Here is a 72,089-nt window from a genome sequence, read left to right as displayed (position 1 = left end):
TGTTTTTTGTTTCTAAATATTTGGAGAATTTTCAGTTATCTTTTTATAATTGATTTCTAGATAGTTTAATTATGGTCAGAGAACATTCTGTCTGATTGTTGAGGTTTGTTTTATGACCTAGGACATGATCTCTCTTGATGAAAATTCTGCTCCTGTTGGATGAAGTGTTCTATAAATATTAGATCAAGTTGTTAGATGATGTTGTTCAGTTCTTCTATATTCATGCTGATTTACTCTCTGATTGTTGTATTGATTACTGAGAACGGAATACTGAAGTCTTCAACGGTAACTGTAGATCTGCCCATTCTTTCAGTTTTTGCTTCATGCGGTTTGAATCTCTGTTGTTTGATGCATACACATTAGGATTGTTATATATTCTTTGTTATTTGACACTTTTGTCATTATTTAATGTTCTTCTTTATTCATGCTGTTTTTCCTTGCTCAGAAATCTACTTTGTCTGATATTAGTGTAACCACTCCTGCTTTCACCAGTGTTTGCATGGTTTATCCTTTTTTCAACCTTTCCCATTTAACCTGTGTGTATCATTTATTTAAACTGCATTTCTTCCAAGCAGCATACAGTCAGTTCTAAATCCATTCCAACAATCTCTGTCTTCTAATTTGTGTGTTTATACCATTAACATATAACATAATATTGATATGTGTGCATTTAGGTCTACTCTCCTATTACTTGTTTTCTGTTTATTCCCTCTGTTTTCTGTTCCTGATTATTCTTTCTTGACTTCTTTTGAAGTATTTGAATTGTTTTTAGGTTTCCATTTAAAATTATCTATTGAATTTTAAAAATAATATTTCTGTAATTTTCTATTGATTGCTCTAGGTATTAAAATATACATATTTAACATTTATTATTATACTAAGAATTTTACATTTTACCACTTCAAGTTGAATATAGAAACTTTACCACAACAAAAGTCCATTAACTTTCCCCCATTTATGTTGTAGACATATATTCAAAATCCTATAAGACAATGTTATAATTTCTGATTTTAGTTGTCACACATATTTAAAAGAACTTAAGCAGAGAAAATTTTAAAATATTTAAATAGATACTATTTCTTTTTCTCTTTTCTTATTCCTGAAATTCTATATTTTCTTTGGGTGTTATTTCACAAGAACTTCTTTCAGCATTTCTTTTACAGTGGGTTTGCTGGTGACAAATTCTCTTAATTTTCCTTCATCTGAGAATATCTTTTTATTGCCTTCATTCCTGAATAATATTTTACATGCACATGGATTTTCTTCTCCTAGCATAACATGTGTTCCACTGTCTTCTGACCATTATGTTTTTTTTGTTTTTTTAACATCTTTATTGGAATATAATTGCTTTACAATGGTGTGTTAGTTTCTGCTTTATAACAAAGTGAATCAGCTATACATATACATATATCTTCATATCTCCTCCCACCTGCATCTACCTCCCACCCTCCCTATCCTACTCCTCTAGGTGGTCACAAAGCACTGAGTTGATATTCCTGTGCTATGCAGCTGCTTCCCACTAGCTATGTATTTTACATTTGGTAGTATTTATAAGTCCATGCCACTCTCTCACTTCATCCTAGCTTACCCTTCCCCCTCCCTGTGTCCTCAAGTCCATTCTCTACATCTGCGTCTTTATTCCTGTCCTGTCCCTAGATTCCTCAGAACCTTTTTTTTTTTTTTTTTTTTTTTAGATTCCATATATATGTGTTAGCATATGGTATTTGTTTTTCTCTTTCTGACTTACTTCACTCTGTATGACAGACTCTAGGTCCATCCACCTCACTACAAATAACTCAGTTTCATTTCTTTTTATGGCTGAGTAATATTCCATTGTATATATGTGCCACATCTTCTTTATCTATTCATCTGTCGATGGACACTTAGGTTGCTTCCATGTCCTGGCTATTGTAAAGAGCTGCAATGAACATTGTGGTACATAACTCTTTTTGAATTATGCCACTATGGTTTTTGATGAGAAACATGTCATCATTCAAATCACTGTTTCTCTCTGTGTTATGCATTATTTTTCTCTGGTTTTTTTTTTTTAGCAGTTTGCTCATGATGTATCTGAGTAAGGATTTACTTGGATTCACTGAGTTTCTTCAATGTGGAAGTTTATGTCTTTTGCCAATGTTGGGAAGTTTTTAGTCATGATTTCTTAAAATATTTTTTTCTGCACACATTCTCTTCTCTTCTAAGACTGCAATGACACAAATATTAAACACTTTGATGTTGTCTAATAAGTCTGAGGCTCTGTTCCTTTTTTGTTTTCCAATCTATTTTTCTCTCTGTGGTTCAGTGCATTTCATTCCACTATATTCAGTTTTCTATTGCTGCATAACAAATGGCCTTAAACTTAGTGGCTAAAATAGCACATACATTTATTATCTCAGAGGTTATGTGGGTCAGGAGAGTCCAGATAAAATTTAGATGAGTCTTCTGCTTAGTGTCTCATATGGCTGCAATCAAAGTGTTGGTCAGGCTGTATTCTCATCTGGAGGCTTAACTGGAGAAGCATTTACTTCTGGTTCATTCATGTTGTTGGCAGAATGTATTTTCTTGCAGCTATATGACTTTTGCTGGCTATCAGCTGGAGGCTCTCTCAGACCTTATAGGCCATCTGCTTTTGTCATGTGAGCTTCTCCAGCATGGATACTTACTTCATCATGCTCTGAAGGAGAATCTATGCTAGCAAGACAGAATTTTATATAAGGCAATATAGTCACAGGTGTAACATGCTATCACTTTTGACATATTCTATAGGCTACAAGCAGGTCACGTGGCCCACCCACCTTCAGCAGAATGGAATTATACAAGGGCATGATAGCAGGCATAGGATAGAAGCTTTAGACATTGTGATTCAAAACGAGATAAAATGGAAGGTAAAAAAGTAGTCTCTTTACCATACACGTTCTGAACTCTAGCCAGGTAAATATTGGGGGTTCCTCAATTAGGTTTCAAGGTCTAGAAATAACTCTCCTTGGCCCTTGACTTCACCTCTTGATCTTGAGTCTCCCCCACAAGTCACCCTTCTTTATTGTTAAAGGTAGATCAGAAAGAAAAGGCTTCTCTTGGAATTCATTCTCTCTACACCTTGTGTGCAATTTCAGGTTTCAAGCTGACTTTGAATTCAGGTCAGGAGATACCAAAGCGGGGGGGGGGGAAATATCTAAGAACCTCACTGCTGGATTGTTCTTACTTGGATTCTGGTTTGTTTCTTCAATCTACCTTTTACCATTTACATTTCAGAGTCCTCAGATAGCTGTTCCATTTATTCTGCCCTAGGATTTTATTTACCTTCAATAAGATGGAGCGTGCTTGCTCCATCTTTACCAGAACTGGAAACTTCCAGTGTTTACTTAAAAAAAATTAATAGACAGAATAGATAATAAATTTACAAGTTACAAAAGAGCATACAGTGAAAAATCTCCCTTATTCTGCTGTTTCCCACTTAATCAATCCCATTCCCTGCTGGCAAGCAATATTATTAATTTATAACATATTTGTTCAAAGAAAATTTATGCATACATTCAGGGAAGATACAAATACTCATATATACTTCTATACTCTCCTTTTCACAAAAGATAGCATACTGTGTATTCTGTTATATGTTTTGTTTTTTTCACTTAAGAGTATAGTGGCGATCAATCTATCACTACATGATCATTTCCTTGATATGGCCACTTAGTATTCCATTGAGTCAAAGTATGAAAATTGATTTAACCATTTACTGTCCTTAAACAAAAGCCATGGATAATAATGTTATCCGTACATTCTTGCAAACATTTGAGGGTTTATTTGTAGTATAAATTCTTATATGTGGAATAGCTGAGTGAAAGAGTATGTGAATTTGTAATTGTTACAGATAGCATCTATCATCTCATATAGCTAAAAATGTTTTTTTTTTCCCATGTGATGAGAGCTCTTTAGATTTACTCTCTTAAAAACTTTCAAATATACCATACAGCCATGTAAACGATACTCATCATGTTCCATATTATATCTCCAGTATAACCACATTCTTTTTTGAAGTATATTCTTTACTGGGTATAGAATTGTAAGTTGGCAGTTATTTTCATTAAGCACTTAAAAAATGTTGTTCTTTTATTGACCAAATAATGAGAGAGATACTCCCATAATTTTTCTGAAAAATGTTATTGTTTTCTGTTTGAAAGCAAAATGATTCTTTTCCCCGTCTTTGTCACTGATTATTGGCAATTTTAGTAAGATAAACTTAGATTTGGCTTATTTTTTGTTTGTCAGATTTGAGGTTTGTAGAGCTTTCTGAATTTGTCACTTGATATTAATTTTGGAAAATTCTTGGTCAGTACCTATTCTAATACTACTTTTGTCCAATTCTCCCTCTTCATTATTCTTGTACTATAAATATTTTTGTTATACATTTTCACTGCTTTTCATGTACAGTCTTCAAACTTTCTGTATTTTCCTTCTCCCTGCCCATAATTTTTCTATCGAAAAAAATTTTATTGACCCATTTTCCTGTTCACTAATATCCCATCTGTTGAATCTCTGTTTCAAGTTACATGTTTTGTGTTCTAGAATTACCATTTTTTGTGGCCATGAGAATGCACCTCTTACCTCCCAAAGTAGGGACTATATTTAATTGACCATTGGTCTCAGCAGCTGCATTCTAAATTCATCACAGTGTTTGTACTGGGGCTGTGATTCCCACAGGCTGATCCCAGACAGTGAGCTTTGTAGGAATACCAAGGTCAGGATGGTTCTGAGAGATGGAGGACTCATTTGCCAGGAAAGTTTGCCTTAAGGTATCCCCGACATCCTTGCCAGGCATACCTTAAGACTGCACTTCAGTATAAGGTCCTTCCACACATGTTCCTTCCTTCTCTCTTTCCTTCTCCTGTGGTCATATCTGGGTTCGCCCAGGGTCCCTCTCCATTTCCTCTCTGTTATGGTGGGTAGCTTGGATTTGGTTTAATTAGGTATGGTAAGATGACAGATATGGACTGATGACTGCCTTGAAGGAGGAGTTTATTACTTAAAATTCCCAAGGGGAGGGAGCATACTGTGCCCTGCAGGGCCACATGGGGAAGCACCAGGGTCAGTCAGGAGGGAGAAGGAGAGGCGAAAGCATGAGCCAGAGAATTTATTGTGGTTTCATGGGGAGGAAAGGTAAGACAGGCTAAGCATCTGAGCAGGTCTAAGATTGGATAGTTTGAATGATTTTGGTGGACTCTGGGCTATAAAAGTCATCCCTAGTTGTCTGGTACCTGGCACGGAGGTGATGCAGGGCAGGAGGAATACTGGCTTGGTGTGTGTGAGAATTAGATAAAGGAGGTGGTTGGGAGTATAGGCTCTGGATTAGTTGGTTTGCATATCACAGGCATGCTTTCAGGCAAGTTGTTTGCTATCTCTAGGAGTTAGCTAACCCTGCAAGGGTCAATCTCTCTCTGGGTCCATAAGGCCTCGAGATATCAAAGCATCATAAAATATAGAAAATAACAAACATGATTAATACACTCTTACAAGTGTTCCTCCTAATAAATATCTTGCACATTGAATCTTGTCTTGGCTTCTGTTTTTTCGTAGGTCCCAATAACACGACATCTTTTTTAAATCCCAGTTTAGTTTTATCTATCTTTCATCTTTTATACGTCCTCTTGAACATGTGATGTGTACCCACATTCCCTCTTCTCTGAGACGTTTGTTGGCTCCACTGCTCGGAGTTCTGTCAGCAGACAGCTTTCAGCTCTCAGTAACTCCAGGGATTGCCTCAGCTGTAGATGCAGAACCACTTTGCCAAGGTCTTACCACCCTAGGGGAGCCCACATCCATTGACTGATGAGGAACATAAATGCCTGCCTATCTTTGTGCAAGTTGACACAACTCAGAAAGCCCATTCTTGGTCTAGAGTTCTCCATGGAGTCAGTTTAGACTATAATTGGGTCTTCATGATGACTCAACTTCTCTCTCTTCCCAGTACTGCCCCTGTACCCTCCCTTCCATAATTATTGCTCACGAGTGCATTTCTGAATAAACTCTGACTCACAGCTGGCCTCTGCGGGATTGGAGACATGACAAGATAGGGTTTACCTGTGGGTTTTCTCTATTGTCTGTTTTTACTTTTGTATTTTTGTTTACCTGATCATGTTTCTGGAATTCTTAGTGCACTGCATTTTCATTAAATAACAGAAATTTCATAAGCAATTATAGAGGCTCAGGATGAAGCTGTCTTTCCTTAGATTGGATTTTCTGCTGGTAGGCAGATAGAGAGTGGGTAGTTCACCTGAATCCAGTTCAGATGGTATTTCAGACATTGTTAAAGCTGGCATTTTCTAGTTTGTTCTGACTCCCATGGTGAAGACTTTCTGAGGTCTCAAATGAAAACCTCGAATGTTGACCAGGACTTCTGCTCTTTGATAGGCTCTGAACTCCAACTTCCATTTCTCCAGCACCATTAAACAGCTGAAACTCTGCTTTCATTTTATAGTCTCTTAAAACTGCTTTTTTGCTTGTCTTCTTTGATCCATCCGTACAGCCTAGAATTTATCAAATGCCCTGTGCAGAAGGAAGTTGCATGCAGAATGTCAAGTCCTCTTTGGTTCCCTTTCTTCTCAAATTTTGGCCATCAGCTCCTGCAGCCCAGTGAGATTGCTGTAAGCTCTGGGCTGCTATTTTTTGTTTTGTGTCTGTGCACAGAATGGCAAACTAACAAATGCTCTGAAGGAAAGGGTTGTGGTGAATATAAGACCCACTCTATGTATTTCCCTTTACTCTGGTATCTTGGTGGCTTTGGCTGTCCTCAAATGACTTCAAAGACCTGGATTTTTGTTTTATGCTATTTTAGTCTTATTTTATAGTCATTCTGGGGTAAACTTAGCTGAGGGCTGAAGTTTTATCATTTTTCTTTTTGGCTTAAGATGGGGAGAAACTAGAGCTTGTTGGAAGAGGTTAGAGGAGTTTGTATACGATTTCTACACAGTTCCTCTTATCCAGATGTATTAGTGAACACAGTATTCTGGAAAGAACCATCATTAAAATTTTTTCAATAATATTGTGTGTGGTTGTGTATGTGTGTAATCCCTCACTAACAAGCAAAACTTCATATGGTGGCAGGTAATCATTTATCTTCCTTGAATTAATTAATTTTCTTAAACAATTTGACGTATATAGAACCGTTTCCAATTACACTTTTCAGACCAACTGGTCCTTATTTACTCTTGTCTTGGAAACCATCATCTGGAGTGTCCCTGAGCTGACCCACACTGGATGGTCTCATTGATAACATCCATCATTCAGCAAGCCTTGATACAGCATTCTTTCACACTGCCTTCCAGTCTTCTCTTAGCAGATTTCAGAAGGTCCACTAAAATGCTATGAGTGTATCAATCCTGCCCTCAAAGATTACATTATAAAAGAGATTTATAATATAGAATATTACCTATTAATTTAATATAGCTAAGAGCATTGAATTAACTGCATTTAATTCTCATTTAAATGAGAATTTCCTCATGGTCTAGAGTTGAGATTAAGAGACTAGATTGTGTCCCATGGAGTCTTGCCTTCCCTTGATCCACTACTTGCCTCTTTGTGCATCATTCAGTATGAGCCCAACCAAATGAAGGCTTTGCACTAGCAAAGTCCCCAAGGAAAACAGGTATTCATCTCTATGTTTCACAGATGAAGAGTTGTTGTTATATAGCCATATTTATTCCAACGTTAAAGTAAATGTGAATATGACCTTTGTGACGATAAGAGTAGAGATTTTGAACACAGAACATTTAAGACTCAAGGTATAGCTAAGAGATACAGCTGCCACTCTGCTTAGCATGCTTCACAGCTGCTTCTCAGGTGAACAGGTGTGGTAAGAGTCAATGACTCCTGATTCTATGAGGTTTGTTCACCATGTTGTCTAGCTCCTACTCCATTTCCTAAGAGATATGCTTCTGTGATAGTGTCAGGTTCAGGAATCAGATTTAAAATGTCTATTTTGTGTTTCATTTTATTAGTTTTACAAAGCTTATATACATGTATATATGTCTGTGTCTCTGTGTCTGTGTGTGTATATATAAGTTTGTGCATGTGTGGTATGCGTACAAGCATGTGTGTGTACATGGGTATGTGTATTTGAGTGGTACGTGTTCGTGTATATGTATGTTTGTATACGTACATGTGTGTGTGCGTATATGTATATGTGTGTGCATATATCTGCATGTTCACCTAGTTCTTTCTGCTGAGAGGACCGAGAGCAGGGATAAGCCAGTAGCAATGAGCAATAAGCCAGTAGCAAACAGCACATATAGTGTGCTGTTTTCCAAATATCACTCCCCATAAAAAGAAACAGGGGTCCTTGGAAAATTCTTGATTGCATATCTAGGACAATGAAAGAACAAGATGACCTTGGTACATCTTATGCCAGAAAACAATTAAGCCTTCCAATAATATTGGAGCTTGTGAAAAGGACTTAAGAGTCAGCTTGAAGTGTTTCCCTCTGACCAATAGGAGATAATTGTCCAGACGGGATCAATATATTTTCCCCTCCTAAATTCATATGTTGAAATCCTAACCTCCAATGTGATGGGATTTGGAGGTGGGGGCTTTGGGAGGTGACTAGGTTTGATGAGGTCATGAGAGTGAGGCACTTATAAGAGGCATCAAAACCGCTCTCTCTCTCTCTCTCCAAGCACACACGAAGAAGAGGCCATATGAGCACACAGTGAGACGGCGGCCACCTACAAGCCAAAAGAAGAAGGCTCAGGGTGACACCTACTTTTATGATGCCTTGTTCTTGGGCTTGTAGCCTCCAGAACTGTGAGAAAGACATTTCTGTTGTCTAAGCTATCCAGCCTATGGTATTTTGTTATAGTACCCTGAGCTGACTAATACAGGAGACAATTGAGCATCAAAATAAATAAGGAATAAGATGAAATCAGAGCCCATTAGTATATTCAGGTATAAATAAATTAATGAATACATAATAAGTGAGAGAAAAGGAAAAGCTGTTTCTTATAGTGAATGCCAATTAACAAATGTAGAAGGAATGATGGCATTGGAAACCTGTCTTCAGAGCATATTAATAACATTCAGGTAAGAATGATCAGTGGATGAAAGTTTGATGAGGAACAGGATAACTGCTTAGTTTTGAAATATTTTCCTACAGAACAGCTTATTAGTTAGAAATGGAGAACAGAAAATTTACAGTAAAAAAACAATCTGGTTACCCAAAGTTAATATCACCAACAAATGGACATCAAGTGTCCCTGGGGCGCATGGTGTTGGAGTTTGTGCCATCTTAGAGGGTGCAATTGGGCAGAACGTCAGTATTATGGAATTCCTCTCCAAGCTGCTAACATGGATCTAATCATGTGGAAACCAAACTGAAAATAATTGATCTGTATTTGTCAAAGTCTCCAAGTCATAAAAGACAAAGACAAACTGAGGAACGTCTCCAGATTAAAGATGTCACCTGAATGCAGCTAGCAGTCCTGGATTCCATCCTGAACCTGGAGAAAAATAATTACAAAGGACATTATTAGGACAATTAAAATTTGAATAGAGGCTATATTTTAGTTAATAGTGTTGTGTTGATGTTGAATTTCCAGGTTTTTAATTTTGTACTGTGATTATGTAAGGAGTGTCCTTATTCTTAAGTATTTCAGGGGTAATAAAGCTTAATGTCTGTGACTTACTTTCAAATGATTCAGAAAAAAACAAAACAAAACAAAGAAACAAATGGAGTGAGAGAGTAAGAGAGAGGTAAAGTAAATGGGGCAAAATGTTTAAAATGGTAAATTTGATAAAGAATTTACAGGATGTCTTTGTCTATTCTTAAGCTTTTCTGCAAGTTTGAAATTTTATCAAAATTAATGGTTACCAAAAGGAAATATCTCAACAAAACAAAACAGAATAAAAAAATTATGAAATGACTTACAGCAATTTCTGCTTGTCTTATATATATATATAAAATCATATATATTTTGTATATATATGTATGTATATGAAAGTTCAGAGTTCAAAGGCTATGTTGAATGATTCAGTATCACAATGTCATCACCAGAATGCCCTTTTGGATTTCTCCCACCCTATGATCCAGGGAAGGATTTCCTCCTTTCCCACACGATGGGCCATTATACATGGATGCCCATCAAGCCTGTACAGTTAGGTCTTCTCATTTAACTGCCACTGAGGCCAGTGCCTTCCTTGGAATCCTGGGGCAGGACCCTTCCAGCCTCAGGGAGCAGCAGTTGACCTCACACCGGCAGCTCCTTTGGACAGTTGCAGGACTTGGAGCTAGACTTTCAGGCCTCCCTGCTCCACCAAGATCTCCAGGAGGGGAAACCCTGGGACTGTTTGTGTCACTATGAGCAAGGACAGAACGCCCTTATTCTGTAGGGTGAATGATTTTAAGCCCCTACAGAATGCCTCAGGAAGGTACTTAAGGCCCACGTCTGCAGTTCTTTTCCTATTAATTTACCAGTAATAACTCAATTACACTTTTTAAAAATATATGCTAAATAGTGTTTATATTTAGAGCTGGGTTTCAGGGCTTCTGCTTTCAAAAGAATACTTTTTTTTTTAGCTAAATTTCTATTTTCTTTTCTTACAAATTATAACAGGAAATGGTGCTTTGAAATACAGGTAGCACTATATTTAAATACATCATGAAATTAATGAATTAGGAAATTAAATGTGTTTATTACTCTTAAACATTCTTCAGCTCACTTTCCTGAATTATCAAGTCTAAAGTTTTGACTGAGATTAAAAATTAAGACAATTTCTGTAAGCTCTTTTTTGGTGTGTATTTAACAATAACAACAAAAAAGCTGTGTGTCCACAATGTACAAATATATATATACACACACACACATATATAAAGAAAATTAACAAAATTTAAATATAAGCTATATTTTAGTTAATAGTGTTGTGTCGATGTTGGATTTCCAGTTTTTTATTTTTGTACTGTGAGTATGTAAGAAGTGTTCTTATACTTAAGTATTTAAGGGGTAGTAAAACTTAGTGTCTGTGACTTATTTTCAAATGATTCAGAAAGAAAAACATATGGAGAAAGAGAGTGAACAAGAGATAAAATAAATGGGGCAAAATGTTTATGTGTATATATGTATATATATGTCTATATATCTATCTTCTGATGCATGTATACACACACACAATTTTTTGAATGTATATATTTCAGATGCTTCTAACTACTCTGCCAGTTAAATACATATTAATACTCCATTTTGTGTCTTCATTCAGAGATGCTTTTTAAAAATTTTATTTCTTATTTTTATTTATTTTTTGGCTGCGCTGGGTCTTCGTTGCTGCACATGGGCTTTCTCTAATTGTTGTGAGCGGGGGCCACTCCTCTTTGCAGAGCGCAGGCTTCTCACTGTGGTGGCTTCTTTCGTTGTGGAGCACGGGCTCCAGGTGCTCAGGCTTCAGTAGTTGCAGCACGTGGGCTCAGTAGTTGTGGCGCACTGGCTTAGCTGCCCCGCAGCATGTGGGATCCTCCCGGACCAGGGATCAAACCCGTGCGCTCTGCATTGACAGGTGGATTCTTAACCACTGTGCCACCAGGGAAGTCCCCAGAGATGCTTTTAATATACTTAGGTTCACATAAATCCTAGCAGCTAGAACCAAATTGGTTCCCAGGAATATGTGACCCAATGCCCATACTAGTTTCACTGTTGTTTCTTCCCTGCACGTATTTTGGTTTGCGTTTGTCTTGTGTTTTGCCTAAACTTTTTAAATTGTGATTTGTTCGTAGGCAGTTATTTCCTTTTAAATTCCATAAGAATTTGTTCAAGCTTGTGCTAAGTTTGCTTCTTTGATTATTAACATGCAGGGAAGCCACACAAGAAATATTTTTTTCTCCTGAAAGCCCTTCATATCATGTATCACATGTAAGTATATGTGAGATGCAGCTTTATTTCAAAAATTTCCACTATAATCACACTTAATACAAAAACATCATAATTGAGCCTAACAAAGTTTCTGGAGATCAGATTCGAAGAAATGTATTTTTCAAGTTCAGTGATATGAGAATCTGTGATATTACCTCTTACTGTAAGGATACAAGATGCTCTAAGTTTTCCTTAACAATAAAAATATTCAAAATTGTGTAATTTGTTTCTATAGGGCACATCTTTTCTAAGGTGCTCAAAGAATTTGCTTATTTACTGGTAGGCGTTGATTTTGATCCAGCAGAGTCATTATTCTATGACGACTGCTGCTTCACGAAGATTGAATGGCCAGTGGAGACAGTGAGAGTAGGGCTCTTGTGTTCTCCCTGCATTTGGCTCAGAACTCTGAGAGTTCCACTCCAGATCTAACGCTGATATCATATGGGATTTTAGATCCAGATTATAATTTACTGACAGTATATTAGACTTAATCATAAGTTACAATTATAGTTGTTGCCACTGTTCTTGTATCCTGTTTCCCTCTCTCTTGAATTCAGCTTTTGTTTTGCAATAGAGAACATCCTGGAAGAACTCTTTCAGAAAAGTCTGTGTGTTATAAACTTTCTACCTCTTTGTATGTCTACAATTTTCTTTCGTTCTCTTTTATACCTGAGTTTTTATTTGCCAGCACAGAACTTGCTAGGGAGTGATGGGACTAACCATCTCATTAACTGAGCAATCCTTCTGGGAACGGAGGTTTAAGGCTGTTATAGTAATAAGTGGTGTAGACTGTACGTAATGCTTACCAGTAAGCTATTTTACAGATGGGTGTAGTGTAGATTTTCAATGCTTACATTAATATTTACATTAATCTCTAATTAAGAATAAACAGTTCGGAATAGTGACATTTCTTAATTAAGTCCATAAAACTGTCTTTGCCTTGAATTAATGATTTCCCCAACTACGTGGTCTGAACCTAGGAATTCGTCTACTCCTGTTCAATGTTTCTTAAATCCAGCCAGCCACTTCACATTTTCTAAGAGCATTGTGAAAATCCAGGGCTATATATTTTGGTAGCATCTCTAGATTTTTACTCTTTTCTGTTGGTCGTAAATTACTTGTTATGACTCCTTAAACAGTCTTATGCTAAGATTTGCTGTCATGTATCTTTCTCATATCCTCATTTAGGTTGATTAATTTTTTTCCATGTTTGCATTTTATATCTGTTTTTTCTTTCTATATTGCAGCATCAAGGATGAAAAGGATGCCCAGGACTTGATCTTAGAAAAAACCAAAGAAGTGGAGTCTTTACGAAATTCCAGCTTGGTTAAAGGAGCAAGAGTGAGTGTCAGTCACAGCCCAGGAAGACTCATAGAATGGAAAAAAGGAAAGCTAAAAATGATGATACTAAAGTTGCTGACTAATGTCAATTTGTCTAGATCTCAACCTGAAAAATGCCTTTTCATAAGAGATGAGCCCTGCTTTTTTGGGAGGGGAGGCATCTATCGTAGTTATAAGCAGAAAAATGAGACTGTTCATATGAATCTTTAATAATATCCCCAAATTTAATGAAAATAATACAATTTAACAATCAGTTTTTCTATTCACTATTCAAGAAAACTAATGGTCCCCAGCACCTCCTAAGTTTTTCTAGAAGTGATTTAAAATTTTGTAAATATAAGATGGAAATCAAAACCTTCTTATCTGATTTTGTAGAAAATGCCAGGGGCAATGGAGCGATTTGATAAACTGGATATGTCAGCTATGCTTAAGTTGGAGCCGGCTTTCGACAGAGAGCGAATTTCCAGAAAGATCCTCCCAGAGGCTGCTCCAAGCACTCTAAACTGGTGAGACCGACTGACACCATTTTTAAAACGACTTATTTATAATCTGGTTGCAAAGTACTTAAAGCATAGTTATGTGTTTAGTTTCTTCCTATGACATAAAGTTTAGTGTTTTTTTTTAAAGAATAGTTTTTTTCTGTGAAGTGAAAAGTAATGAAAATTTGAAAGCAATTAGTTACTTTTAACATATGTACTTTCAACAGGCTTTAATTGATTCTGGCATCTCTACAAAATGGTATCAATAATACTGAAAACTGAATCATCTGTGAATGAAGTTTCTGTTGTTTTCTCCTTATTTGCAAAATTTCCTTGATTCACAGGCACCCAAAATCCTCTAGTAAGAAACACCTCGTATATGTAGGAAAAAAATTTTTGAATGAAAATAGAATGAGGTAAACTCAAAATGTGGCCTATTTCCCATAGACCTTTAACTTCTAAAGGGTCTACTGAGGTTGGTTTTCTCATATTTTTAATTATAGCTTGTAACTTGTATATTGCAACATGTATATTTTTTAAAGGGCTCCTCTCTCCATTCTGTTTGCTGGTTAGTGAAGCAGTTTGTTTCATTCTTACCACAAAAATAGAGCAAATTAAACTCCAACACTGTGGATGATAATCATACAAATAGACAATAAACATAGCTAATGAATACATCAGTGTAGGTGAGGTGGTGTAATATTGGAGAGTAAAAGGAAGAAAAGAAAGAAAATTCAAACCAGTGTGAAAAACTATATATGACATCCGTTTCTTACATAAACGTGCTCCAAAAGAGTCATTTTAGTGAGATGAGAAGAAACATAAGCCTCTGAGGGCCACTTTCATGCCTAAAGCCTTATTCACTTAACTGTAATCGTTAACATGTGGATCAACTTCAGTGCAAGAAGTTGAATTATTTAAAGCCAAAAGCTTTATATGCTGCAAATGACCCAGTTATAAGACCAGTATACTTTATTAAACATGAAAAGGAAAAGACATTTCTCATTGTGTGAATGATACAGTGTAAAGAGCTATCAAATAACATCTGTGTAATCGTCCACAATAAACATGTTATTTCATCTTATGCTTAGGGCATCTCAGTTCTCATATCTGCTCAAAAGTAGGCATGTAAAGCAGATTGAAAGTTAATATATATACACATTTATTTGCTCCATTATTTGGGTTCCTTATGAAACAAACCTTGATGCAGTTGTCAAATCTTTCAGTGGAACTACTTTTTTTCAGCATCATGATATATTTCGTAAAAACATGTTTGTCATTGGTAAAATTTTTCAATTCATACCAGACACTTCCCAGTTTTGGAATGCTCCCATGTGTTGCAGCATGAGGCAAACCACTCTGGCGATGGGGAAGTCGGCTGTTGTTCAAATTGGACAGAGTCGAGGCAACACGGGTCCGTGTGTTCAGAGCTGTAAGAGGCAGAGTGGGATACGGCAAAGCGCAGCTGCGGAGACGTCATGGGAGACTCCCTCAGACTTGCATCACGATGCCCCTCATCCTCCTCCGCTCTTCATCCTCCGCGAGCCCGCTTTAAGCCATTTTCAACTATCTCTTAACCTTTTTGTTCTCCACTAAGATTTCCTGACATTTGCCCATGACTCTGGAAGCTAAGAATGTGTCACCCTTTTCAATACATGGATTTCTTAAATTTTTTTCATTATGAGGGTATTAATAATATGAGAATTTAATTTAAAAAAACAACTGTGGATGTTACCTTTAACTGAAGGGGTATTTTATTGTCTTAACAGAAGCCACTTCTTAGGCAAATGAGTTAGTGGAGCTTCTACCTGTGTGAGTTCCCCTTTCCTTTCATGCCACAGTTTTTTGGCTCACATTGGATTGGATTAGAGTCCCATGACTCTGGGCCTGTGCCAGCTGATGAATATTCTGGAGGGGAGGGAGTAGGCTCATAAGGAATTCAGGATAGGCAAACTCTGGAAGTAAATATTTGTCCAATAAATAGTTGTGAGTGGACTTTTTTCTGGACAATAGAAAAACCAATGTCAATATATAGAAATAAATACATATCACGTTGATATACTCAAATCAAATGTATTTCTATATATGAAGAAGAAATATTAAATAATTACCTTTTTAAACACACACCATTTACAATAGCATAAGAAATCAAGTATTTAGAAACAAATCTAACAATAGCTAAAAGGCCTCTAGGAAGAAATATTATAAAATTTAAAGAGGGACACTTGAAAAGGCCTAAGTTACATAGAGAGTTATACTATAATCCGAGATTGAAAGACTCAATATTATAAAGATATTAATTCTCCCTTAACTGATAATGTATCAATTCAATCAAGATTCCATCAGGATTCCAGTTATAGGACTAGTATACTTTATTTAAACATTTCTCAGTGTGTGAATGATACAGTGTAAAAAGCTATCAAAGAACATCTGTGTAATCTTTCAGAATAAATATGTTATTTCATCTTATGCATAGGGCATCTCAGTTCACACATTTGCTCAAAAGTAGGCATGTGAATCAGATTGAAACTAATATATACATTAAATATATATACACATATATATATTTGCTCCATTATTTTGGTTCCTTATGAAACAAGGAATGTTATTTGGAATGTTGTAAGACGTTCAGCTTGACTGAAGACTAACTGTATTAGCCCCACATTCCAGTTATGTGGGATCCAATTATAGGTCAGTCTCTTGCACTTAGCACTTAATGATGTCTTCCCTTCTTTCTGCCTCTTTTAGTAAAATGAAAGCCAGAGAGAAGTACCAATCTGACCTGTGGTTAGAAATTGAACACCTGAATAAGGGTGAGGAACTCAGATCTAAAAGGGTATGGGGCTAACTGTTGCCTAAATCAGGACCTATTGCGCTACACTTCCATGGGCCCAGCTGGCTACAAGGGAGCCAGTTTACTATGAAGGTGGGAGATTAGCTCTTGTAAGCCAGTTTAGAGCCCAAGGTTAGTGTGTGTGTGTGTGTGTGTGTGTGTGTTTCTACTCTCATTTGGTAAAATATTCGAAGAGCCATTTTGTTGGGTTTTATTTTATACAATTTAGAGATTTTTCTATCACAAAGAAAGCAAAATATTATGCTTAACTGGAACTACCTTTTTTTCAGCATGACGAAATATTTCATAAAACATGTTTGTCATTGGTAAAATTTTTCAATTCATACCAATCACTTCCCAGTTTTGGAATGCTCCCATGTGTTGCAGCATGAGGCAAACCACTCTGGCGATGGGGAAGTCGGCTGTTGTTCAAATTGGACAGAGCCGAGGCAACACGGGTCCGCGTGTTCAGAGCCGTAAGAGGCAGAGCGGGATACGGCAAAGCGCAGCTGCGGAGACGTCATGGGAGACTCCCTCAGACGTGCATCTCGATGCCCCTGATCCTCCTCCGCTCTTCATCCTCCGCGAGCCCGCTTTAAGCCATTTTCAACTATCTCTTAACCTTTTTGTTCTCCACTAAGATTTCCTGACATTTGCCCATGACTCTGGAAGCTAAGAATGTGTCATCCTTTTCAGTACATGGATTTCTTAAATTTTTCTCATTATGAGGGTATTAATAATATGAGAATTTAATTAAAAAAAAAAACTGTGGATGTTACTTTTAACTGAAGGGGTATTTTATTGTCTTAACAGAAGCCACTTCTTAGGCAAATGAGTTAGTGGAGCTTCTACCTGTGTGAGTTCCCCTTTCCTTTCATGCCACAGTTTTTTGGCTCACACTGGATTGGATTAGAGTCCCATGACTCTGGGCCTGTGCCAGCTGATGAATATTCTGGAGGGGAGGGAGTAGGCTCATAAGGAATTCAGGATAGGCAAACTCTGGAAGTAAATAAAACTGTCCTATAAATATTTGTGAGTGGACTTTTTTATGGGGAATAGAAGAAACAATTAAAGAGAACTTGAGTACCCTTGCAAAGATGAGAACCAAGAGAGGTTCTAATTCAAGAGAGGTGTAGGAAGCACTGAATGTAGGATAAGTGATGTAGCGTGCTCAGGTGGTGGTGCTTCCGGGGCTGAGGCTGAGGCTCCAGCAGAGAAGTCAAGGCCAGAGTATCGCTCACTACACAGCACCAGCGGATGGGGTACTTTGGATAACAAAACACTGATAGGTGGGAGTAATGATAGGTTTGACAATTTTTAGAAGGAACCTAAAAGAGAAAGACTACATATCTATCTATCTATATCTATCTATCTATCTATATATAATCACAATACTTTATCAAGTTAACATTTTTATCCTGGAATTTTATTTTTACCATTAGTTTTTCTCTAAATGCTGCAGAGCAATACAATCTTTGTGCGGTATTATGTGGCATTTCTGAACACCTTTCCTTATTTGACTATTAAGCAATTGTGTTTAGTAATTTATAGCTGGAAAATTCATACTCCCGGCAATGTCAGTTGCTAAAGGTGTGCTTGTTAGAGAAAGTCTGAATTCGTGCTTTTTCTTCTCTCATATTTAAGTAAAATTATAATCTTACAATAAGAATTCATTTTGAATATATTTAAAGTTAGTAAAATTGCTAAGTGATAATGCATGGAATTTCTTTAAAGTTCCTTTAAGGAAAAAAACCTTGTAGTTGGATATTTTATTCTGTCTAAATAAATAAAGCCTTGACAATATGATAAAAGTTTTAAGTATAATTAACATTTGTTTTATGTCTGCCTGTGTTCTTCTTATAGAAACTTAGCCAAAGAAATGCATACATTTGACCCTCCATATCTGCGGGTTTCGCATCTGTGGATTCAACCAACTCAGATCAAAAACATTAAATTAAAAAATTCCAGAAAGTTCCAAAAAGGAAAACTTGAATTTGCCATGCACCAGCAACTATTTACATAGAATTTACGTTGAATTTGCCACCTGCCAGCAACTATTTACATAACATTTACATTGTATTAGGTACTATGAGTAATCTAGAGATGATTTAAAGTATACAGGAGGATGTGGGTAGGTTATATGTAAATACTACATCATTTTATATAAAGAACTTGAGCATCAGAGGATTTTGGTATCTGCAGCGGGTACTGTAATGAATCTCCTCTGGATACTGAGGGGTAATTGTACTAGGTACCTAAGAGGAATCATTTGAAATTGATTCCTGAAGTGGGGAGAAACTAGCATAGGAAAAGCAGCCATCATTGGCATGACCATATTGCTGAAATCCCCTTGGGGCTTCTAAAATTGTTTCAAGTTCTATATAAACCTAATACTATTAGGGAAAAGAAAGCTGTGATTTGACACGCAGGAGTTAATTCATGAAAACTTATATAATTTATTTATATACTTCCATTATAAGTTTACCATAAATTTGCTAAAAATTATTGTTTCGTTTGAGATGCAGAATGCTTAGATATATTAAATGTACTTAACATACACAAATAAATATAAACATACTTTGACTTAAGTATATATAGATGATAAATCAGATTACCTCTGAAAATATGGTTTGAGAACAATTTTAAAGAGATAAAGGTCCAAAAAGGCATGAACGTTAGTTTCAATTTTCTGAGTTTAATAAATGTTTGCTGTTGTGTTCCAGGTTTAGTGCTACCAGACCCAAGTTCATCTTCCTTGGCACGTTTTAATACAACTACCTATGCCGTGGCTCAGTGTGAAGTAAGTACTAAACTTCTTGAGTATGTTCTACAGCCACTTCAGAAGTCACTGATGTGCTCAGAGTAGCACTTTCTTCTTGCAATAAAACTGTTTTTAATATTATTCCCTGAGAGAGGCCTGAAGTCTTGATATAAGCACATAGGAAAGAAACAGTTTTCATGGAAAGTAAGGCTGCAAGTTTATGTAAGTTACAAGGTCATCTGTATTAGAATTAAAATAACAAATAAAATATTTTACACTGTGAACTATGACACACATACAGAAAAGTGTAAAAAACACCTCTATAGACCGCACTCAGGTGAAGACAGGAAACACGACTGATGCCCCAGAAGTGTGCCCTTCTAGTTGGTAGCAAGCCCTCCGTCTCTGCTGTGGGCAACTGCTACTCTGCTGCTCATGGTAAGGACGTCCTTGTTTTTGTTATGTTTTTACACTCGATGTATGCATCCCTACACAAGAGGATTTAATTTTAGAATGTATGTAAGTGGAATCATACTGTATATGTCCTTTTGTGTCACAGCATGGGTGAGTTTCATCCACGTGCAGCAATAATATGTTCAACTGTATTTCAATATATATGATGGTCCATTATATGAATATATTGTAGTTTATTTACCCATTCTATTATTGAGGAACCCTTGGATATATATCTGGCTCCAGTCAGAAAAATAGGAACTATAACAGTTATTTTAATGGAGACATTTTATTTTATCTATTTATTTTGAAAAGCTTTATTTAGGTGCAGTTGATATACAACTGATGTACCTATTTAACGTATATAGTTTGATGACTTTGTACATACACATACACCCATGAAACCATCACCACAAAATAATAGATATATCAATTACCTCCAAAAATTTCCTTGTGCTTCTTCTTTGTTGTTGTAAGAACACTGTTTTTGTTTGTTTGTTTTTTATGCTTCTTTGTTGTGTGGCATGCGGGGTCTTAGTTCCCCAACCAGGGATTGAACCCTGGGCCCCAGCAGTGGAAGCTCGGAGTCCTAACCACTTGACTGCCAGGGAATTCCTGTAAGAACACTTAACATAAACCCTTTTAACAAGTTCTTAAGTGCATTTAACCGTATGGTTAACTATCGGCACAACGTTGTACAGCAGATCTCTAGAATTTATTCATCTTGCGTAACTGAAACTTTGCACTCACTGACAGACATTTCCCCATTTTCCTCTCCCCGCAGTCACTGACATTCACCATTCCACTCTCTGCTTCTATGAATCTGACTATTTTAGATTCTTCTTATAAGTGGAATCATGCAGTATTTGTCCTTCTGTGACTGGCTTATTTCACTTAGCATAATGTCCTCTGGGTTCATTCCTTCATTTTAAAACAGAGAATTGGTTAAACAGACATTGGAGGACTAAAAGTGCAAAAAGCAAACGGTGAGGTGACACAGAGGCAGGAGAAGCTACCATCTCTGGAGCTTGAAAAACAAAAGGAAGGGGTTGGGGTTTAAGAACCTAGAAGCTTAGAAGACGGGGCTGGTTCACAGAGTGTAGAAGGAGACTGCAGACCAGGACCCACTGCTGCTGGAAGGAAGGGCTCTGCAGGCAATTACAGAATCGTTGTGCACTAGGCAAAAGGAAACACCAGACTTTTCAGAGATGGTAAACACTGGCTCTTTGTCAATGCTAATTTCTGGGACACAAAGCACCACCAATGTCCACAAGTCAGCCTGGAGCTACATCATATAGGAGGTAAATGACATTTTGGGCTGGGACTGTGTCTCAGTGGACTCAAAGGGACCGTGAATCTAACCTGTGGTTACTGAATATATAATTTGAATAAATATACTAAAAAACTGGTATGATTCATGCATGATCTCTGCAGTCTGGGGAGTGAGGGAGGCCTATTACAGTAAGAAGAGCCAGATGGAAGCCCTGAGGCCTTCTCTTTGGGGTAGTCTGGTAGGCAGAATTTGAATTGACCTTTAGAATTAGTTTTTGCCACCTGCTGTACATACCCTGTAAAATCCCCTCCCCTTGAGTGTGGGGAGGATCAGTGAAAATGATAGAATATCATTCTTATCATTAGGTTACTCATCAGTTGACTTTGAGTTAATGAAAAGGGAGACTATGCTAGGTGGACCAGACATAATAAGGTGAACTCTTTACAAGAAGGTTGAGTGTCAGAGAGATGCTATTATGCTGACCTTGAAGATGCAGCCCCCGTGAGTTTTATAGCTGCAAGGAAATGAGTTCTGCTAACAGCCACATGAACTGGAAAGAGGACCCCAAACCTCAAATGGGATACCAGCCTTTCTGATATTTTGATTTCAGCCTTGTGAGACTCTGAGCAGATTACCCAGCCATGCCAAGCCCAGATTCTTGACATGCATGACTGTGAGATAATAAATGGGTATTGTTTCAAGGTGCCACGTTTGTGGTAAATGGTTACTCAGCAATAGAAAACTAATGCAAATAGTAAAGCAAAAGCAATACCAATGTCCTGGGGGCAGTTGAAGAGGGTAGTGCAAAGATTTGAAAAATGCAGGGCTGGTTGTCTTTTTCAATCTCTTTTAATCACCTACTTGCCCTGTGCAAAAGCACATAGATATTGGAGAATGCAGTAGTTTATTGAAGCTTAATCAAATGGTGCCTGTAGTTTCAGCTCTTATTCTGCATCTCTTATATTTATGGGAGAAAAATTTTAAGAAGCTCTTGTGCCTGGTTCATAGTTACCAATCTTACAAATGCTTTTGTTCCTTTTATACCAATTTGTAGGTTTGGTTTTGTGCACAAAATGATTTGGTTGCTTTTTTGGCTGATGATAATTGTAAAATAATAGTGATTTTCAATGTACTATAAGAAAATAACTGTAAACCTATCTATCAAAAATGAGGATGAATTTTTTATTTACAGATAAATGAAAATTAAGAGAAGAGGATCTGTCAGCAACAAAATCTCATTAAAGGAAATTCTAAAGAGTGTAGTTTAGGCAGTAGGAAACTGATCCCAAATGGTAGGTCTAAGATAGGAAAGGAAAAAAGAACAAAGAAAGTGGTAAATATATAAGCAAATGTAAATTAGCATTGACTGAATAAAACAGTGATAATCTCTACAGAATTAAAAAACAAACCAAGATGGACTTTCAAATGGAGATAATAACATTTAATTCAAAAGAGGGGTAAATGAATTGAAAGTATTCCAAGATCCATGTATTGCTCAGGAGGAGGGTAAGGATTTGATCAAATTCAGATTTGTGGAGTTAATTGTACATGCTTTAATTTCTAGGGAAACTACAAATAGGATAGGAACAGTATTAACAAGTTCAAAGGTGAAAAAATAATTATAACCATATTTGGCTAATGTAACAAGACAAGAAAGGAGAGGAAAAGAAACAAGGAATAGATGGGACAAATAGCACAAACTAAGATTATAGAAATAAATCTCAGTAAGTCAGTAACTAAAATGATTAAAAGTGAAGAAAATTACGCCAGTGAAAAAATAAAGATTGTCAAACTAGATAAAAATAAAATCTAACTTATACTGTCCATAAGGGAAACATCTAAAACATAAGTATACAGAAAGCATTAATATCTAAACAGTAGCTAAAACAAGTTACATAAATATCAGATAAAATAAAATCTAAAGCAAAAAAAATTATTGTAGGTAAAGAAAGTCAATTATATAATAAAGGTTATTTTACCTGGAAGTCACACTAATCTTAAATATATATTGACCATATAATGTAGTCTAAATATAAATAATATGGAATTTGACAGAACTACAAGAAGAAATAGACAAACTGACAACTATAGTGGAAGATCTGAACACACATTTCTCAGTAATTGACAGACAATATTTGAATAAAATGATTAACAAAAGTGGACAAATATGGAAAGTGGACAAATATATACAGTTCACATAACACATGCTGAATGCATTTTCTCTTTAAAATCACAAAACATTAACAAAAATAAGCAGATGGACCACAAACTAAGACTCAACAACAGATGTAAATGGATTGGACTCATGGAAAGTATGCTCTCTGACCATGAGAAAGCTAAGTTATAAATCAATATTTTAAAATACATGTTAAATTCCTAATGTAAATCAAGAAATACCTTTTTAAGTAAACTATGAACCAAAGGAGAAATTCTAATGGATATTAGAAAATAGTTTGAAGTCAGTAATAAAATACTACATATCAACACTTGTGGAATGCAGCTAAAGCAGTATTTAGAAAAAATTTATAGCCTTATGTACATAAGCTAGACAAGAAGAAAGCCTGAAAAGTTAATGGACTAAGCATCCATTTTAAGAAGTTACAAAAAGAAAAGCAATTTATACCCAAAGAAGGTGGAAGGCAAAAGTAAAAAAAATAATGAAGTAAAAAAGTAACATAAAATAGAATGGAACAGTAAAGCCAATAGTTTCAACCTTGATAAAACTAATAAAATTGACAAAAGTGTGACATGGTTCATTAAGAAACAAACAAAGACACATAAAACCAATATGAAAAATGATAAAACAGACATTATATCTGGGGCAGATAATTAAAGATAATAAAGTATATAATAACTTTAGACCATTTCAAAATATGCAGAAAATCATGTCAATATATGAAAAAAAGGACAAATTGTTAGAAAGTATCACTTATCGTAATCAACTCAAGAAAAAAAATGGAGAAAAGCTTATATTCCTATAATCATTAAAGAAATTGAATCTGTTTTTAAATATCTCCCCACACATAAAACTCCAGGCCAAAATAGCTCTATCAAACATTCAAGATGAAATAATTTTAATTTACACAAAATCTTCCAGAAAATAAGAAAAGAAGGAAATCCTTGTGATGGTTAATTTTATGTGTTAACTTGAGTAGGCCACAGGGTGCTCAGACATTTGGCCAAACATTATTCGAGTGTGTTTGTGAGTGTATTTTTGGATAAGATTAACATATAAATTGAGGGACTAAGTAAAGAAGATTGCTCACCCCAATGTGAGTGGGCCTCATCTAATCAGTTGAAGACATGAATAGGTCACAAAGACTAACCCTCCAGAGAATCACTTCTTCTGATTGACTACTGAGCTGGAACATCAGTCTTTTCCTGCCTCTGGATTTGAACTGGAACTTTGGCTCTTCTTGGGTCTGAAAGCCTGCTGGCTTTTGGACTGGAACTTACACCATCAGCTCTCCTGGTTCCCAGGCCTTCAGATTTGACTCGAACTACATCATTGACTCTTTTGGGGCTCCAGCTTGTTGACTTCAGGTCTTGAGATTTCTAAGTCTGCATAATCATGTGAACCAATTCCTTAAAATAAATAAATATATATAAAATATACATATAAATATATATTTATATAAGATAAAAACATATATATATATATATATACACATACATAAGGATACATAAAAAGATACAGATATTAAAAAGAATTGGCTCACATGATTATGAAACATAACCAATAGGAGATATACATATATAGATACAGATACTGATATACATTCCTGGTGTTTCTGTTCCTCTTGAGAACACTAAGACAGATTTTGGTGCTTAGAAGAGAAGTGCTGCTGTAACATATACCTACAAATGTGGACGGCTTTGGAAGTGGGTAAAGGAGAGAGGATGGGAGACTTTTGAGGTGCATGTTAGGAAAAGCCCAGATTGCTATGAAGGGATTGTTGGTAGAAATATGGACATTAAAGGTGATTCTGCTGACAGCTCAAAAAGAAAAAGGGAGAGGTGGAGAGAAAGCCTCCATCTACTTAGAAAAATATATAAATATTCATGAACAGAATATTGGTGGAGTGTAGATGTTCAGGGCCATTCAAATGGAAATGAGGAAGAGCTTATTGGAAATTGGAGGAAAGGTGATCCTTGTTATAAAGTGGCAAAGAACTTGGCTGAAGGGTGTTCTAGTGTTTTGTGGAAGGTAGAACTTGCAAGCAATGAGATTGGATATTTAGCAAATGAGATTTCTAAGCAAAGTATTGAAGGTGTGGCTTGGGTTCGCCTTACTGCTTACAGTAAAATGCAAGAGGAGAGATATGAATTGAAGAAGGAATTATTAAGCAAAAAGGAACCAGAAATTAGAAATTTAGAAAACTCTCAACCCAGTCATATTGCAAAAAAAGAAAGCTTGTTCTGAAGAGAACACTGAGGGTGTGGCTGAACAGCCACTTGATAACAAGATCATGGGTATGACGCAGGGATTTAATGAGTCATCTCAGCAGAGGCCAGGAATAGAGATGGCATTAAACCAGCAGAGACACTGCCAGTTTGAAGTAAAGGGGACCGAGAAAGCCAGGGAGAATGAAGGAAAGCTGTCAGACTTCTTGGGTTGTACAGAAGAGGACCTAGAGCTATGTGGCTGTGAACTTGCACTATTCTTAAAGGAAAGGCAAGAATGACTCAAAAGGCAATTCAGAGATCATAAGGGCTGCCACTCGCATCATAGCCCCAGGGGACAAAACTATTTGCTGCTCTGTTTCAGAGGCAGAGCTTCTGTAGAAAGCCATGTGGGCAGGTCCCATCTAGCTGAAGGGGCAGGGTCACCCCACAGAGGAGTGGGGGGTGAGGGTGATGCTGCCACCTCGGTGGTCCAGGAAGGTAGGACATTGAGGCAAAGAGGATTATTCTGGAGCCTTAAGATCTAATGGAGTCTGCCTTGCTATTTTTTGAACTTGCTTGGGAACTGCCACCCCTTCCTTCTCTCCTATTTCTCCCTTATGGAGTAGGAAAGTCTATCCTATGCCTGTCCCAACATTGTATTTTGGAAGCACATAATATGTTCGGTTTTATAGATTCACAGCTTGGAGAGGAAGTTTGCCTCAGGGTGAACTGTACCTCAAATCTCAAACATACTTGATTTAGATATTTTGATGAGACTTTGGACTTCAGGCACTAGGGATGATGCTGAAATGAGTTAAGACTTCGTGACTGTTGTGCTGGAATGAATGTATTTTTCATATGAGAAGGACATGAATTTTGTGGGGCAGAAAACTATGAAATGAATTTTGTCCCCTGCTAAATTCTCATATTGAAACCCTGATCCCCAGTGTGACTGTATTTGGAGATAGTGTTTTTAGGAGGTAATTAAGGTTAAATGAGATCATAAGGGTGAGACCCTAGTCTGATAGTATTGGTGGCCTCTTCCATGTGAGGGCATAGTGAGGAGCCGGCTGTCTGCAAACTAGAAAGAAAATTCTCACCAGAAACCAACCACGGTGGCACCCTGATCTGAAACTTCCAGCCTCTAGAACGAAGAGAAATAAATCCCTGTTGTTTAGTCACCTAGTCCATGGTATTTTGTTTTGGCAGCTGTAGTTGACTAAGACACTCTCCAAATTATTTTATGTGGCTCCTGTAACCTGATACCAAAACCCGATAAGGACAATATTAGAAGGGAAGATTGTAGTCTAATCTTACTTGTGAACATACAGAATTCTTCTTTTGACATTAATGAGTATATTGTTGGTTTTATACCTGTTGTGAAAAATAAAGGTTTTGTCTTAACTGAAAACAGAGCTTTAATTTTTAGCCACTGATTTAAAAGATTATTGAGGGTAAGGCTAGGATAACAATGTTCCTATGGCTGTTAAAGACAAAGGTACACAATCCAGGCTTTTGGCTGAAAATACAGAAGCATTCTTTGAACTGTAGTTGGAATTTTAAGAAGAACATGTATGACTTTATCTGTGCTGATAGCAATGACATTCCTTGGAACACTTCAAAGATTATATACATTGTTTTCAGTATATTTCATCATTATTGCCCAATGGTAGAACATCTTCATAAAACACATACCAAATCTGATCTTTTGTACACTCTTAGCTCTACAGTGGGAATTCCCATGAAATGCTGAACATAATGAGTTCTTTAAAAAACATTGCTAAATGGAATCCAGTTATATATAAAAAGAATAACACAGCATGACTAATTTGGTATTATCCCTGATACACAAAGTTTGACTTTAGAAAATGAATGAGCATAACATAGTAACAGATTAAAAATAAAAACCATATATCAATAAAAGCATAAGAACATCTGATAAAATTCAACATACTTTTATGATACAAAAACAAAAGCAAAAGCCCTCTTCCCAACTAGAAATAGAAAAGAACTTCCTTAATCTGATGGAAGGTATCAGCATCAGCAACAGAATTCATAGCAAACAGTGTAATTAGTGGTAAAATACTGAAACTTTTCCATTTTTATATTTAGGGACACCACAAAGATGCCTGCTATGACTATTTCTAATCATTATGAAATGGAGGGTCTTTCAATAAATTTTTAGAATTAATAAAAGAGTTTTGCAAGGTGGTTAACTACCATGTCAATGTACAAAAATCAATATACAGAGTATATTGTATGTACAGAATATATTGACTACAATGTCAATATACAGAAATAGATATATATCATATCAATATACTCAAATGTCTTTCTATAGACGAAGAAGAAATATTAAATAATTACCTTTTTAAACACACACCATTTACAATAGCATAAGAAATCAAGTATTTAGAAACAAATCTAAAAATAGCTAAAAGGCCTCTAGGAAGAAATATTATAAAATTTAAAGAGGGACACTTGAAAAGGCCTAAATTAAATAGAGAGTAACACTATAACCCTAGATTGAAAGACTGAATATTATAAAGATATTAATTCTCCCTTAACTGATAATATATCAGTTCAATCAAGATTCCATCAAGATTGAAGATTCAATATAATATATCAAGATTCAATATAATCTTGATTAAAATCCTATTTTTTTATGGAATTCACAATTTATATGGAAACACAAAAAGCCAAGAAAGTAAAAATGCTTTTGAAGAACAAATTGGCACTAAAAAGTATCAAGACATTATAAAACTACAGTGATTAAAACTGTATGGTATTTGCAAAAGCATAGACACATAGACCAGTGGAACAAAACAGTTCCCAGAAAAAATGTATTAGGAATACTTAATTTATTATAATGCTAGTAGTGTAGAACAGTGGGAAAAAGACCATTAAAACACAAGCCTTAGAGTGGAGATAGATACTTGTAACACATACAACTAACAAAGGCTCATATCCAGAACATGTGAGGAGCCCTGTAAATCAATACAAAAAAGACAGTCAACCCAGTGGGAAAGTGGCAAGAAATTTAACAGGCTACTCATAAAAGAGGAAATCCAAATAGACAATAAACGTATTAAAAGTTCTAAACCTAATGAGATGCCACTAGTTAAAATAATTAAAATAAAATGACTATAAAAGCAAGTGCTGGTGAGTATTTGAAGCAATATGAACATGCATATACTATAATTTCATTTCTAGAAATACATCCTACAGGAATGCTTGCACATTTTATGCAAGGAGATACGTAGAAGAATGTTTGTAACAGCTAAAACACAAGTGTTCATCAAAGTGTAGAATGAATAAAGAAATTATGTTATGTTAATATAATGGAATACACTATAGTAATAAAAATGAATAAATTATAGCTGCATACAACACCATGAATGAATCTCTCAGCATAATGTTGAGTGAAAAAAGCCAGGCACAAAAATGAACACACTATGAGCAAAATTAAACTATGGTTTTTGTGTTAGTCTCATCCTATTGGTAGTGATGCTCTTGGCTAGGAATGCCCGGGGCACTCACCTGGGCCATAGTACTTGTAGTGAGTCCCACAGACATTCCTCTCCACCACCACAGGGGCCATTGTTGTGGCTGGACCAAGCCTTGTGGTTCTTATTATGATAGCAGGATGTGCTTCAGTAAACACTATCAGGGAACTTTGAGGAACAGGATTGATCACTCACAGGTCCTGGAGGGTACATGGCCTACCCAGTGGCCACACAACGAGGTGGCAGGTAGAGAGAATGGGAGAGAAAGTGGACCCAGGGCTCTGCTTTTGTTAGGATGGAGGGTAGGGTGTCTCGGGTTTCAGGGTTTCACTATTGTCTAATTTAAAGCTTAAGAGCAGGATTCAGGGCATGGGAAGGGATAAACGGGTGGCTCAAGTGGTCAGTTATCTGGGTTGCTGAGGGCTTTCTGAAAGGAAACTTCATGGCTGGGGGTGACAACTCCTTATATGGTTGTTATGCTGGTAGCTGAGTCATAGGCAGGCAAGATGTTTATTCACGATGGATGTCTTTTGTAATGGATGCCTCAGCAATCCAAAGTTTAATATCATGCACTTACACTACAATCCAAAGTTTAATGTCAGGCACTTGCACTACAGTAGTGTTTAGGGATGCAGATGTAATGTGCTAAAATTCTAAGCAAATGCAAAGAGATGATCAAAGGTAGTTTCCTTTGGGGAAGGAAGGCAGTTGACTGGGACACAAGAGGGGCTTCTTTTGCCGTAGGCGGTATGTCCCTGGTTGTTTGCATCATAATACTTAATTAGCATTATATATTTGAGTTATGCCCTTTTTCCATTTAGTTGCTACACCTCATACTGAAAACCTAGTTTGCAAAAAAAAAAAGGAGAGAGAGAGAGGATATAAACAGACCAGCTGGTGAAGTAGAGGGTAGTGATTGTGAAGGATGTGGCTGTGATCTGAGGGTTGGAGGGTGGCATATGGAGAAGGCAGCTAATGGAGGTGGGAAGACTTGAGTTTCAGTTGTGCCAGGCATTGTGCTGAGAGTTGCACACGCACGGTGGATGAGGACTCTGTCCCAGTGAGGCTCATGGCCCTACCAGGAAACACGTCTATTAGCAACAGGCAAATCTCGCTGGTTTTAAAGTTCCAGCCTTCAGTGTTAGGCTCAAGTATTTTGTTGGGAGACTTGTTGATCTCTAAAGTATTAGCCACATAGAAAATTGTACCAGGAATCAATCCAAAAGCAGACTTTTAAATTCGCCACACCAAAAAAAAAAAAAAAAAATTAATCATGAATTAATTATATGAATAGTAGTACACTGTATTTCATAACAGTGGTCACATGAATTAACAATGGAAGATACTGAGAAAATAAACTGGGCATTTGGGGATTTAAGCCACATGTCTGATGCCACCTTGAAATGAAAGCAAGCTTAAGAAGTAATTTACTAACCAAAGGTTTTTGCTTTGCACATCATCTATTATTTCTGTTCCTTATTATTTGGCCTTATTGTCTAAAGAGAGTTTATTCTGTTAGCCAAAAAACGTGCTCATACAAACCCATAGGACTTTCTAAGAGTCTACGACTAAGGTGTGCTCAGGGCTGTGTTAGCCTTTCTATAATCTCTACCAGCTCCCCCCACCCCTAAATCCCAGTTACAACTGCTATCACCACCACAGCCATCTCATGTATATTACATATTATGTGTAAAGAAAATAGCAAAACACTATTTTTATTCTCTAGAACCATATGAAGTACCATATGGAGTGTATGCAACTCCAGGAGGGCTGCCCTATAGCCTCCTCACTAAATTATGCACTATAGTGTAACAGGGAAGAGCAAATTCTGACTCCATGATTCTGTTTCTTTTACTTTAACGTTTGCTTTTCATTGTTTTTGTTATTGTTACAATCACTGGCCTGCCACAGGGAACCCTGCCCCTCTTCCTGACTGTTAAACTAAAAGGCCTTTGTTCACCTCACAGGGAGACATTCTGACCCTGCCCACCTGTGAATTGCTACAGAAAAGAAGAAATTAACACATCCCCTCCCCAATGCGGGCCAAGTGAGCAGGAGATATTTTGCAAGATAAATGGCCTTTTCACTTTACTTCCTCCCCTCCTCCCCCTCTCTGTTCTATAAAAGAAACTGGCAACCAGACCCCATAAGATGGGTTTTTTGGGTACACTAGTCTGCCATTTTCTCAGTCCGATGGCTTTCCGAATAAAGTCCTTATTCCTTGCCTCAGCACCTTGTCTCCCAATTTATTGGCCTGTCATGTGGCGAGCCGGCTTGGTAACAATATGATCTTCCAAAGTAAAGTTTAAAAATTTCTAAACATAAAAGATGGCGACCCCTGAGTGCCAGTATTCCTACACTGTGAAATAAGCAGGGGTTTGCATTTGCACCATTAGTCACAATTATTAATCACAATGATTAGTTTCTTTTACTTTCATTTAATGCCTAATCTGGTATGGGGGAGGAAAAATTCTTGTCTACCTTCTTTGGGTCTTTGGCTGGGCCTAAGACTTAAATTGACATAAGACAGATTAACAGGAGAAAAGCATACACATTTTATTGAATTTTTACATGTACATGGGAGCCTTCCCAAGAGAAAGAAGACCTGAAGTGACCAGAGTAAGAAGCTTTTACACTTTTTTAGTCAAAGAAACAGTAAATTTGTGAAGAATTGATAGACAAAGTGGTTTGGGTTATGGGTAATGAATGGTGAAGTAACAAGGAAGATATGGGTTGTTTAACAAGGTTTGTTTATGCAGCCTTCATGGCCTTAAATTCGCTGTGTCTGGTGATAAGAATGTCTTCCCTCCTCCTGGTACAGGGAGGGTGCCTTTCACAGGGGAGGTCTACATCTTGCCTTCAGGAGGACAAAGGAGGGTCACAGTGTCCTTGCATGGCTGTTTCTCAAGTATTTTAATTCAAATAATTAATATGTCAAAGTGGCATATTTTGGGGTGATATGTTCTGAATCTTTTTACTAGGTACCCTCAGGGATAGAATTCTTATCTTTAGTTTCTAGTTCATTTCTCTATTACCCACTGTGGATGAAATCTACCTGCTCAATTTTTTTTTTTTTTTTTTTTTTTGATGTCATGGTACCTCCACATGGGATGGAATGATGGATGTGAAACAGCACCAGCTAAAGAGAAGGTGCAGGTGGGAACAGCTGTGTCCACTATTGAAGCATTATGGCTATGGTTTTGTAGGTTGACATATTTCTAACAAATATACTAAAATAATAATTTTGTTACCCATTATTAGGAAGCATTGTAATGTTCATGACTTCCATTAAGAGTCCTGAATTCTTCACAGTGATCTCTTAAATTTTTGTTTTCCCTAACTTGTTTTTCTAGGCTGATCCAATTGAGAACATATTTGAACAGAATCTAAATATCAAGTTTTACATCAGTTCCAGATCCACATCTCCATCCTCATACAGTGGAGACGAAGCAGACCCAGTGAAGGTGCCTCTCTGGGGTAGCTTTGCTTCAGAACTTTTCACTTGTAACAAACAAAGGGAGACTGAATCCCATTCAGAAACATTGCTGTTTCTCTCCTAATCAGATGCATTGCTTAGGAAGAGTCTATAGAGAATATTAAGTTTAACTGATAACACAGGAAGATTTGAAATTCAAATGAGAAAACTGCTCCTGAAAATCAGTGAGAAAAGAAAAAATTCTAGCTGCACTTGAACAGAGAACTTAATGATGGGGTCTACTATGAAGCGAGGATTTAAAAGAGCAGAGAGCACAGTTAGGTGAATGATGAAATGGTCAGTAAAACTTGTGGTACAAAGCATGAGGGGACATGGTCTGGCAGGGAAAATTTTCTTGTTATTTGCATTGTTTTAATTAACATTACAGAGTCATGCTATAACAGGAATATTTTACACAATCATATCATAACATCAAGTCTGGTATTATGTAAGGCATAAAAATACATTTGCTAAACAGACTCACAGACTTCGAAAACAAACTTATGGTTGCCAAAGGGGAAACATGGGGGGGAGGGATAAACTAGAAGTTTGGGATTAACAAATACACACTAGTGTATATAAAATAGATAATCAACAAGGACCTCCTTTATAGTACAAGGACCTCTACTCAGTATTCTGTAATAACCTATATGGAAAAGAATCTGAAAAAGAATGGATATGTTTATATGTATAAATGAATCACTTTGCTGTACACCTGGAACTAACACAACATTGTAAATCAACTATAATATAAAATCAAAAAAAAAAAACAAACAAAAAATACAAATAGCCCTCAGAGGCCATCCATCATGCAAGAAACCACAAACAAACAAAAACAAAACAAAGAAATACATTTGCGACTGCACTTAAAATTAAAGATAATTTCATATCTCCTATATAATGGGACATAAAACAACTATTTGCCCTTCATGTTAATCAGAGAGCTTGACTCTCTGCAAAAGAAAATGTTTCCTCAAGTGAAAGGGTTTGGTGTCTCCCAGCTCATTTTCTCCCTCTTCAAAAATGCTATTCCCTTCTTTCTCTGCATCTCATTCACCCTGAATAATCTGGGCAGGGTTCTTTGCTGCACATTTTGGAATCCTGGAGGCTAGATGGAGAGTTCTTCTGGAGACATGTGGTCTGCTTTGGAAAATTTCAGTGTGGTTTATAGCCAGGCCAGACCTTGTTTTCAAATTCTGCTCAGAGCCTCTAAAATTTTGATAACACTTTTATTTTATTGTTTTAAATTTTTAATAATAAAATATTTCCATCATGGAAGAAGGTACAAGGAATAATCTATCACAAGCCCATATACCTACTACCCACAAATTTAGCAAAACAGTTTGCCATTTTTGATTCAGATAAAAAGAAAATTAATTTGATAGTGAACAGTTGAGCCCATCTAACTTCATTCTTCTTTTTCCTGGGAGGTGATTGAATATTCTGAAATGGTGTGCATTCTTCCCTTCACATTCTTATATTTTATATCATAAGCATGTATCCTTCAAGTTCACAGGATTTCTTGGTCTGCTTAAAACACACAAATATTATCCCTATTGTTTTACAACTTATTATTTTCACACTATTTATTCATGTCAAAACATCTCATTAATTTTAACTTCTGTGTAGTATTCCAGTGTATAAATATACTTGGATTCACATAACCATGCTCCTTTTGATCGGTTGATGACTTTTTTTCCTTATTACAATTTCTCTATTATAATGAGCCTGTTGGGACCCACTTGCCTATATACATATGGGAGAATTTGTTAGTTGTTGGGTGGTGAAATGCATATTTTCAATGTAAAATTTTGCCAACTGATGGCTTAATTTTTTTGAAACAATCACAAATTTTACAGAAATATTTCAAGTAGAGTATAAATTTATTTTTCCTAGACTATTTGAAAGTTGTCATTTGATTTTCCATCACCTTGAGTTCTTTATCTTGTACTCTGATCAATAAGAATATTCTCCTACTTCCTATACATATATAATACAACCATCTCACTAACATTGATGCATTACTATCATCTAATCCTCAGACCACTTCAGGTGTCACCAACTGTCCCCATGTGTCCATTATAGCAAAAGAATACAGTTCAAAATTGTACTTTGCTTTTGGTTGTCATCTCTCATTAGTCTCTTTCCATATAGAAGAGTTTCTTAGTCTTTCTTTTACTTCAGTACCTTGATACTCTTGAAAGTCACAGGCTGGTGTAGAAGAGAATGTCTCTCTTTTTATACAAGTGTTTCCTCACGACTTGATTCAGATTATGCATCTTTGTTAAGAATATCACAGAAGTGATACTGGGGTCTTCTCATTGTATCCTATCAGGTGGTATATGATTTTGATTTATTCCATTATTCCATTATTCCATTATTGATGATGTTTACTTTGACCTCTGCACTAAGGTGAGATTTTTCCAGGCCTCTCCATGTTGAAATTACTTTTTCTCCTTTGTAATTAATAAGTACTTTGTAGAGAGGTACTTACCCCATTTCTCACCAAACTTGCAATTTATTTGTATGGACACATAGTATTTTTAATTTTATCCATGGCTTATAATCCATTATAGTCTTAATTTATTCTGGCGTTCAAATAGCTGTACAGCTCATCTGTATTTTCCCAGCCCTAGATTTAGCCATTTCTCCAAGGCACTCTGATTGCTTTTAGTGGAAAATGGTATTTAGAAGTCAATATCTGGGTGTTAGGTGTGTTTATTGCTATTGGGGTATCAGTATTCCAGAACTTTTTATTGGATAGAGATGGAGAAAAATATATTATATATCAGTCTCTCTATATGTATCTATTTATCATCTATTTGTCCATCTATCATCTCTACCTACCTAGCTGTCTACTTACTTACCTATAAAAACTATGAGTTCATACACATGTTCATACCTCTAATTTCAATCCAACGTTATAGGGTTCATTCTGGTTTTCTCTCTTTCCATATTTGTAGCTCCTTTCTGTGATGATAGTGAAAAACTTGCCTTTTATTATTCTCAATATGCTTTTTATTTGAGTGACTCTATTCTCTGTGACCAATCTGCCGTCTCTGCAGCTAACCCATCACTTCTCACACTACATGGGCTCTGCGTCCCCACCTTAAATTACCCTCCATGTGCATGCTCTTCTCACCTTGCTGGGCAATAGAGTTTTTAAAAACCAGTTTCCACTCTCACTTAGCAGCATGTAAGAGTTCTCATTTTGTTATACCCATGTCAACCGTTGCTGCTACTAGACATTTGAAATTTTGTAGTTCTGATGAAGTGGTGTCTTATTATTGCTTTCATTTTGTCATGCAGAGATTTTTAATTCTAATTACTAAAATTTATCAGTCTTTCCTTTTATTGCTTGAGCTTTTTAATTGTTTTCTAAGAAATCCATTTCTATAGTATCCCTCTGTCCCCAAAGGTTTGAAAAGATTTAAAGTTTTGCTTTTTTGCATTTAGGTCCTTAAATCACCAGGAAATTATATCTTTGTTTGCTATGAAGTAGGAATCTAACTTTTGCCACCCTGATACCATGAAAGTTAGTTGTCCAAGTACCATTCACTGACTAGTCTATCATTTCCCTAATAATTTGTAATGTCACTTCTGTCACATACGAGCTATTTTTAGTTAGTTACTTATTTGTTTTGTTGTAAAATATACATAACATAAAATTTTCTATTTATTCATTTTAAGTGTAGAGTTCAGTGGCATAAATTACGTTCACAATGTTCTGCAAACATCACCATTACAGTATTTATTTCTCAAACTTTTCCATCTCCCTGCACAGAAGTAAGTTTTATCCTCATTAAACAATAACTTGTCATTTCCCTTCCCTTCAGTCCATGGTAAACTCTGAAGTACTTTGTGTCTCTATGAATTTGCCTATTCTGTATATTTTATATAAGTAGAATCATACAATATTTGCCCCTTTTTGTCTGGCTAATTTCACTTAATATCTTCACATTTCATCTATGTTATAGCATGTGTCAGAATTTCAATCCCTTTTAAAGCAAAAGAATGGACAAGTAGATCAATGGAATATAATAAAGAGCCCAGAAGCATACAGTGGACCAAAGAGAGTCTCTTCAACAAATGGTGCTGGAACAACTAGACATCCACATGCAAAAATATAAACCTAGACACAGACCTTACATTCTTTATAAAAATTAATTTGAAATTGATCATAAACATAAATATAAAATGCAAAACTACAACATAGGAGAAAATCTCATTGACCTTGAGATTGGTAATGAGTTCTTAAATATAAAACCAAAAGCATGATCCACTAAATTATTGATAAGCTGGACTTTATTAAAATTAAAAACCTCTGCTCTGCAAAAGACAATGTCAAGAGACTAAGAAGACTAGCCACAGACAGGGAGAAAATATTTGCAAAAGACAAATCTGATAAAGAACTATTATCCAAAACATACAAAGAACTCTTAAAACTCTACAATAAGAAAACAAACAATCCTGCAGTTTAGCACCTTGGTATTTACCCGAATGAAGTGAAAACTTACCTCTACACAAAATCTTGTACGTGGATGTATATAGCCACTTTATTTATAATTGCCCAAACTTGGAAGCAACCAAGATGTCCTTCAGTAGGTGACTGGATAAATAAACTGTGATACGTCAAGACAATAGAATATTATTTAGTGATAAAAATAAATGAGTTATGGAGCCATGAAAAGACATAGGAATCTAAAGTGCATCTTACCAAGTGATAGTAGCCAATCTGAAAGGGCTACATACTGTATGATTCCAACTATATGACATTTTAGAAAAGGCAAAACTACATGCTGTAAAAAGATCATGTAGTTTCCAGGGGTTGGGGTTGAGGTGATGAACAGGCAGAGTAGAGAAGATTTTTATGAGAGTGAAACTATTCTGTATGGTGCCATAATGATAAACACATGTCATTATACATCTGTCCAAACCCATAGAATGTACAAGGCCAAGAGTAAACCCTAATGTAAACTATGGACTTCGTGTGATTACGATGTGTGTGTGTAGGTTCATCAAGTGTAACAAATGTACCACTATGCTGGGGGATTTTGATAAAGGGAGAGTTTATCCTTGTGTGGGGCAGGGGCTGTATGGGAAATATCTGTACTCTCCCCTCAATTTTGTTATGAACCCTAAAGTGTTCTAAAAAAATTAAGTCTCAGTAAAAAAGTCTATTTCCAGTTATTTATTGCTCTTATGTAGAAATATGATTAACTTTTGTGTTAATTTTGTGTCATGACTTTGTCAAATTCATTTAACAGTTCAAGATTTTCTTTTTCTTTGACATTACTAGGCATTTTCTATTCAGATAATTAATCATGTCATCTGCAAATAAGATAGTTTGATTTCTTGCTTTCTGATCTGTATGCCTATTATTTCTTTTTCTTTTTTTTTAACATCTTTATTGGAGTATAATTGCTTTACACTGTTATGTTAGTTGCTGCTGTATAACAAAGTGAATCAGCTATACATATACATATATCCCCATATCTCTTCCCTCTTGCAGCTCCCTCCCTCTCACCCTCCCTATCCCACCCCTAGATGGCGTCACAGGACCAGATGGCTTCACAGGCAAATTCTATCAAACATTTCGAGAAGAGATAACATGTATCCTTCTCAAACTCTTCCAAAATACAGCAGAGGGAGGAACACTCCCAAACTCATTCTATGAGGCCACCATCACTCGATACCAAAACCAGACAAAGATGTCACAAAGAAAGAAAACTACAGGTCAATATCACTGATGAACATAGATGCAAAAATCCTCAACAAAATACTAGCAAACAGAATCCAACAGCACATTAAAAAGATCATACACCATGATCAAGTGGGGTTTATCCCAGGAATGCAAGGATTCTTCAATATACACAAATCAATCAATGTGATAAACCATATTAACAAATTGAAGCAGAAAAACCATATGATCATCTCAATAGATGCAGAAAAAGCTTTTGACAAAATTCAATACCCATTTATGATAAAAACTCTCCAGAAAGTAGGCATAGAGGGAACTTACCTCAACATAATAAAGGCCATATATGACATACTCACAGCCAACATCATTCTCAATGGTGAAAACCTGAAACCATTTGCACTAAGATCAGGAAAAAGACAAGGTTGTCCAGTCTCACCACTATTATTCAACATAGCTTTGCATAGTTTTAGCCACAGCAATCAGAGAAGAAAAAGAAATAAAAGGAATCCAAATCAGAAAAGAAGACGTAAAGCTGTCCCTGTTTGCAGATGACATGATACTATACATAGAGAATCCTAAAGATGCTACCAGAAAACTACTAGAGCTAATCAATGAATTTGGTAAAGTAGCAGGATATAAAATTAATGCACAGAAATCTCTTGCATTCCGATACACTAATGATGAAAAATATGAAAGAGAAATTAACAAAACACTCCCATTTACCATTGCAACAAAAAGAATAAAATACCTAGGAATAAACCTACCTAAGGAGACAAAAGGCCTGTATGCAGAAAACTATAAGACACTGATGAAAGAAATTAAAGATGATACAAACAGATGGAGAGATATACCATGCTCTTGGATTGGAAAAATCAATACTGTGAAAATGACAATACTACCCAAAGCAATCTACAGATTCAGTGCAATCCCTATCAAGCTACCAATGGCATTTTTCACAGAACTAGAACAAAAAATTTCACAATTTGTATGGAAACACAGAAGACCCTGAATAGCTAAAGCAATCTTGAGAAAGGAAAACGGAGCTGGAGGAATCAGGCTCCTTGACTTTAGACTATACTGAAAAGCTACAGTAATCAAGACAGTATGGTACTGCTTATTATTTCTTATTCTGCCTGAATAGGAAAAGTGGTAGTGAACATCTTTACCTTGTTTCCATTCTTAGGGGAAAGCATTTGGTTTTTCATCATTAGTGGTAGTGCTTGCCTTAATTTCTTGTAAATGCCCTTCATCAGGTTAAGGAAGTCTCTTCTATTCCTAGCGTGTTGAGAGTTATCATGAATGGGTGTTGAATTTTGTCAAATACTTTTTCTGCATCAACTGATATGATAATTTTCCCCCCCTTCGGACTGAAGATAGTCTCTTTTTAAATAAAATAAAATTAAATTGGAGCTAAGGCATCAATAAATTGCCTCATAGGAGGGATTCTTTATTATATTCATTCTATGAATCCATATGAAAAAGTCTATTTATTGGGATGCAGAGTAAAGAGACATTTTTTTCTTCATTACTTTGAAAATTTGGCAAATGTTCTGAATCTCCTGCATTTACTATCAATTTCTTGTATTTTTTCTCCATTGTATTTGTCATTATTCAAGTCTATATACTTATATGCTCTGCTCAGCTGTGCAGCATCTTCACTTACAATCAAACCTTATTCCCCAGTAACATCTGTAAGCATCCAATTCTTTCCATTTCAAAACGTATTTTCTACTATTTCCTCGGAAAGAAAAATTTTATATCATATAGACAGCCAAATTTCATATGCTTTTGAAGTCTAATTTAAGAAATGTAATCTAAGTTACCTGCACCCATTTTTAGATTATTAGTATTCACAAAATCTTGCTGAACCCTCTATAATTGATTTTAATGTATTTCTACATATTTACAGCCATAAATCCCTTCTACATTTATAAGACAAGTAGTTCAAGAAATCTTTTGAAGATTCTGATCGTATATCTACTTAATGAAAGTATCTTTAAATACGTTTATGATTAATATTCTCCTTTTAATGTAGTCTACATGCACATGCTATGACACACATTTAAAAATAGCCAAATTGATATAAAGTATATGAAATATACATATATTTTGTTTGTAGAAATTGAAAGCATAGATTTAAATTACTTAAAATATATTTTCAGCTTTGTGAGAATTTTAGTTTTATTGTGTTTTTGTCTAACAAGTATTATTCTTTTGTCTTACTTGAGAAATAATTTAATTCTTATAATTTTGGTGACATAGGTAACTTGCCTATATTTATTATTGTCTCTTTGATTCAGATCACAGATTCTGCTCACCTTCCAGTTCACACACCAACGATAAAGAGAAAGGAATATCATAATAGAATCCTCTTTCCAACTCAGGTACTTGATTTAGTTATAAACTTAGCAGGTCCTTGAAAAATGAGAATAAGTTCTTTTTGGTCTCTAACCCCTCCCTCCCTCCCTCTCCCCTTCCCTCCCTCCCTTTCTCCTTTCCTCCCTTCTTTCTTTTCTTCCTTTTTTCTTGGAGACTTCTGGTTAAACATAGTAGATTCAAAAATGCCTACACTTTTGCTTTCTAATGAAACTTGTTAAACAGACTAAAGAGAGAGAGTAGACAAATAAGTCAACATAATTTTGAAAGATGGAAGAACCTGAGTGAGGGGTTAGGAGAGCTGAGAAATATGAATGTCAGGTGCTTAGAAATGACTTACCAAAAAGTCACAAGACAATTAATACTTTGGAAACCTAGAAGGATTCAGGGATTAGGGACACCAAGTCCTTTAGGAGGCAGAGGTGACATGTGGTGCTGAAAAGAGGGGAATAAATTGAAGATCTGAGAAAAAGCAGGTAGCCCCTGTACACACTCAGGGCCCATGGCAGGGACTGCAATCTGTCCATGTCACAAATCAGGAAACAGAGACAATGAAGGTGAGAAAATTTCCCAACTAGTATTTGGAGAAACTGGATTTTATTGTAATTTAGATATTGCTAATTTACGATAACAGTAATTTCAAGTCAAAGAGGCATGATACAGAAATGGAAAATCCATAGTGGATTGTCAAATTGTTGATAATTTTGTGAAGACATCTGCAGTTTTATTTGTTGGGGTTTCTACACCTAGAAAGTGTAATGTGGCTTGCTTAATCGGAGTGTTCCAATTCCCGGAGCACATTATTTTTTTATTGATAATAGAAAATGAAACATAATTTTCTATAGAGAAAAAATTTAAAATTATTCTTTTTTTTCAAAGAAGGTAAAAAAAACATATTATTTTTGCTACCCCTCCCCAGTAAAAATATGTATACATAGGCAATTCTGACTCCATTCCTAGTTAAGGAATCATTTGAAGAATTTATCAATCTAGAATTTTTTAATGTTCAGGATATATTAGCTCAAATAAAGGCCAGGCTTTATTTATTTGGTTCCAAATAGTAGTAATGAACATTTGATCACCACTTAAATAATTCTCCTTCTTCTTCTCCTCCTCCTCCCTTCTCTTCTTGGTAATTTTTGGATCCTTTAATCAGTATTTTCCAACTATGAAGTAATTAAGGGCAAGAATCTTAAATGCTGGTAAGAAAAGGGGGAGCTGCTTTTCTTGGCATATATAATGATATTTTGGGCAGGGTGGGTTGAAGGAATCACCAGAATCACCTTTTCATAGTTATTTAACCATCGATGTATGTTTGGTCTCTTCATTTTGTAGCATAAGACCCACAGGTTTTTCCTCACGTCCTTTACCGTTCCCACCAAGTGTCACCAGTGCACATCTCTGATGGTGGGCTTGATAAGACAAGGCTGCACCTGTGAAGGTAAGACCCGAGGAAGGGACACATGGAGTCAGAGCCATAATACTTGTACCTAAGTGTTTTAGTCAACTCGGTGGTTTAGTCAGCTGCCATAACAAAGCACAGAGACTGGGTGGCTTCTAAACACAGTCATATATTCCTCACTGGCTGGAAGTCTGAGATCAGGGCACCAGTATGGTCCAGTTCTGGTGAGGACACTCTTCCAGGTTGCAGACTGCTGACTTCTTGCTGTGTCCTCATGTGGTGGAAGGGGCCAGGGAACTCTGTGGGGTCTCTTTTTTAAGTGCATTAATCCCATTCATGAGGGCTCCACCCCCATGACTTCCCAAAGTCTCCACCTCCAAATACCCTCACCTGGGGATTAGGATTTCAACATGTCAATTTTGAAGGAACACAAACACTCAGTCCACTGCATTTAGTTGGTAAGAAGAAATTTCGTTCTCTTTGAATTGTAGAAGCATGATGGTGAACTGATTACTTTACTAAAAATTCCTCTGAATCTGTTTCATATGAACGGGTGATCTTTGGGAGCATTTGGGGGGGACCTCTGCATTGTGCAGCTCCAAAGAGCCTCATGCCCTCATAGCCTGTGTGAACAGCACCCCAGGGAGGCATGCTGTGTAGCCTGTCCATGCAGGCAGGGCCACACTTATTAGGAAAATGTGTTTAATGAAATTTTGTTCTCTGTAGCATTAGTAGAGTATGAGGATGACATCCACCAGCTTATGTGACAGGAAAATGGAATTGGAATACTATCCTTGAGTTGTAATCCTTTTATTTTACTCAATGAATTTATTACAGTAGATATCGTTGAAAGAAAGAAATGTATTTTTTGGAAATATCAAACAGTGGATCACAGTGCTACACAGGCACCTCATACGTCATCCTAGGGAACAGACTCTGTACTCATTGGTTTCCCCAGCCAGTCCTGTCGAGTGTCCACTCAGGGACACACAGCGCTGAGCAGGACAACTTTCCTGCCCTCAGCATTGTGACAGTCAGAGATGCCTTAACCATAAATGTGTCCTAGCATATTAAAGAAAATAGGATTTTAAATGGGGAATTATGTGCCCATACAATTCTCCTAGGGCAGCAGAGGCAGGCTCTGAGCTGAGCTCCCAGGAGCATCTCCTGCTGCCAGCATTACTCAGTCTCTGCTGAGCCTGGGACAGCTCCACCTTTGTCGCAAGAAGATGGTGACTCTGGAAGCTGCCACCACTGCTGCAGCCCTCAGAACCTGCAACTTCTGCCAGAGTCAAGAAAGACCCTGTTGCTGCAGAGTTAACAGAGTTTCCATCAAATTCAGAAACCACCACTGCAGCTGTGACCTCACACTCCCTCTGTCAAGATCCAAGCCAGTAAAATGGATGTGCTACATCAGGCATCTCTCCCATCTTGACTCAACTCAAAGTCTTACAGAGAGTTATCTTATTAGTGGAGCTTACATCAGGTCCAAAACTTAGTTCCAAGGGAGTCTGGGAAATGTAGTTTTTAGCATTTCACATCTACAGTAGTAGACAGAATTGCAATGGGGGTTGAGGGAGTCAAACCATCATATCCCCTACAATCATATCTCTTTATTTCCCTCAAAAAGCATGTGGGTTCTCATGTCACACAACCTGTGTAGAAAAAGCTCCAAAAACTTGTCCCGTGCCTTTTCATCAGAAGAAAGGTGCCTTCTGTCTAGACTCACAGAAAGGCATGGGAACAGCCTATGAAGGCCATGTCTGGGTAAGTGTCAATATTTTTGTTTCAGATGAAGTCTTAAAGAGTTTATTAATCACTTTTCACAATGTGTGCACAATATTTTTCAGAAATATTTATGATATGTTATATGATATTAATTATATGCAATTGAAAATCATCTGAAGAATATGATTTCAGAATAAAGTTTAAGTGTCCCCGATAGGATATTTTCAAATTTCCCAAAGTTTTCTGTTTAGACCTTACTTTGCAATGAACGAATGCTAAAATCCCTTCTAATGGTGTAAATTTGACTTCCGGTCAGTAATAATAAATTATGAAACTAAAAGTGAAAGAATCTTCTTCAGAAATATTTAAAATCTGAGTTGAATTTGAGGCTACCAAAATTGAATTTAATCTTAGGTAGAGGCAACGCTGTGACTAGTGTTAATGGAAATGGTATCGATCTTATTTTCACAACCTAAGAATTGTTTAGTCCTCAAAGGAATTATGTTATATAGTTCTGTTCCAATCTTTAACAAGTGGTAGATTTGTAACACATATTTTTTTCATTTTTATTATTTTAATTTTATATGTAATAATTGGGTAGTATTTGATGTTTCAGCTTGGATTGCTTTTATTTGTTTTTTGAAAAATAAAAACTAAAGATTCCAAAGAAAGCAGGGATGAAAAAACGATGGCAGAGGGCATTGGCTGTAGTGTGTGACTTCAAACTCTTCCTGTATGATATGGATGAAGAAGACTCAAAACCCAATGTTGTAGTTAGTCAAGTGATCGACATGAGGTAAGCTTCAAAAGGGAGAGTATTTTTTATCAAAAAAATCTGGGAATAAAAATGGTTTCTGAAATTTTTAAAAATAGTGTTGTCATTTAACTTATGTTAAGTTTCTAATTTTCTCCATTGCCATGTGAACTTTAAAATAGAAGATTTCTGCCTGAAGTTTGCATCATTACCTCTTGGGTATGGATTATAATTGTGTAATATTTGTAATAGTTTTTTTATTTATTTTTTTAGTCAGAAGTTTATATTCTTATGTGTGTGTGTGTGTATGTGTGTGTGTAGCAGAAAAGGAAATACAACCTTAAAACCAGATGCTCTTTATATTGAGATATAATTCATATATTATAAAATTCACCATTTAAAAATGGGCAACCCAGTGGTTTTTAGTATATTCACAAGGTTGTAAAACCATCACTACAATCTAATTTTAGAACATTTTCATCACACCAAAAAGAAACCTTTATTAGTTAGCAGTCACTCTACATTCACCCCTGCCCCCAGCCCCAGCAACCATTAATCTGTTTCTATCTCTATGGATTTGCCTATTCTGAATTTTATATAAATGGAATCATACAACATGTGGAGTTTTGTAACTGGCTTCTTTCACTAAGCATAATGTTTCAAGACTCACCCATGTAGCATGTATCAATACTTCATTATTTTTCATGGCTGATGCCCTTTATCAGGTTGAGAAAACAGCCTTCTCCTCCTGGTTTGTTGAGTGTTTTTATCTGTAAGGGGTGTTGGATTTTGACAAATGCTTTTTTTGTGTCTATTGAGAAGATCACATGATTGTTTTCCCCTTAATTCTCATGATGTATTACATTAATTTTTACTTGTATATAGAACCAATCATACATTCCTGGGATAAATCCCACTTGGTCATGGTATCTAATCTTTTTAATAATATGTTGGATTGGGTTCAATAGAATTTTTGAAGATATTTGCATCTATATTAACACAGGATATTGGTCTATAGTTTTGTTGCCTTGTGATATTTTTGCCTGGTTTTGGTATTAGGATAATACTGACCTCAGATTAAGTTGGAAAGTACTCTCTTCTCTTTTATTTTTGAAAGAGTTTGTGAAGGATTGGTATTAAATATGTTTGGTAGAATTCACTAGTGTGGTCATCTGGTCCTGGGGGTTCCTTTATGGGATATTTTTTGATTGCTAGTTCAATCTCTTTACTTGTTATAAGTCTATTGAGATTTTCTACATCTTCTTGAGTCAGCTTTAGTACCTTGTGTTTTTCTAGGAATGTTTCCATTTTCTTTAGATTATCTAATTTTGGGAGCATACACTTGTTCATAGTATTCCCTTTTATTTTCTGAAAGGTCAGAAGTAATGTTCCCACTTTACTTCTGACTTTAGTAATTTGAGGTTTCTTTCATTTTTTCATGGTCAGTTTAGCTAAAAGTTTATCAATTTTTGTTGATCTTTTCAAAAAACCAACTTTTGGTTTTCTTGATTTTCTCTTATTTTTCTAGTCTCTGTTTTATTAATTTCCACTCTAAACTTTATTATTTCCTTCCTTCTGCTTGTTCTGAGTTTAGTTTGCTCTTCTTTTCCTAGTTTCTCAAGATGGAAAGTTAGGTTATATATTGATTTGAGATTTTCATTCAGTTATCCTTTCTGACCCCTTTTCTTTCTCCTCTCCTTCTGGGACTCCCATTATATATATTTTAGTATTCTTCATGGTGTCCCAAGGAACTCTGAGGTTTTATTAATTTTTCTTCATTCTTTTTTCTTTCTTTTCTTCAGACTGGATAATGTTAATTGACCTGTCTTCAAGTTCAGTGATTCTGCTTTCTGCCTGCTCAGTTCTGTTGTTGACCCCTTCTGGTGAATTCTTCGTTTCAGTTATTGTACTCATCAACCTCTGAATTTCTGTTTGGTTCTTTTTTGTATTTTCTATATCCTTATTTATATTTCCTACTTGGTGAGACATCATTCTCATACTTTCATTTAGTTCTTTAGGCATGATTTCCTTTAGGTCTTCAAACATATTTAAAATAGCTGATTTAAATCTTTGTCTGGTAAATCCAACATCTGGGTTTCCTCGGAGATAGTTTCTATTGATTGCTTTTTTCCTGTGTATTGGTCATACTTTTATGCTTCCTTGCAAGTCATACAGTATATATTTTTTTAAACTGGACATTTCAAATAATACGATTGTCAGCTCTAGTTATCAAATTCTACTTCTTCTCCAGGATTTGTTATTGTTGTTTGTTGTAGTTGTTGTTTGTTTGTTCAGTGAATTTTTCAAGCTAATCTATAAAGTCTTTATTCTTAGTCATGTGTAGTTATTTGACGTCTCTACTTTGTTAGCTTAGTAGTTAGCTAATGATTTTGCAGAGATTTCTTTAAACATCTGGAACCAGTGAATCTCCCACACTTTGTTGAAGAGCTCTGTGTGCAAGTGGGGTCACTTCTTCAACACTCAGCCAGGCAGTTGACAACACGTTATACTTGTGCAAAGCCTCAAGAATATTGGAAGAGATAATGGCAGAAAACCTCCAAAATTTGATGAAAAACATTTATCTATGCATCCAATGTCAGCCAGAGGTGAGAACTTATGTCCTTCTCTGGTCTTTCCTGAGCATATGCATGACCCTAGGCATGTTCACAGTTCTATGCATGTGCATGATGCTCTAGATTCTTAGCAATATGTCAGACCTTTTCAAAACCCCTATGGATATCTCATTTTCTAACTTTTCCTTTTAAGAGTTTTGGTTAATCTATTATTTTGTCCAGCTGTTAAGCACTGCATAGGCAGCTATGCAGTTAAAATGCTTGCATGAAATAGTTTTTTATAAGTTCCCCTTGGGGAATAGACTTTTCCCTGGGAGACCTCTGAATCAAGCCTAATACTCCAGCTCCTTTCTCCTTCCTCCTCCTCTTTCCAGGTCCCTCAGGTGTCCAGTGGCTTCTAGGATGCACTGTAAATGCAGGCTGCCATTTTTCAAGGCTACTGAGGAGCTGGAAATGGAGCATGAGACTAGGGCGAGTTAAGCTACCACAAAGCTCATACTTCTTACCAAGATTCGGCTTTTTTTTACTTTTTTATTTTAAATAAATCCTCCTCAGATTGCCACAAACCTTGGTTAATTTATAGAGTTCTAAAAAAGTTGTTTCTGATGAATTTTGCTAGTTTTCGCATTTCTTTTATGAAGGAGAGAATCTTCAGAGATCCTTACTCTGCCATTGTTGCAAATGTCACTCCAGACACTCTTTAAGTGTTTAATAAAGAATATTGAATCGGTGAACTTATAGAAAGTGTATCCTTCGGGGAAAGGCAATATGCTCTCTGCTCCCCCTGATTCTTCTGCATCTTTTTGGCTCCTCTACACTTTTCTCTTAGTGTCTCTGAGCATCTGTCCTTGGCCTTCTTTTCTTCCTTCTCTGCACACTCCCTGGGTGGTCCCTTCACTTTCTGTGGCTCCAGGTAGTGAGACATTTATTCATAGTATTCCCTTATACTTCTTTTCCAGGTGTAACCTGCACTGTGATGGCTGTGTGCTTGCTCAGCCTGAACTTTCTCCTTATCACAGATTCTGTGGGTCTCTACATTCATCCTGTCTTATTTTGATTCCTTACTCACAAACTTTGTTTTGTATTCTTCACCTCAGCTAATGTCATCTTTGTCAGAAATTTGGTATTACCTTGAATAACTGATACAGGAAACTAGATAATCTTGAAGGTGACTTTAGAAAGTTACTCTTGATGTAGATTTTTAATAAGTTGGTTTGGGAGTGTGTGTGTTTGTGTGTGTGTGTGTGTGTGTGTGTGTTTCATTTTGGGGACAGGGAAAATTAAAGTGGTGCTGGAGCCAAGGAGTCCAGCTTACAATTGTCCATCCTTCAGATCAAATGAGTGTCTGCATTAAAGCGGTGGCTGCAGGAATTACAAAACAAGAGACAGGTGCAGGAAATATTACTAAAGTGACCTCGTGGGACATGGTGAGTGGCAGAAAAAGGAAGATGAAGAAAAGAGTTGCAATACCAGATGGTACTGAGGTTTTAAGTCATCAAGACTGAAAAACTGAGGGTCACATTGACAGCTGTAGGGGTATAATGGAGAATGGTAGCATTGGGGGAAAGAAATGAGTTTGTTTTAAGTGTTGGAGAAGCCAAAAATTATCAAGTGAGCTGAATCAAACAGACTTCTACTTTCAACCAAGACGGAGTAACAGGGGCCATATTTATATTTAACCTTCCCCATGAAATAACAAAAGAACTGATTTAAGGTTCTGGATATCAGACAATGAAGGGAAGTAAATGAGGTGAGCTCTATACTTGCCCCAGGTTACTGCCTTGTGAGAGTTTCCAGTATATAACACAGAAATTGGAATCCCAGGCAGACCCAGGTGAACTCCCTGAACTGAAGAGATGAAGCTGAGAGTCCAGAGAGACCCAGTAGCCAGAGTTCACAGGACAAAGTACAGAGCTAGAGAGGAGAGAGTGAGAGAGAGAGAGAGAGAGAGAGAGAGGGAGAGAGGGAGGGAGGGAGAGATTGAGAGCATGCACTAGCTCTGCATGGACCTACAGAGGATCTAGCTTGAGGATTCAGCAGATTACTGATCAGCACATGCATGTGAGGAAAACTACAAAATGTTAGCAAATCGAATCCAATATTATGTAAAAATTATATTGCATCTTGAGCAAGTGTAGTGTATCTCAGGAAAGCTGGTTTATATTAAAAAATCAATGTATTTTACCATATCAAAAAATGAAAAAGATCATGTCAATAGATACAGTAAACACATTTGACAAAATCATATATTCTTGATGAACACTTAGAAGGGAGCTTCTTCATCCTGATAAAGGGCATCTATGAAAATCCCACAGCTGACATCATAATTAGTGGCAAAAGACTCAATGCTTTCTCCCTAAGATCAGGAACAAGACAAAGATGTTTGATCTCACCACACTTATTTAACATTGTATTGGAAATCCAGGCCAGGGAAGAAATAGAAATAAAATACATCCGTGTTGGAAAGAAGGAAGCAAAATTATTCATAGACAAAATGAATATCTATGGAGAAAATTCAATGTAATCTACAAAGAAGCTATTAGAACTAATAAATGAATTCAGCAAGTTTGCAGGTTGCTTGATCAATATATAAAATAAATTGCGTTTCTTTATACTCGCAACAAATAATCAGAAATCAAAATTAAATAAGTAATGCCATTTGCCATAGCATCAAAACATAGGGACTTCCCTGGTGGTCCAGTGGTAAAGAATCCGCTTTCCAATGCAGGGGACACGGGTTCCATCTCTGGTTGGGGAACTAAGATCCCACATGCCCTGGGGCAACTAAGCCTGCGAGCCCCAACTATTGAGCTTGTGCACCTCAATGAGAGAGCCTGTGTGCTGCAAACTACAGAGCCCATGTGCTCTGGAGCCCTTGCACCACAACTAGGAGAAGCCCACACACCACAACTAGAGAAGCCCAAGCACCACAACAAAGAGACCATGTGCTGTAACAAAAAGACCCCACATGCCTCAAGGACGATCCCATGTGCTGCAACTAAGACCTGGCGCAGCCAAAAATAATTAAAAAATAAATAAATAAGGAAAATAAATAAAATAAATAAATATTAAAAAAAATACTTAGAAATAAATCTGACAAAAGATGTGCAAGACTTGTACACTGAAAACTATAAAATATTGATGAAAGAAATTAACAAAGGTCGAAATAAATAGAGAGAGAGACTGTGTTCATGCATTGCAGAACTCAATATTTTAAAAATGTGATTGTTCTCAAAATTGGTCTATAGTTTTAACACAATCTTAATCAAAATCCCAGTAGGCTTCTTAATTCTTTTTGTAGAAATTGACAAGCCGATTCTAAAAGTCATAGGAAAATGCAAAAGAGTTAGAAGAGCCAAAACAGCTTTGAAAAAAGAAACAAACCTAGAAATATATATACAAATATATATAATATTTCTAATATACATATAAAATATATTTACATATATATTTTTAACATGCACATAAAATATACTTTCATATATAAAACATTTGTAACTATATTTCTGCATTTTCTGTTACTTTAATATATACAATATTTTCAACAAGTTGCAAAATCTAGCAACAAATGAAATTGGAATTTTAGATATCTATGTGTAAAAAAATCAACTTTGATTTATACTTTTTACAATATACAAAATTTAACTCAAAATAGACCATAGAACTAAATGTAAAACCTAAAACTATAAAGCACCTAGAAGTAAACATGGGAGAAAACATTTCTGATCTTGGATAAGGCAAATAGTTCTTAGATACAGCATAAAGCACAACAGGTAAAATTTAAAAATTGATAAATTGGACTTCATCAAAATTTAAAACTTCTGCTCCTTGAAATACATTGTCAAGAGAAGTAATAAGAGCTGCAGACTGGGGGCAAATCAAATATCTGGCAAAGGACTTATATCTAGAATATATAAAAATTCTTAAAACTTAATATTGGGTTGGCCAAAAGGTTCATTTGTTTTTTTCTCTAAGATGGCTCTAGTAGCACTAAGTTGTCTTTGACTTCATTCGAAACAGTTTTGTTAGATTGTATGTGACAGCTGTCATATCAGCATGCATTAAAAAAAAACTTATCAAAATTGGTGGATTTTTGTGTAGCCTTTTTAATATTGAAGATGGAAGGAAAAAAGCAACATTTTCGGCCCATTATGCTTTATTATTTCAAGAAAGGTAAAAACACAACTGAAATGCAAAAAAAGATTCGTGCAGTGTATGGAGATGGTTCTGTGACTGATCAAACACGTCAAAAGTGGTTTGCGAAGTTTCGTGCTGGAGATTTCTTGCTGGCTGATGCTCCACGGTCGGGTAGACCAGTTGAAGTTGATAGCGATTAAATCGAGACATTAGTTGAGAACAATCAACGTTATGATTATGTGGGAGATAGCCGACATACTCAAAATATCCAAATCAAGTGTTGAAAATCATTTGCACCAGCTTGGTTATGTTAATGACTTTGATGTTTGGGTTCCACATAAGTTAAGTGAAAAAAACCTTCTTGACCATATTTCCGTGTGCGATTCTCTACTTAAACGTCATGAAAAAGTTCCATTTTTGCAACAAATTGTGATGGGCAATGACAAGTGGATACTGTACAACAATGTGGAATGGAAGAGATCGTGGGGCAAGAGAAATGAACCACCACCAAACCACACCAAAGTGTATATGGTGGGATTGGAAGGGAGTCCTCTATTATGAGCTCCTTCGGAAAACCAAAGGATTAATTCCAAGTGCTGCTCCCAATTTGACCAACTGAAAGCAGCACTCAACGAAAAGCGTCCAGAATTAGTCAACAGAAAATGCATAATCTTCCATCAGGATAACGCAAGGCTGCCTGCTTCTTTGATGACCAGGCAAAAACTGTTACAGCTTGGCTGGGAAGTTCTGATTCATCCTCCGTATTCTTCACACATTGCACCTTCGGATTTCCATTTATTTCGGTCTTTACAAAATTCTCTTAATGGAAAAAAGTTCAATTCCCTGGAAGACTGTAAAAGGCATCTGGAACAGTTCTTTGCTCAAAAAGATAAAAAGTTTTGGGAAGATGGAATTATGGAGTTGCCTGAAAAATGGCAGAAGGTAGTGGAAAAAAAGGGTGAATACATTGTACAATAAAGTTCTTGGTGAAAATGAAAAATGTGTCTTTTATTTTTATTTAAAAACCAAAGGCAATTTTTGGCCACCCCAATAATAAGAAAATAGCCCAATTTAAAAAAAATGTGCAAGGGATTTGAAAAGATACTTCAATAGAGAAGATACATATGTCAAATAAGCACATAACAGATACTTACATGCTCAACACCATTAATTATTAGGTAAATTCAAATAAAATAACCATGAGGTACCACTTCACATCATAAGAAAGACTAAAATTAAAAAAGATTATTTCAAGTATTGGGAGGATGTGGAGGACCTAGATCTCTCATATATTGCTTTGTAAATCATATAACCACTGTTAAAAAGAGTTTGGCAGTTTCATGAAAAGCTAAACACACACCTAATACATGATCTAGTCATTCTCCTCCTAGGTATTTCTACCAGAGAAAGCATATGTCCATAAAGACATACATGAACATTCATAGCAGCTTCATTTAAAATAGTCCCAAACTTGAAACAACCCGAATGCCCATTAATGGGTGAACAGATATGTTGTGACATATCCATACAATGAAATATTACTCAACAATACATAGAAATGAAGTGTTCATCCATGTGGCAACATGAATGCATCACAAAATTGTTATGCTGAGAAAAAGCCAGACAAAAAGACCACATATTGTATATTTCATTTCTATAAAATGTTAGAAAATGCAAATTAATCTAGAGTGACAGGAAGCAGATCAGTGGGGGAGGAGGGAAGAGTGCTAAGGATGGGGGGTAGGGGTTACAAAGCTGTACAAGGAAACTTTTGGGGGTGATGGACATGTTCATTACCTACAATGTGGTGATGGTTTCACAGGTGTATACATAGATCAAAACTTACCTAATTGTTCACTTTAAAAACGTGCAGTTTATTATATGTCAAGTCTATCTTGGTAACATTTACAAAATATACAAATGAGCTGATCTGAGGGCACATGGCCCATATTCTAGGGACCATGGCTTTGGAGTCAGACAGGTGCTCCTTCCTAGTTCCCTGTGAATGGTGAGTCAGGGACAGCCGAGTTAACTTGCGTTTTCTGATAATATGCGACAGACCGGGTACTGCTGATACAATATTTTGACCACTGTCAGTTACTACAAAAAAGAATGTTAAAAATCAGGGAAATTAAAATTGAGGATTATGTTTATGTATTGTTTTACTCACTTTCCGGTGATTCTACTCACTCCCAGTGTCTTGTTTTTCCTTCAGGGATGGAGCGTTTTCTGTTAGTTCAGTCTGGCCCTCTGATTTTATTCCTGCAAGGAGAAAGGAAATGCCTCATATGTTTAAGGTAAGCTTGCATACTGTCATTGGATCCCTTGTATGTTTTGTTTCATCCCTTTTCTGCCTGTTCCTAGGGGTCAGGGCTCCTTGGGTTACTGAAGGTACCTGGAGGTTGAGATTTTAGAAGTGCTGTGGGATAGTTTCCCTCCCTCTCCCACTTGCCACAAGAAATTTAGCCCTTTATTCTTATTCAAAAAATACTATAAATAGCTTTTTTGCAGGTGTCACATCTTTCATTCTACAGTTAAATCTGAGACTTAAGATACAAATGTTCCTGAGGGTGTCCATTCATTCCACACTAAGGTAACAGGACAGATCTAATTCATAGCTGAAAACAGGGGAAGCTTACAAAGCAGAATGGTACTGGGGTGGGGGGTGTGAAAGAAGAAGGAAAAAACAGTAACAGAGGAAGAGAGACCATATACTTCCGGATCAGACATAGAGGAAGGTCGTCGATTCATGGACCTACAGTAGCATGAATGTGCAACTTCTAAAACTAGAGGTACTTTGTACAATAAGTCTCCTCTGAGGCAACATTTTGAAGTCATAATTCAGATTCAAACCAAGAGTACAAAATGGAAAAATTGGGGAAAGATGTTGTTTTGCAAACTCTAAAAAATAGACACTCTGCTCTTTAAAATTCATGTAAAAAATAAAAGTGATTCTGGAATGGATTAAATAAAGTGACAGAGAAAGCAAAGGACTGTTATCCCCTCGAGACCCATATGGTTACAGTCAACCTAGGAATCTTGGTTTAACAAAGGCCAGACAGGAGTATTCTTAGTTCCTTAGTGCAAAGATAGACATCTATTTAGACTGTACCCAACCACCAAGAGACTACAAAGACCTGGCCATTTGGAACTGACTTACAGTGGGAACTTATGATGTCATTGTTGCTAACTTCATGCTCACAAAAGAAAGTTTTATATATTAGAGTTCTGCTAGCTTAATTATATACCTTAAATTTTAAATCTGATTTGCCATTTACTAGTATAATGTAAGTTATAGGCATGTAGCAACCAGGAAAACATGTGTTTTTGAATATTTCTAACTTAACAACAAAAAACTCCTGAACATTCCGTAATATCACAATTGATTATGATGATTGCCACTGTAAAACACATTGCCGTTTCAGAGATAATCTAAAGATGCAAAGCTGTGTGTTAGAATTAAAGCAATAGAGAGACTCAGAGTGGAGGTTCTGGCATCAGACTGCCTGCATTCTACCCTGCTGTGCTCCTGTCCTCTCACTGATAAAATGGAGAGAATAGCAGTAACTAGCACTGAGGTTTCTGTGAGGATTTAATCAATTAACACATGTCAATTTCTTAGAGCAGTTCCTGGTACAGAGTCAGCATTCAATAAATGGTAGCTATTTTCATTTGATGAAGTACAAGATTTTAGGTAGTCAGAGAACACCGGTGGTTTTATGAGGATCAAAATAGAAGTGATTCTGACACTTTGCTTTTGGCCTGCTTCTGATACTCACGTCATCTATTTTACTACGAGGAAGAGGGTAATGTTATTTAACATTTCGTTCAACAATGGTGAGTTTTATGAAAAATGCTAGACAGGCTGGCATAAAGAATGTTTGCGTTCTTATAACCTAGATATTCCTTAAATCATTCTAGGTCACAGCTTCCCAGCTCTCAGCACCTAGTAATAGATATTCAATCCCAATCTTAGCAGATAGCGAGAATGAGAAGAGTGAGTGGGTGAGCGTGCTGAGTGAATTGCACAAAATATTGAGAAAAAGTCATTCCAGAGACCGCTCAGTCTATGTTCTGAAAGAGGCTTATGACAACAATCTACCCCTGATCAAAACCACCCAGACAGCTGCAATCATAGGTATGGATTTACAACATTTATCCCGCTAGGTTCCTACCTTTCACCACAGTCCCAATGTTGAAATCTGAAAACCTTAACTTTATCCACAATTCATTTGTCAGCAAAACCTGAGTGAATGAGGCTTACCCGGAGGTGGAGGGTTGTCTTTCCACTTCTATCCCACAGCTACTCATCAGATTCTCTGCAAAAGTATACTTGATTATATGATGGCTCCCCAGGCCCTGCCAAAAAGGTGTTTCTTTAATCTACCTTTCAAATCTTTTCAATCTACCTTTTCAAGTCTGAAAAATTATGAGCTCCCAAACACATCTGGCCCCAAACACATAAGGGGTGTGACCTTGTGTGTAACTGTGAACTACCTACCTTAAGGGCAGAGACTGTCTTTCAAATCCCAATGCCCAATACTCAATAAATAAGTGAAAATCAAGTGAATCAATGAATGAAATGCTAAGATCAATACTGAAAGTTTTATCAATAGACAAGAATACTTGCATTTCTTAAACAGCATTTCTTCTGCATTAGATACTGGTGACAATAGAGCCACTTAGCTATTTCCTCCTGGGGGTCACGGAGCTAGTTACTAAACTTCATGTGTTAAATGCAGATAATTCCAGTTTTTCAGTTATGGAGAGGATTAAATGAGCTTATATATGTAATATCTGTGCTTTGTATTCAAAGCCTTCACGTAATGTGCTATCTTTGCACTTTTTTAGTTCTTACTCTGTTGTGACATACCTCCCTATGCTGTTTTAGCTCAGGCCAAGGTCACCAAATTATTTTATAAAATTTTTTCATTCATGAAACATCACTTATTTATAGCAAATTTGACAGTTTATCATTACTTGAATATTATACTTTCTCTAAGTATTCATAAAGATTACTTTGTAAAATGATCTTTCTGCTGAGAAAAGTAATGTTTTATTATGCTTATTTCTGTAATGTGAAAGAAAAATCCTAGTGCCAATTATTTATTTTTATGTTTCTTTTCACTGTAGTATTGCTAAATATATACTTAATTTGACTTCTAAACTTTTTCAACATTGATAAACTTGTCCAGTTTATCTTATTAGCTTCACTTAATGTTTACCCCCCAAAATACTTGATATTTTAATTTATGTGTCAAATATAGATCACAAAAGAATCGCTCTGGGAAATGAAGAAGGGTTATTTGTTGTCCACATTACCATAGATGGTAAGGAGAGTATTTACTGTTCTGGAATAACTTTAAACTCTAATAGTAATAATATCAGGTTCTTCTCTTCTTTTCTGTAAAAGAAATTTTCCACATCTGGTTCGATGTGTTTTCAAGTCAACTGATGACTTTTCTACTTTCAGAGATCCATAATCTTCCAGAGTCCAAATATCTTTTTAAAAAAAATTTTATTGGAGTATAGTTGATTTACAATGTTGTGTTAGTTTCAGGTGTACAGCAAAGTGATTCAGTTATACATATACATGTACTCATTCTTTTTCAGATTCTTTACCCATATAGGTTATTACAGAAGATTGAGTAGAGCTCCCTGTGCTATACAGTAGGTCCTTCTTGGTTATCTATTTTATATATAGTAGTGTGTCCAACTATCTTCACAAGTGATTTTATCTAATAAGTGCACTGTAAGAACTTAGTTTACCATCTTCAAGTTGGTGCATGAAAGGAAACACTTCTGCTTGAATCCCCCTCCCCCACTAGTACATTGACACCACAAAGAGTAACAACATAAAGTGAATACTTCCCAGATAAGACCGCAGAGTTCTCTGTTTCTGTTTTGTTTGTTTTTGTTTGGCTCTCATGGTTGTTTGAGGGAGAAATGGGGGAGTAGATGAAATGAAGAGGAGTCATTGTAATATAGATGTTCTCTTGAATGTCTTGCACTCTAATGATAAGTTAGTTAAAGGAGAACCTGCATTTGAAGGGCATTAGCTATTCTCCATTGAAGGCTTCCCATGCTGTGTGGGTGACTCAGTCCTGGTGAGGAGACCCATGAAAGGTCCACCAGGTGCCAGCATAAGAGCAGGGACTTGTCTCTTTTTGTTCAGCACTGTATCCTATGCACTTAAACAGTGCCTGGCACATAGTAGTCAATCAACAAATATTTGTGTAATAAAGGAATCAATTTAGTGCCAGAAAAAAAAGGACAGTTTTTTTCCCTAAAGAAGCAGTATATTGGGAATTCCCTGGTGGTCCAGTGGTTAGGACTCGGCACTTTCATTGCCAGGGCCCTGGATTTGATCCCTGTTCAGATCTAGATCCTGCAAGCTGCATGGCAAGGCCAAAAAAAAAAAAGAAAAAGCAGTATATTTCCACTTGTCAGACATTGAGGGTGTTCGCCTTGCTGTCTGGAATCTCAGGACTGAGTTTAGTGCTTTATTATGCTAATTTTATGTTTAAGGTAATTATGTTATCTATGGAATAATTATCTTTTTTTTTTTTTAACCTATATAATTTTTGATCTCTTATCCTCTTCCTATCCCTTTTTGGTCCTTCTCAAACCTACCCTTTGAGTTAATGTCTGTGATTTTATTAGAACCTGATTTAAATCCATTGGAGTAAAAATCGGAAAGAATTTTAAAATAGGAAAACATTCTTCTGCACAGCAAAGGAAACCATCAACAAAAGGAAAAGGCAACCTATCGAATGGGAAAAAATATTTGCAAATCATAGCTGATAAGGGGTTAATATCCAAAATATATAAAAACTCATAAAACTCAATAGCAAAAAACCTAAGCAATCTGATTAAAAGATGGACAGAGGATCTGAATAGATATTTTCCCAAAGAAGACATACAGATAGCCAACAGATACATGAAAGGTGCTCAAGATCACTAGGGGAATGCAAATCAAAGCCACAATAAGATATCACCTCATACCTGTTAGAATAGCTATTATTAAAAAGCCAAGAAATAATGTGTTGGTGAGGATGTGGAGAAAAGAGAATGCTTGTTCACTGTTGATGGGAATGTATATTGTTGCGGCCACATGGAAAACAGTATTGAAGTTCCTCAGAAATTAAAAATAGAGCTACCATATGATCCAGCAATTCCACTTATGGATATTTATTCGAATAAAACAAAAACACTATCTTGAAAAGATATCGCACCTCCATGTTCCTTGCAGCATTATTTGTAATAGTCAAGATATTGAAACAACCTAAGTGTCTACCAATGGATGAATGGGTAAGGATGTGAGATATATATATATATATATATATATATATATATATATATATATATATATATATATATATATATATATAATTCAGCCATAAAAAAGAAAGAAATCTTCCCATTTACAACAACATGAATGGACTTTGAGGTTGTTACTCTAAGTGAAAGAAGTCAGACAGAGAAAGACAAATACCATATGATCTCACTTATATGTGGAATCTAAACAAACACGTTCATAGATACAGAAAACAATCTGTGGTTGCCAGAGGTGGGGGTAATGGGCAAAATGGGTGAAGGGGTTTTAAAGGTATAAACTTCCAACCATAAAATAAATAAGTCCTTGGTATGTCATGTACAGAAACATGATCATAGTTAATAATACTATATTGTGTATTTGAAAGTTGCTAAGAGAATAGATCTTAAAAATTTTTATTACAAGAAAAAATTGTAATTATCTACAGTGTTGGATGTTAACTAGATTTATTGTGGTGACAATTTCTCAATACACACAAATATTGAATCATTATGTTGTACACCTGAAGCTAGTATAATGTTATATGTCAAATATACCTCAGTAAAGAAAATAAAAAAATAAGAAAACATTGCTATTTGAAGGTGACTTGCTGTTTTATTTGTAGAGAAATTACTCAAGTTAATGACACTAAGAAGATTTATCAGATCATTTTTATTGGGAAAAATTTCTTAATTGCTTATGAGTAAAATTTGGAGAACAGTTGAAATAAGTAAACAGAAGTTATTATGAATTTTAAAATGACTTACAAATATGCTTATTTGTGTAGAAATTATTCGCATTGGCTACATGAAGAAGATTCACCAGATTGAGCTTATCCCCCATGGCCAGATGGTTGCAGTGATCTCAGGACGAAGTCACCATGTGCAGCTGTTTCCCATGTCAGCTTTGGATGGACGAAAGACTGATATTCACAAGCTGGCAGAAACCAAAGGGTGCCAGACCGTGACTTCTGGAACAGTGTGCCAAGGGGCCCATACATGCCTCTGTGTGGCTAGGAAAAGCCAAATCTTCTGTTACAAGCTGTTTCAGAGCAAGAAAATTTCTCACAGAAAATTTAAAGAGCTCCAAATCCCAACCAATGTCCAGTGGATGGGCATCTTCAGCGAACAGCTCTGTGTAGGGTTCCAATCAGGATTCCTGAGATACCCCTTGAGGAGAGAAGGAATTCCATACAGGATGCTGCACTCCCATGACCCTACACTGTCATTTATTGCACATCAACCAGTGGATGCTCTCTGTGCAATTGAGATCTCTAGTATTGAGTATCTGTTATGTTTTAAGAGCATTGGAATTTACACTGACAGCAGGGGCCTCAGATCTAGGCCAGCTGAACTGTTGTGGCCAGCAACTCCAAGTTATTGCTGTAAGGCTATCTTACAATTTATTTCCTTGTCTCTCTGTACATTTCCAACCTTGTTATTACAATTCTATATCATATGACTAAATATTGTTAATGACGGTTTTATTTTTGAAAACTACATCACTGAAGAATTTTCCTAAGTTGTCTATGTCTTTTTAAGTAGAATAGCTCTAAAGAAGTTATATCTAAGTCATACATGTGAAATAACTTAGCCTTTAATTTATACTATATTCATAGGATAATTTACCTTGAATATATTCTTAATCCAGGTTGTTGCTTTTTGTAAGCTCCTAAGTAGATATCTTCATGGTCACTGAAAACCACATAAGCATTAATTAACCATAAGAAATAGTTACTAAGTAGATTACTTTTTGCCTTTTAGATTTAGCTTATGTAAAGTCTACATAGAATGTTCCTAAATAATTTTAGCCTATTTGATATTTCATTGATGCAGGCCATCATTTTATAAATTTAATATAGCATTTTTTATTCACTTAGAGAATAGTAATTGAGCACTTAATATGAACTTACTATGCTAAAAGTTAAGGGCACAATATTAAACATGGTGAAATAGTCTGTATCTTTATTGAGATTATAATCATGATATGAGATCAATAATTAAGCAAGTGCTGTGATAGGGGAGTACAGTATTCTACAGGAGCACGTACGAGGGACACAATCTAAACTGGTGAGTCTGGAAAGGCCAGCTAAAAAAGCGAGAAGCGTTTTTTTCTTTCAGCACTTAAAAAATGTCATTCTATTTTCTTCTGGTATCCATTGTTTCCAGTGAGAAATCAACCATTTTTATTGTTGTTCCCTCTGTCTTTTCTATTTGGCAGACATTAAGATTTTCTCATTATCTTTGGTTTTCAGCAATTTGACTGTGATGTGCTTACATGTGATTTTCTTTGTATATATTCTGCTGGGGATTTTCAGGACTTTTTGGATCTGAAGATTGATATCTTTCATTAATTTTGGAAAATTTTTAGACATTATATTTTCTAAAAATTTTTTTAACCTATTTTCTCTTTTCTGGAGATCCAATTACATGTATATTAGACCTCTTGACTTTGTTCCACAAATCGTTGAGGCTCTGTTTTTTAAAAATCTTTTTTTCCTTCTTTACTTCAGTTTAGATAATTTATATTGATTGTATCTTCAGTTTCACCGATCTTTTACCCCTGGTTTGTCCAGGGATTTTTAAGCATTTCAGGTATTATATTCCTCTGTTCTATAATTTCAAGTATTTTTTTGAAATTTCTATTTCTTTGCTGGATTTCTCCTCTCTGCCAATTTGTTTATATTTTTTCACAGTCTTAAACTATTTATACAATTATTTATAATTATTCCAACATATGGCCTCTATGGGTCTGCTTCTACTGAATTTTTTTTTTTTTTGATTAAAGCTGTTATTTTCCTGCTTTTTTACAAGTCTTATTATTTTTTTATCTTTGCTGGACATTATGAATGCTATGATACAGGGACTCTGGGTTATATTATGTATTTCTCTAGAGAGTGTTGTGTGCTTTGTTCTGACAGACAATTAACCTATTGATGGATCACTTTAGTTTTGCTGAGGCTTGGAATTAGACTTTGTTAGGGCGGGCCTATTTTGGCTTTTCTTCTAGTCCTCATGCCCAAAGAATGGCCTTTCTGGGTCTCAACTGAATGCCTAGGGTTTTCACCAACGTCTCTCTACTCTGTCTGGTTCAGAAATCTCATGTCTTTCCAGCACTGTACTACCTATGAAATTTCTGTTCACTCTCAATGCTCTGCGTGAGTCTTGTGGAATCTTGCTCTGTCTGTGTGCAGTTTTGGATTTGGCCAGGAACTTCGAGGGAACAGCTGTGCAGATTTCTGGGACACCTTTCTTTGTGGCTCTTTCCTCTGTGTACTCTGCCTTGCAAATTCCAGACACATTAGAATCTGTTTCCTCTGCCTGGCAAAACTTCAACTCTCTGCTTGGGTTCCATTTTCCTACATAGCAGTTTTGGAGATTTCCGTTAGGCAGAGAAACAGCGGAATGTGGGACCCACCTTATATATTTATCTTCTTTTAGGAATGGCAGTCCTGTGCTGTCTACTAACTAATGCCTAAAAACAGTTATTTCATATGACTTGTCCATTTTTATATTTTTATGTCCATTTTATAATTATTGATGGTGGGAGGGTAATTCCAATAGCAGACAACTCTGTCATAACTGGAAAAGGCCATTGATACTGCATTTTGTGAGGAACTATAATAAGGTCACTGTTTCAGACATGGAGTTCAAGATAAGAGTTTGAGAAATGGGACTGGAGGAGTTCTCATGAGCCAGATCACAGACGCACTGACATGGTTAGAGATGCACTTCAGAAAAATCCCTAGGCTCTAGTGGTGAGGTAAACGATAAACGAGAGATCAGACTGGAGCCCAAGAGACCAACTAGGAGGTCATTGTAGAAATTGTGGATTAAAATTATGTACGGTAGAGACAGTTGGGATAGAGAGGAGACAAGTTGAGGGATATTGAGGAGATATAATTGACAAAACTTTGCTTTACAAAGCTTTGATTAGAAGTGGAAGCTCAGGGACCAGAGAATCAGGATTTCCTAGTTGAGCAAATGAGTGATGCCACTGATATTACTGAGATAATAAAACACAAGGTGGGACAGATTCAGATGGGCAGAGGAGGAAGGAATATGATAACTTAATTTTTTTCTTTTTTGTTGAGTCGTTGAAGTATTTGAAATAAAATCCCAAACATTATTTTCATTCCACCTCTACACACCTTAACATACATCTCTAAAAATATGGTCATTTTCTCATAAAACTATTACCACCTCTGAAGAAATTACCAATGATTCTTTTTTACTATCCAATAGTCCATATTAAAATATTGCTGATTATCATAAAGACATCTCTTTTGACAGTGTATTTCTTGGAATCAGAATCCAAAAATGGTCCACACATGGCATGTTGTGGTTAACTCTTAAATATCTTCTAATCCTGAGTGGTTTTCCACACCACTGATTTGCTCTCCTGTAGGATGTTCTACAATCTAGATCTGTCTGTTTCCTCGTGGTGCTTTCTAAATTCTTCCTCTATGTCCTGAATTTCCTACAACTGAAAATGATCATTAACGGCTCCTAATAAGAGTAATTTCTTACTAGTTTTGTATGTCACACTGAACACATCAGAGCACACAATGTCTGGCCATCCCATTTGTGGTAAAGCTAAAATCAATGACTAGTTTCTGGCATTATCAGCCTGGTTCCTTGGACATGCTGAGTTTGTACTTCCAGTGCGAGAGTAAACAAAGTGAGAGAGAATAGGACATAGGCCAGAGGACCAAGAAACATAAATATTAGAGAGGTGGTCGGAGGGCAAGAAGCCCACAAAGGAAACTGAGAGGGAGAATTGTAGGAGGCAAGTATCGCTGAGCTTTCAAGTAAGACAGAGACTGAAACATGTCTGTTGGTTTTAGGAATAATTGACAGTTAATGACTTGTAGTGAGAGCAGTTTTAATGGATGGGTTAAGACACAAGTCAGATTGCCATGGACTGGGTGTCAGTAGGGCTGGGAAGTGGAGGATGTGAAACGTAAATGACACTTTCAAGAGTTGGCCACAGGAAAAAAGAAAGAGTGGCACAACATGAGTGTAGGAAGTGTTGTTAATTATATTGCTGTTGCTTTAATGGGGAGACATATTCATGTTGAGGTGAGTATTTAGGAGCCATAAGAGGTTATTATTAATAAAGTGGAAAGTTCCAAAAATGTTACTGGCTGGAAGTTCTTTCTGCTTTGTTCATTAATTTCACTCCCCAGATATACTTTTCTAATCTTACACCATATTCTTTTTGGAAGTTGACCTGGTTTAGGAGCCACAGATTTTGAAATGTTATGGAATTTCTTAAAAAAGCTGCTGTTAGATGTAGGTGTTAGAAAGATTTTTGTCAGATTTTACATACGTGTTGTACTATATAATTGGACCCATGTGCATCATTTATGTGCCATTTTAATTTATGTTAACCCTGTGTATCAAAAAAAAGATTTTGATAATTATAATATTATTATGGGATTCTCTTTGGATTCCACTCTGAAGGTGTTTTTATAATGTATTTGGGCGTAGCAGATATAATTAATCATGAATACCATATGATTCCATTTATTTATTTATTTATTTAACATCTTTATTGGAGTATAATTGCTTTACAATGGTGTGTTAGTTCTGCTTTATAACAAAGTGAATCAGCTATACATATACATATATCCCCATATCTCCTCTCTCTTGCTTCTCCCTTCCACCCTCCCTATCCCACCCCTTTAGGAGGTCAAAAAGCACTGAGCTGATCTCCCTGTGCTATGTGGATGCTTCCCGCTAGCTATCTATTTTACATTTGGTAGTGTGTATATTTCTATGCCACTCTCTCACTTCGTCTCAGCTTATGCTTCCCCCTCCCCGTGTCCTCAAGTCCAGTCTCTACCTCTGTGTCTTTATTCCTGTCCTGCCCCTAGGTTCTTCAGAACCATTTTTTTTTTTTTTTTTTAGATTCCATATATATGTGTTAGCATACGGTATTTCTTTTTCTCTTTCTGACTTACTTCACTCTGTATGACAGATCTAGGTCTATCCACCTCAATACAAAAAACTCAATGCCGTTTCTTTTTATGGCTGAGTAATATTCCATTGTATATATGTGCCACATCTTCTTTATCCATTCATCTGTTGATGGACACTTAGGTTGCTTCCATGTCCTGGCTACTGTAAATAGAGCTGCAATGAACATTGTGGTACATGACTCTTGTTGAATTATGGTTTTCTCAGGGTATATGCCCAGTAGTGGGATTGCTGGGTCATATGGTAGTTCTGTTTTTAGTTTTTTAAGGAACCTCCATACTGTTCTCCATAGTGGCTGTATCAATTTACATTTCCACGAACAGTGCAACAGGGCACCCTTTTCTCCACACCCTCTCTAGCATTTATTGTTTGTAGATTTTTTTGATGATGGCCATTCTGACCGGTGTGAGGTGATACCTCACTAAAGTTTTGATTTGCATTTCTCTAATGATGATTAGTGATGTTGAGTATCCTTTCATGTGTTTGTTCGCAATTTGTATATCTTCTTTGGAGAAATGCCTATTTAGGTCTTCTGCCCATTTTTGGATTTGGTTGTTTGGTTTTTTTTGATATTGAGCTGCATGAGCTGCTTGTAAATTGTGGAGATTAATCTTTTGTCAGTTGCTTCATTTGCAAATATTTTCTCTCATTCTGAGTGTTGTCTTTTCGTCTTGTTTATGTTTTCCTTTGCTGTGCAAAAGCTTTTAAGTTTCATTAGGTCCCATTTGTTTTTTTTTGTCTTTATTTCCATTTCTCTAGTAGATGGGTCAAAAAGGATCTTGCTGTGATTTATGTCAAAGAGTGTTCCGCCTATGTTTTCCTCTAAGAGTTTTATAGTGTCTGGCCTTACATTTAGGTCTTTAATCCATTTTGAGTTTACTTTTGTGTATGGTGTTAGGGAGTATTCTAATTTCATTCTTTTACATGTAGCTGTCCAGTTTTCCCAGCACCACTTATTGAAGAGGCCATCTTTTCTCCATTGTATATTCTTGTCTCCTTTATCAAAAATAAGGTGACCATACGTGCGTGGGTTTATCTCTGGGCTTTCTATCCTGTTCCATTGATCTAAATTTCTGTTTTTGTGCCAGTACCATACTGTCCTGATTACTGTAGCCTTGTAGTATAGTCTGAAGTCAGGGAGCCTGATTCCTCCAGCTCTGTTTTTCTATCTCAAGATTGCTTTGGCTATTCGGGGTCTTTTGTGTTTCCATACAAATTGTGAAATTTTTTGTTCTAGTTCTGTGAAAAATGCCATTGGTAGTTTGGTAGAGATTGCATTGAATCTGTAGATTGCTTTGGGTAGTATCGTTATTTTCACACTGTTGATTCTTCCAATCCAAGTACATGGTAATTCTCTCCATCTGTTTGTATCATCTTTAATTTCTTTCATCAGTGTCTTATAGTTTTCTGCATACAGGTGTTTTGTCTCCTTAGGTAGGTTTATTCCAAGGTATTTTATTCTTTTTGTTGCAATGGTAAATGGGAGTGTTTCCTTAATTTCTCTTTCAGATTTGTCATCATTAGTGTATAGGTATGCAAGAGATTTCTGTGCATTAATTTTGTATCCTGCTGCTTTACCAAATTCATTGATTAGCTCTAGTAGTTTTCTGGTGGCATCTTTAGGATTCTTTATGTATAGTATCATGTCATCTGCAAACAGGGACAGCTTTAAGTCTTCTTTTCAAATTTGGATTCCTTTTATTTCTTTTTCTTCTCTGATTGCTGTGGCTAAAACTTCCAAAACTATGTTGAATAATAGTGGTGAGAGTGGACAACCTTGTTTTGTTCCTGATCTTAGAGGAAATTGATTCCTTTCATATAGCATTTTTGAAATGACAAAATTTTTGAAATGGAGTACAGATTATACTGATTCCCAGAGATTAAGGAAGGAGGGGAGGATGGAAAGGAGGTGAGTGAGATTATAAAAAGGCATGATGAGGGATCCTTGGAGTTATTTTGTATCTTGACTGTGGCTGTGAACACCTGAACCTACACAGGTGATATAATTGTATATACCTTCACACATACAAACAGACACACACATGAGTGCTAGTAAAAGTGGGGAAATCTGCCTGAGATGGATAGGTCAGCTCTATCAATGTCAGTATGCTAGCTTTGCAAAATGTTACATTGGGGAAAACTGAGCAGAGCATGCAAGAGATCTTTCTGTGTTTTTCTTACAACTGCATGTGAATCTATAATTATCCTAATAAAAATTCCAATTAAAAAATGAATCATGAACCCCATGCTTGCTGTCACCTCCTCTCCTTTTCCCAGGTTACAATGCCCCATATCTCTCAGTGTACAGTGAAAATGCAGTGGATATCATTGATGTGAACTCCATGGAATGGATCCAAACCATCCCCCTCAAGAAGGTGATTTGACATTGAGATCATGTGACTGATGAATTACTGACTGAAAATGGAAACTCAATTGTGCCTTTGCTGGACTTACTAATGTGTACTTGGTGATTTGAAGGCTTAGCTAAGAGTGAAAATAACCACCAAAACCCACATGGGTTAATTTTTTTACTAGTACAAGAGCTATTTTGTGATATTTAGTTGCACTATATAAGGTAGGATTATCATGATATAAATAAATGTACTATTTATTTATATAGATAATATAATATGAATATTTATATCATACATTATAGATGTTACTTCCCACATTCAGTTTAGTTACTTGTGTTTATTACTAATTTTCACTTAGTATAATTTTGCATACTGTGAAGGAAAATTTTACTGGCAAAAAAAAAAAAAAAAAAAAGGAAAAGTATGTAGCCAAAGCTGTTTTTAGGATTCTCAATTAGATTCTCACAGATTCATAATAAAATAAAAATTTTGTATCTTTACTACAAATAATTTAAAATTTACGTAAAATTTAGAAGTAAAAACCTCTATTTTGTTAAAAGACCACTGAAGATTTAAGAATGATTAAATTCTGGCATATGTGGAGTATACGTACCAGGAGCCACCAAAAAGGAGTTTATACAGGAAAGGATGAAGGAAGTATTTACAATTATATGTGAGATTTTGCCTCACTTTAAACAATATAAGCAATGGGAAAAGCTTTTGTAAGGACGGTCCCACTATATAAAATATTAAAATACACTTTTCCAGCATTCTAAACGTGAACCAGTCACATTTATTGTTTGATAAAATGAATTCACAAGGCAGATGAATCTTCTCAGGATAATTTTTTAGTTACTAATAATGTTTTAAAAGTTAATATAAAAATTAAATAGATTGCTATTTAAGTTAGTAATGTTCAGATTTCTTTAATCTATGATATTCATGTTTCTGAAATTTTATCAATATGAGTTTGTAACACCATTTATTTTCTTTAATTGATGTTTTGGGGGTCTTTTTTTTTTTGAGACTACATTATTCTGAGGGGGGAGTTTAAGTAGAATATACTTATTCTTAATTCTTTATATGTAAGCAAATAGTCATAACTTAATTTTAAAAAAGTATTCATTGAAATGGTAATCTTGCTTTTTTATTATTTTAGGTTCAACCCTTGAATAGTGAAGGATCCCTAAATATTTTGCTTTTGGAGACAATTAGATTAATATATTTCAAAAATAAGAAGACAAGTAAGAAATGACTTCTTCTTAGTAGAAGTAATTCTAAGAGACCATGTCTCTAACTGACTGCCCAAGGTCACAGAGCTAGTGAGTGGAGAGGGTCTGATTTGGACACCTGTGCCCCTTACACACAGTCCTGGGATGCACTCCCGGCAAAGTGGTTCTCCTTCATCCTCGCATAGCAGTAGAGATAAAAGCATTTACTTGTGGCACACTCCAGCTATTTTTAAGCAGGACTGATGGTTGGACATAAGCACCTGGAAACACTAATCTACCATTTGAATGCTCACTGTGAAAATTCATTCACTTCCCAGCAGGCTCTGCGTCCAGATGTGCTCCAAGCTGCAGTGCACACGGGGGAAGCAGACGCGGCCCACCCCACCGCCCTGCTCCAACTTCTCCCACCTACATTTTAGACTCTAGCAGATTTAGAGTGTGAGAAAAGCCACAGGGATTCATTTGTCTTTCTTTCTATTTTATTTATAGGCTGGAATACTTAATGTAGCAGAGAATTATTTTGCTGGGGCTGCTAAAAAGTGCCACAGGGTTGGACAGCTTAAACCACAGAAATGTATTGTCTCACAGTCCTAGAGGCCAGAAGTCCGAGATCAGGATGTCAGCAGCGTTGGTTCCTTTTGAGGGCTGTGAGAGAAATCCTTTTCCCGGCCTCTCTCCTAACTTCTGGTGACTTGCTGGCAATCTGTGTGTTCCTTGGCTTTTAGATACATCACCCCTGATCTCGGCTTTCATCTCCATGTGGCATATCCCCTGTGCATGTCTGTGTCCAAATTTCCTCTTTTTATAAGGACACAATCAGATTAGGGCCCAACCCAATGACTTCATCTTAACTTGATGATCTGCGAAGATCTTAATTCCAAATAAGGTCACATTCACATGCTCTGGGGGGGTTAGTATGACAACATCTTTTGCGGGGACACAATTTAACCTATAAGAAGCTCTCTTATTTTCTTTTTGTAGTCTAAGACACTTTTGAGTGTTTCTGGGTGACATTTTGTTGACTTCTAGATATTAAGAACTTAAACAGAGTAAGTCTTAAGTCTAAAGAGGGGTGCATCTTTCCCCAAGATCAGAAGAGGCAGCAAGTAGAGAATGACTTTTACCTCCAGGAGAGAAGAAGTGGGGTCTCCTTACCCCACCTCAACACCTCTTCCTCCAGCAGTGGACCTCAGAAATGCTTTGCTCAGTTACAATTATTGTAATTGTTTTCATTTACAGAATGACTGGCCCTTTATGCTTGCCCCTGAAGCATAACAGACCGTTTTGATACCCTTTAGCCACAAAAATCTGATAGGAGAAAAACATAGCATAGAAATGTGAGGGCAAATCGAAGTGGAAAGACACCAACATGATTGACCTCTCCTTCCAGTGAAATGATGTCATTTCATAGATAAGAGTCACAATAAATTCATTTTTAAGTGTTGCTTACACTGAACATTAAATTCTGTTCATTAATACTCTGCTTCTATTCTTGAGAAATTTGCCATATTCATCCATTTTTAACTTTAAAAAATCAGAGCAGTGTGATATTTGTGCAGTTAATGAACAGTTGTGAAATTAACATGAGAAACTGGGTGGGAGGCAGTTTAAAGAATGACATTGCTTTTTTTGTTTTAAAATACGTATAGATGGAGATGAGCTGGTATTTCCAGAAACATCAGATAATCAACAGAAGCAAATGGTCCGACACCACAGCAGCAGGCATCGTTATTCCTTCCGGGTTCCCAGAGGGAAAGGGATGCTACTGAAGGGGCTCTGATGACCACCCTCTCACGTGTGGTCCAGAGGGACCACTTGAGGACCACGTGATATTTGATGTAATTCGGAAGAAAAAGAAATAAATCTGTGAAACTCAGGTGGAGACATCTGTTTGCAGCAGTGTTATGTTTATTTTTCTGTGCAGCTTTAAAGAAAACATTGATGTAGTGAGTATGAATGGAAGTATAATACGTGGAAACATTTCTCTGTGAATGTGGAATAACTGAAATTCGGTACATAAGCCTCCACATAATGCAAATATAGAACACACGTGTATACACACCATAATGTATGTCACTGAGGCATTTTGCGAAGGAATAAATAGTACTGAGCTGCATGTGGATTGATTACTCTCTGACTCTGGAGATGCCTTCCTTTGACTTTAAAAGAACATTCATTCTCTTATTGCCTATTACTTGGTGGTAATTTCTGTAACTGAATAAGTGGAAAAATAAGCTGATCTTCTTTGGATTACAAATAAAAACTTTTCTAGAGCAGTGCTGTTTCCTTTAAAGGAGCCGTAATTATATGAAAAATATATAATAGGACAGAGCTTCTTTGATGTCTGTGGCTGTTAAATGCCATGTGATTTGTACCAAAAACTTTAAGATACTTAATTTTTAAAAGTATCTGGGAAGCACAGAATAACTGAATATTCTCTCCATTCACCAAATTTGTAATTGGATATACCTATCATTTGCCCTTGAAAAAGTCACCAGTACAATTTTGTCTTTGTCTTTTAAAGTTGATTGCAGTAGCATCTCTGTTGATTAATACCTAAAGTAATAATTTTTAATAAAGTATTACTTTTGAAAATGAGGCTGAAGATCTTCTGATTTCAAACATGAGAATTCATGAAGCATTCACCTAAATTGACTGCTTCCTTTTAAAAAATTTTTTTTTTCATCTTTATTGGAGTTTAATTGCTTTACAATGTTGTGTTAGTTTCTGCTGCACAACAAAGTGAATCAGCTATATGTATACATATATACCCATATCCCCTCTCTCTTGTGTCTCCCTCCCACCCTCCCTATCCCACCCCTCTAGGTCACCACAAAGCATCGAGCAGATCTCCCTGTGCTATGCAACAGCTTCCCACTAGCCATCCATTTTATATTTGGTAGTGTATATATGTCAATGCTACTCTCTCACTTCGTCCCAGCTTCCCCCCCACCCCAAGTCTGTTCTCTAAATCTGCGTCTTTATTCCTGTCCTGCCCCTAGGTTCTTCAAAACTGTTTTTTTAGATTCCATATATGTGTGTTAGCATACTGTATTTGTTTTTCTCTTTCTGACTTACTTTACTCTGTATGACAGATCTAAGTCTGTCCACCTCATTACAAATAACTCAATTTTGTTCCTTTCTATGGCTGAGTAATATTCCATTGTAACTATGTGCCACATCTTCTTTATCCATTCATCTGTTGATGGACACTTAGGTTGTTTCCATGTCCTGGCTACTATAAAGAGTGCTGCAGTGAACATTGTGGTACATGACTCTTTTTGAATTATGGTTTTCTCAGGGTATATGCCCAGAAGTGGGATTGCTGGGTCATATGGTAGTTCTATTTTTAGTTTTTTAAGGAACCTCCATACTGTTCTCCATAGTGGCTGTATCAATTTACATTCCCACCAACAGTGCAGAGGGTTCCCTTTTCTCCACACCTTCTCCAGCACTTATTGTTTGTAGATTTTTTTTGATGATGGCCATTCCGACTGGTGTGAAGTGATACCTCATTGTGGTCTTGATTTGCATTTCTCTAATAATTAGTGATGCTGAGCATCTTTTCATGTGTTTGTTCACAATCTGTATGTCTTTTTGAGAAAGAAAAACAGAGCTGGAGGAATCAGGCTCCCTGACTTCAGACTATACTACAAAGCTACAGTAATCAAGACAGTGTGGTACTGACACAAAAACAGAAATATAGATCAATGGAACAGGATGGGAAGACCAGAGATAAACTCGCATACATATAGTCACCTTATCTTTGACAAAGGAGGCAAGAATATACAATGGAGAAGAGACAGCCTCTTCAATAAGTGGTGCTGGGAAAACTGGACAGCTATATGTAAAAGAATGAAATTAGAACACTCACTAACACCATACACAAAAATAAACTCAAAATGGATTAAAGACCTAAATGAAAGGCCAGACACTATAAAACTCTTAGAGGAAAACATAGGCAGAACACTCTATGACATAAATCACAGCAAGATCCTTTTTGACCCACCTCCTAGAGTAATGGAAATCAAAACAAACAAATGGGACCTAATGAAACTTAAAAGCTTTTGCACAACAAAGGAAGCCATAAACAAGACAAAAAGACAATGCTCAGAATGGGAGAAAATATTTGCAAATGAAGCAA

The 72,089-nt window shown here is 36.2% G+C and overlaps 3 protein-coding genes across 3 annotated transcripts; all 3 read left to right on the top strand.

Annotated features, from left to right (window-relative positions):
- Positions 1-12,290: 12,290 nt before the first annotated feature.
- On the top strand, positions 12,291-15,474 carry LOC309664597 (uncharacterized protein). The gene is made up of 3 exons (XM_082470105.1): positions 12,291-13,226; positions 13,602-13,732; positions 15,049-15,474. The coding sequence occupies exons 1-3, from the start codon at positions 13,092-13,094 to the stop codon at positions 15,299-15,301; spliced, it is 519 nt and encodes a 172-aa protein (XP_082326231.1). The 5' UTR covers positions 12,291-13,091; the 3' UTR covers positions 15,302-15,474.
- Positions 15,475-17,449: 1,975 nt separating this feature from the next.
- On the top strand, positions 17,450-46,174 carry LOC309664319 (serine/threonine-protein kinase MRCK alpha-like; the record flags this gene model as incomplete). The annotated part of the gene is made up of 6 exons (XM_082469499.1): positions 17,450-19,338; positions 40,394-40,477; positions 41,805-41,910; positions 43,502-43,638; positions 44,259-44,395; positions 46,156-46,174. Exons 1-6 carry the CDS (start codon positions 19,207-19,209, stop codon positions 46,172-46,174), a joined length of 615 nt encoding a protein of 204 aa, XP_082325625.1. The 5' UTR covers positions 17,450-19,206.
- Positions 46,175-53,024: 6,850 nt separating this feature from the next.
- On the top strand, positions 53,025-70,565 carry LOC309664318 (serine/threonine-protein kinase MRCK alpha-like; the record flags this gene model as incomplete). Its single annotated transcript, XM_082469498.1, has 7 exons — positions 53,025-53,071; positions 53,279-53,360; positions 54,985-55,201; positions 59,166-59,762; positions 66,637-66,734; positions 67,873-67,957; positions 69,595-70,565. 7 exons carry the CDS (start codon positions 53,025-53,027, stop codon positions 69,723-69,725), a joined length of 1,257 nt encoding a protein of 418 aa, XP_082325624.1. The 3' UTR covers positions 69,726-70,565.
- Between the last annotated feature and the right edge of the window lie 1,524 nt (positions 70,566-72,089).

The sequence above is a fragment of the Balaenoptera physalus genome (assembly GCF_965194825.1).
Source record: "Balaenoptera physalus genome assembly, chromosome: 7".
In the NCBI taxonomy this organism is placed as follows: domain Eukaryota; kingdom Metazoa; phylum Chordata; class Mammalia; order Artiodactyla; family Balaenopteridae; genus Balaenoptera; species Balaenoptera physalus.
The sequence above is the reverse complement of the archived record's forward strand: the minus strand, read 5'-3'. Positions and strand labels throughout refer to the sequence as shown.

Coding starts and splice junctions, on each gene's coding strand:
- LOC309664597 (XM_082470105.1), top strand. CDS start 13,092: ATGTTTGCATTTTATATCTGTTTTTTCTTTCTATATTGCAGCATCAAG. Junction 13,227..13,601: donor GCTTGGTTAAAGGAGCAAGA/GTGAGTGTCAGT, acceptor CTGATTTTGTAG/AAAATGCCAGGGGCAATGGA. Junction 13,733..15,048: donor GCTCCAAGCACTCTAAACTG/GTGAGACCGACT, acceptor CATGTGTTGCAG/CATGAGGCAAACCACTCTGG.